Raw genomic sequence first — 72089 nt, 5'->3', positions numbered from 1 at the left:
TCCAGTGAGATAAAATACAAAACATCTGATGCTTCATTGTGTGACAAAATTAGCACACAAATCTAAACAATAACAAAAGCATTCTTCTATTAGGATCGATTAATGTATGGTTCTAATATTTTTGCTTTTAATTGGTACAGTTAGAATATACTGTATATACTAGGATATATGGTGGAAAACACAGACAAGGCTGAAAAAGCAGTTTCTCTGCTCTTGCACACCTTTTTAAAATAAACTGCTGTATTTTAAGCCAAAAGAACTATTGTGTTCAATAGAACAATATGTCTATATGCTGCCATAGCAGATTCATGGCGCATTAATCCCCCAAACTATTTCTAATTTGTACGTTTTACCCTGGAGACCCCCGTTTACAGACGTCGCGCGACCACTTTAGTTTCAACTCAGCCATAAAAAGAACATAAGTAATTATATTTATTATTCGAAATGTCAATCATTTTTAGCTTAGAATTATAATTGATGTCTAATATTTAGTTTAAAAAAAAAAGACTTTAAAATATGCGAGTAAATAATTTTATTTTTTAAATTTAATTTTAATTTAAATTTTTAAACAAATTACATCACAATGAAAAAAGTAGTGCATGTAAATACGACACGGATATCTACCTCATAACTATTGCTTAATTATAATTTTTTTGTTAGTGTCACATTTTCCCCGATATTTTAGATGATAAATAATTGATCCAAACAAAGAAAAATTGAAAAACAAACAAAAAAACAAACAAACAAAAAAAAAGTTAAAAAGGGTAAATATTTGAAAATGTCGACCACTCATTGATGTCTGGGATTTTCTGCATCACGACCCTTATTATCTTACCCTTAGTATTATAGTTTCATCCATAAAATCCCCCAAAAGTCTGTCTGAGGCCATTCACAGCTCTGGCTTGAATGCTTTGGCTTGACACTCGGTGAGTTTTTGGATCAAAACAAGGTAAGTACGCGGTAATATCTCGTTCAAATCATGGTGTACTTAATTATGCTCTTTCATGCTCTCACCACGATTTAGGGTGTAGGGGGTAATTTTTTAAAAATTTCCTCCTCTTCAAAAATCCCCCCCCCCCCCCCCCCCCCAAAAAAAAAAAAAAAAAAAAAAAAGAGATTTTAAGCTTTCCAGTGATGTATCACACAAACATAGAGGACAATTCTGAAATTTGGCTAAATTGGAGGTCTCGGAGTGTTTCATTTGGGTTCCAGACCAAAAGATGAATATGACACAAAATGAAAGCTTTCATTTCATGTTTGTAATGTCAAGATTTCTTAAACAACCTAAGAAAGATTTCATTCTCTTTAGACCCAGCCACTTTACAAGTGAGCAAAAGTATTGCAATACATGACTGATGCGAGTTTTTAGTTGCCCAGGTGTTGCATTTTAGATGACACATTAAAGTAGTACTTCTCAAATAGTGGGACACTTCCACAAAGGGGGGTGCAAAGCTATTTCAACTAAATTATAAAGTTGTTCTGTACCGTATTTTTCGGACTATATGTCGCACCTGAGCATAAGTCGCACCAGCCATAAAATGCTCAACGAAAAGGAAACAAACATATAAGTCGCACCGGAGTATAAATCACATTTTGGGGGGACATTTACTTGCTAAAATACAACACATAGAACAGATATGTCATCTTGAAAGGCAATTTAAAATAAAAATACAATAGAGAACAACATGCCGAATAAGTGTATAGTATGATCATGTTACATGATGCATGAACAACGAAATGCGAACGTGGCCGGTATGTTAATGTAACATAGCTATTAAGAGTTGTTCAGAGCACCATAGCAGAAAGAACATGCAAACAAATCTAGCAAATCGTCAGTGTCACTCCAAAACACCAAAATAACATGTAAAACGATATAATAATGTGTTAATAATTTCACACATAAGTCGCTCCAGGGCATAAATTGCACCCCCAGCCAAACTATGAGAAAAGTGCGATTTATAGTCCGAAAAATACGGTATTATGATTAAAGTTTCCGTACATCTAGTTTTTAATCAAGATCAGACAACCATTTGCCCATCACATTTTGATGATGAAATCACAATCTTTATGATTGTCATGACACAGGTATATGATAGTATTTAAAAAAAATAAAAATAAATAAATAAAATCATACCTTTCTTTATGTATAAATGTAACTGCACATCTATTGCAGATTGAGAGCACACATCTTTGAGAGGCATTTATTCCATCAATTGACGATTTGCCATCAAGACAGCTAGGACATGCAGTACATGTAAACAGTGACACATTTTCGCAGTCTTGTAACCAGTGTGAATCTCACTGAGATGTGGTTTATTTAACACATTACTTACACAGTGCAAATTCTGCGTCAGACCTACAACCCACCAGTCATGCAGTTAATCTGTAATTACCTTGCCACCTGCTTACTTGTTCACAGTATATAGATTTGTGTGTGTTGTGTATGTGTATATGCTGTAAAACTGCATATTTTTATGACTTGATTTCATACATGGTGCTGAGGTCAAGACAAAAACCTTAGACACACCCATCACACCCCGTGAAATGCATTTGCCAGAGTTTATGTTTAATAGTGGCACCTCCAGAAATTTTTCATAGGGGTGGCCAGATGGGGCCACTTAAAATCTTGGGTTGGCACACCAAAGCCAAAAGCCATAATTTCAGGTTTTCATGCAGTAAAAAGGTCAGGGAAAAACTATCAGAAAGACTTAAGGACAAAGCTACTGATATACTTTAGTGTATTGTGTAATATTTGATTTTACTAATGATGATAAGCGGGGTCGCCAGTGGGGTGGCCAACAAATTTATAGGGGGGGGGGGGGGGGGCTACCCCTGGCCACCCCATGGTGGCGCCACTGTTGATAGTTCTATTATTTTTCAAGTTTTTCCCGTGAATTACGGTGCTCTTGAGAGTTTTGCTGTGTGTGCTTGCATGTTGTGCTAAGTTAAGTGTGTGTCAAAAACATCAGTAGCCTCTCTCAGAGCGTGCAATCTTGATAAACGGGGTAGTTGCCATGGTTACTGAATTTCACAGGCTGGAAGGTTCAGCGGCCCTCTTTTGAGGGTGATACGGAGTCTTTAAGACTACACATGAAGAGTCGCCATATTCTTGGCAAAGAACGCTCAAATGACTTTGCTGCATTTTCAAAGCGCGCTTTCATTTGAAATTCTGTTTCTGCTGGAGGAAGACAGAAAGTTTGCTCTCTTTATTTTCCCATTTTATATACCAGTTTAGTGATTGAAAATATCATTACCAAACCATAAAAAAAACATTTACTACTCTTTTAATTCTTTAAAAAAATCATGTATAGCAAAAAAAAAAAAAAAAAAAAAAGTTTCCCAAAATATTTTCAGTACTAGGGGTTGGAATTAAGGTGTTATATAACATTGGGGGTAAAAGTGGTAACCTGACACATGCTGAGCACACTGTGTGAGGTTTTACAACATCATCAGTCAGCGTCATAGCACTCAGTTTGTTGTGGGGTATGTGAATTTCTGGGTCAAGTGTAAAAGAAGCATTCCAATGATCCGAGCAAGACGACATCCATTTTTCACAAGCAGTAAAAAATGAGGGAAAAAAATAACTAAGAGTGTAAAACAAAAGGCTACGTCACTACTAGGATAAACAGTGCCCTCTCATGGCCAAAATGTTACATGCATCCTTTGTGTGGTTCCAAATGAGAGAAGGTGGTATTGAGGAATACACATTTACCATAGATTGACTGATTTGTAAGATTCACACAAGAGGATTTATTGCACAAAAACATAATTAGATTAAATTTTTAGATTATGGTGTAGATATTATTATAAATATTATATTACCAGCTAACAATGGATATTTTAATTGAATTTATTTGCATTTTTTAATTAAAGTACCCTGTAATCTTTGTCAAGTGGGGTTCATAAGAAAAGAAAAAGGTCAATTATTATTATTATTTTTTTTAAATGCAGAGGAATGTACAGACTGGGCAGAACAGCACGTCGGTTAGAAGGATACATAGTATAATGAAGTATTATTGTTGTATAAAATGGAGGGATACAAAGTAAATTAAGACACAATTTGAAGGAGGAAAGTGCTCAATGTGAAATTGTGAAACTTCACCTATTTGAGGAGCACTCCACTAACTGAAGATATGTAGTATGCATAAATAATAATGAACATGACTATCACACATCTGAGTGGGTTCACGAATGACTGGGTGTAATTAAACTAGGTTCATACCGCAGGTCTTAATGCCAAATTCCGATTTTTTTGTCATATTTGTTTTTTAGGCGTGCCTGTTCAGACTGCCTTTGTTCATTGAGCCCGTCCAAGTATCACGCATGCGCACTAATTCGCAGTTCAAGACACGATGAGCAAACTGATCTGCATGCGCAAATGCATCAAATGACTACACATGACAGACAGTTTGCCCCGACTCCCGACTGTGTGAGCAATCTTGAAATATGATCATTTGGGGCATAGAGAAAAACCAAACATTCTCATGCTTTTGCTCACCCCATTTAATTTTTTATGACCGTTGTCAAGCCCGCTCCTTCCCCAAAAGCCGCGTTCAAACTAGGAGCTAACGCTAATGCACAGCTGCACTGCTACTGCAGCGCCCTGTCTCGCTTTTTGCTGATGTAATTGCTGCATAAATTCTGATTTGGTAGACTTGATAAATTTGAGACCGCTACCTCATTCTGGAAAAATGTGATTTAAACCACACACGAAAGTGACCCAGATCGGATTTGAAATGGTCCAATTCTATGCGACTTGTCACGTTCAGACCGTCAAGTTATGCCTCACTCGAGTTGGAAAAACAAGAAAAAATCGGATTCGTGCATTAATACCTGTGGTATGAACCTAGCCTTAGACACACTTAGGTAGAGAGATTTTCCGGGCCAGGATTAGCGGTCAGGTAGCATAGAATAGGATGTCAACACATCCACTCCTACATGTGATTCACTTATTACTGGGTTCCAGACCTCACTTTGCTGATTTGTGTATGCTCCTGGCAGCCTAATCACGTCCCCTTTGACTTGCTTCCCCTCGGTCATCAGGCACTCCACAGGGTGTCCACAGTTAAATATAGCACCACTATGTTCATAGGTAGCATAGGCATGTAAAAAATGTAAATGTAAAAAAAAAAAATCTTGTTTTTGTTTGTTCTTCCCCTCTCCTGTCTGCTTCCTTGTTTCCTGTCCCCCTGATAGCCCCTTCCTGTTTGCTGCTTTCTCCCAATGAATAAAACATAATGAAAAAACACAATGGGAGTAAATCAAACTCCCATGTGATACATTAAAACCATTCAGACCATACGGACACTCAGATTCCTTTTGTCAGTGTCTAAGCAGCTGAACAGGAGAGGTTAAAAATATTAATAAACAACAAGCACAAACAAACAATTGTTCTAAATACAATATGTCTGTAATTTACTTAAAGTTGTATTTTGTCATTGTATGGAATAATGAATGGATTTTGACTATGTTACCTTGAAAATCTACAGTGTTGTTTCAATTTCAAGGCGTGTGCAGTACTCAAATGTAAAGTTGTGCAGTGGAGCTACACTAACTATATTTCACCTTATTATCAATAATAAGTATAAGAAGCTCATTTTCACAGGTTTTAACGGTGTGATATCAGGTCAAATTAAACAGCTGCATGGATGATGTCCCATTCTGAGCTCCTGGGAGGTGTTGACAATCATGTCCACATTTTCCCTGAAAATCAGATGATACTTTTTGTCACAGCAACAGAAGCAATTATGTGAGCTCATGATGCTTTTCATGGCCTTACACTATATGGATCATTCAGTACTCCACACAACTGCCAAGTGTTGTTTTTCATTTTTTATGTTGTGTCGTTTCTTTCGCACCTTTTTTTCGACCTCTCAGTGAGCTACAGACTGAGGCATATTTTCATGTCTAGTAAATACTGTCCTCTAGTGCTCAACATAAATACACATTTGTGTTTAATGCTCAAACTGTTAGCTCTTTTAAATCAGGGCTAAACGCTTTTGTTTAGCACTGCATATCCATAACTGTCTATATATTTCAATCTACCTGCTTTCTATTCCACTTGTGCTTATCTCCATCGCTGATTTCAATTATTATTATTAGTAGTAGTTTTTGTTTGTTTTATTTTTGTTTTATTTTATTTATTTTTACTCTGTGATTAAATGCGATCTTTTGTCTTGGTCTTTACGTTGTGTTGATTTAAATGTGATTTTTATGATCTTCATGTGATGTAAAGCACTTTGAATTGCCTTGTGTTGAATTGTGCGATATAAATAAATTTGCCTTGCCTTGCCTTGCCAAAGAGCAATACTATTTGCTTTCAGGATTTAAATGACTTTTTTTCCTATTCCATTTTTACATGTTACATACAAGCAACAACATTAAAGTGATCTGTATTTTGATGACTTTGAGTAAATAATTGACCTTTATACCTATACCTGTACTTTTGAAATACCTGTGACCTTTTTTTACATGTTCAGATACAATTAACCTAATGTTGGGTGAAGTGACAGTCCTGAAATGTGGAAAAGTAGACCCTTTTCCCCTCCACTCCTTTATAACAATACTCAACAATAAATAATTAATAAACATGCATGTTCTGTACTGGTTTGTAAATTGTCTCACAGTTTTGGACTCAATGGTTCAATAACAGTCTCCACCCTTTTTGTGTGGAGTTTGCATGTTCACCCTGTGCCTGCGCGGGTTTTCTTCGGGTACTCATCTTTCCTTCCACATCCCAAAAACATACCGTATTTTTCGGACTATACGTCGCACCAGAGTGTAAGTCGCACCAGCCAAAAAATGCGCAATAAAAAGGAAAAAAAACGTATACAAGTCGCACCGGAGTATAAGTCGCATTTTTGGGGGGAAATTCATTTGATAGAATCCAGCACCAAGAACAGACATGTCATCTTGAAAGGCAATTTAAAATACAATAGAGAACAACAGGCTGAATAGGTGTACGGTATGCTAACATTACATAACGCTAGAAGTTAGATCGGGCCTAAAAAATCCAACCCGACCCGACCGGCCCGCGGTTATTAAAGCCCGACGCGGCCCAAGCCCGATCAATTAACTTGATTGGCTTGCCCGAGCACGCAAAACCCCTAAATTTGATGTTTTATTTGTAGGCACGAACCCGACAAAAAAAAAAAAAAAACTCTTGTTTTATTTGTGAGGACTCAGGAGAAGGAGGAAATGCGGGGATGCAATGCGTGGTTGCGTTTTCTGTGATCACATGTGTGACGATGCCGGTGCATATATGCATAATGATAACAAATTAAAGCCTGTCTTTTGTAACGAATTCTCGCAGGTAAACAAGACTGTAGCATGGATATTCAATAAACATTTATATCTTTTATATTTGCGTGTTGGTTCTAACAGGCGGATAATGGATTTGACATTTATATTAATCTCCTCGAGTTGGCAGAAAAAAAAAACAGAAGAATAGCAGAAAAGTTTTCTGTATTTTAAATAGTCTACATATTTTTATGATCATTATAAATGCATTTACACAACGAAATAACGCTGGAAAAGTTTGTTAAATATATTTCTCGTATGAGACCGAAGCGCCACATTCGTTTCCATTCAGCGAAGCCGACACAGGTTTCCGTATAGCACCTTCAACAATTAGTTTGAATCCTTTCCATATCCCACTCCTACCGCAGTTGTTTGCTTTTCACTTCCTTTGTCTTTAGTTTGTTTTTCACTCCTATAGCTGCTCCATATCGAAAAGGTAATACCAGGATGCTCGCGGACGGCGCCAGGGCGCGTGAGGGGAAGTGAGAGGGCTGCGTTCATGTGCGCAGCCATGCACAGCGCCTTCCCTGTTTTATCCAAACTATTTATTTTATTTAACATCCATATATCATTTTAGTATAAATATATGAATATACAGTATATATATCTCAAAAAAAGAGAAGTCTGCCCGACCTGACCGTAAATAATCACACATAAGTCGCTCCAGAGTATAAGACCCACCTTCTGCCGACCGTAAATAATCACACATAAGTCGCTCCAGAGTATAAGACCCACCTTCTGCGAAACTATGAAAAAAACTGCGACTTATAGTCCGAAAAATACGGTACATGCACTGACCTCTCCAAACTGAATGTAGGTGTGAATGTGTACACAATTTTTTCCTATTGCGCCTTTGATTGGCTTGCAGCCAGTTCAGAAGCTACCCAGTCTGCTGCCCATCGTCAGATGTGGTCGGCTCCTGCACCCCTGTGACCCTTGTGAAGGTAAGCGATTCAGATGTTGGGTGAATCATTGTCCCCCATGACAGCTAAGAGAATAGCTAAGTAATAAAGAGAGCGGGTTGTTTAAATTACAGGACAAACATTGCAACAAAAGTATTGAAATTTAGGTTTCAAATTTGGCTCGGTCCTTCTGTTATTGTGGCTCAGTGCTTCTGGTACTGTCAAGGCCAGCAGAAAGGCTTTGCTGACTTGATCAGTGAGTTCACATGAGTAGATATCAGATACATAATGGATCAATGATTTCAATCTGACAATATCCAATTCCATGTATTCTTATCTCTTCATGCTGCCATTACAAAAATCTAAGCGACACAAAAGGTAATTTGGAAGCAAATAGTATAAACGTATAGCATATTATGGTGTCATTTGAACCGTGCAGTGTAAATCTAGCCTTTAATTACTTTAGCCTTCTCATTGCAGACACACAACAGTACAATTGGAATACTACAGTCCAGTATATCTGCAAATTTTTTGTTGTCAGCTCTCTTCAGATGGCTGTATAGGCTGCCTAATGAGCCTCATCACCATCTCTCGACAACCAGTAAAGTAGGTGGGAAGTGCGATTGCTCCTCCTCTAAATTTCCTGATCAGTCATTCACGGTCATGTTTTCTTACCAGTTGAGCTCACTTAGCAAAAGGGTGAGTAGCACAAGGTCATCCTGTGTGGAGACAACAGAAGGGGGTGGAAACTGAATTTTGACACAACACATTTGAATTCAGACATTCAAGCGTCTCTTGACAGTCCTCCGCATATTAGAGATTTAAATGAAACATAATGATGCCATTAGAATTGTGCTCATCCAGCAATGTCTACTCTGTGCAGCTTAACACCATCTGGCTAAATCAGCGCAGGCAGGAGATATGGTGCCATACGTTTTGAGGGCAGCCAGTTTCAAACTAGACACTAATTATGCCAGCAACGACACATACAATTTGTTTTCATGGCAAGTTGAAATTTGGTCCTCTTGTGATAACAGAAAAAGGCTGTGAATACAGAAGACTTATATTCTACGCTACTGATACTTAAGTATTAATTGCATGGAATCTTACGCGTTAGTATGTGTAGAATATGCGTTAAATATGAATTATGCAAAGCATTCTTTGAGAAGTCCTTCAATATGTTGTGAGAAAAGTAGGATAGTGTGATACATTTTTATTTGTTGTTTTTCATTTTTCTGGTGCACCTTTGCTGTGCTGAACATCATTTTGTAGTCTTCAGAAATTCTATTACTAAGTATTGAGTTTTGTTATTCATCTAATACATACTTTCTACCATATTTTATAAATAAATACTTTTAAAATCCTATGTTATTGTCTGAATTTATTTATTTTTGTCCTAATATATGGGTGCCAAAGTTTGACCTAAAGTACTGCAGATGCCATAAACACAAAACTCTTATAAAAGAAACTCCACATTTTTTTTTTAACCGTCCTGTTCAGAATGGGGGAATCTACATCTTTACGGGCAGAAGAGTGTGTGTGTCGCATGGGAGTTTGGTGTACTTCCATGTACAGTATATTACGAAAAAAAAAAACAGCAGACAGAAAAGGGTTTTGAGGGCATAGAGAGAAAGGAAGAATGAACAGAAAATTTACATAATTAAGCAAAGGCAGGTGAAAAGATGTAATGATGCAGTAATGATGGCATATTATTCATGTTTTTTTTTTTTCATTTTCTACAAGCATAACCGGCCACCATAGGGCACTAATAACAAAACATGCTAAAATTTGTCTGACACTCCTACTATATAGGAAATGTAAGAGTATTAATATAGAGTATAGTTTCCGAGCTACTTCCGCATTTCTGCTTGCAACTTCTGTTTTAGAATTTCTCCATCCCAAAGAACAGTGGAGCTGGAACTCATCAAAATCCCTTAAAAAAGACAATTTGGTAATACCGCATTCATCTGCCGTCATCACGACTGGGGAGGACAACATGTTCATGAAGGCAGATGTGGAACCAAGCTCGTGCCACCACAAAGGCCGAGTGTTTTTGTAGCCATGTTGCCGCTGTGTTATGGAAGTTATGTTATTCCTATCCCTGCATTTTCATGTGTCCGGTGCTCCAAAAATACTAAAGGTAAAATCTTGCGCATGAAACGGTTTGTTGCCTTTAATATTGTTAATACGATGATGACTGTAATCATGATGATCTTTATTATTATTGGTAACATGTTACAATAAAGGTCCCTTAATTGACATTAGTTAATGCATTTTTAGACAATAACACATGTTTAAGTAACATTACAATAATTCATTTAATCCCTTATCTAGCATTTATTAATATATTGATTAACATGAGTTAATGCATTAATTAATGCATTTTAAGACAATAACTATTGTTTAAGGGACATTACAATAATTAATACAATTGCTTATCTAACATTTATTAATATATTAATTAACATGAGTTAATGCATAGATAATGCATAATCAGACAGTAACTAATGGTTTGGTAAAATTAAAAAAAAATATAGGCCTATTAGGGTTAGGGTTTAATGTTAGGGTTTGTTAACTTAAACATTAATAATTTCTTAGTTAAGGGACACATGTGCTACACATACCAATAATGGTCCAAAAAGCATTCAGTAATGGTTAATAAAGGTTAAGAGGGGGGAACTTAATAATTTATAATTTCTTGGTTAAGGGATAAGTGTGCGTGTGCTGCACTTTACAAAAAAACGTTCAGTAATGGTTAATTAAGGTTAAGTAATACATATGAGGTTCGTTCACGTGAAATAATACCATACTCAAGGTTAGGTTATAATATATAATACATATAATATGTTACTTAACATTAATTCACATATACATTAGTACATTAATAGATAGTTATTAATGTATACTGGTACTAGTAAGTGATTATGTTATTTAAAATGAGAAAATTGCTCTGTGAGTCCTTGGGTGCTGCTAGCCTAACTTTAAGTATGGAATTAATTCACGTGAACGTACCTCATAAGTATTACTTAACCTTAATTAGCCATTACTGAATGTTTTTTGGACCCTGTTGTAAAGTGTAGCACATGTGTCCCTTAACTAAGAAATTATACATGCTTGAGTTCCCCCCTTAACCTTTATTAACCATTACTGAATGCTTTTTGGACCCTTATTGTAAAGTGTAGCACATGCGTCCCTTAACTAAGAAATTATAAATGCTAAATTAACAAACTCTAACCCTAACCCCTAAACCCTAACCCCATTTAGGCCTATCTATATTTTTAATTTTACCAAACCATTAGTTGCTGTCTTGTTATTCATTAACTAATGCATTAACTAATGCATTAGCTAATGCATTAACTCATGTTAATTAATATATTAATAAATGTTAGATATGCAATTATATTAATTATTGTAATGTTACTGAAACATTAGTTTTTGTCTAAAAATGCATTAACTAATGTCAATTAAGGGACCCTTATTGTAAAGTGTTACTTTATTATTTACTGAAACTACTGTATCTGCTGCGAGCCTGTTGCTAATCAATTCGGGTAAGATGGCACAATTATGTCAACGCATAAATCCAAGTGTTACTAGTTTTTTGTTCATTTATTTACACATGGAAAACGCCATTAGACAAGGGAAGTCAAGTTGATATGCCTCACAAAAACACTTAACCTTGATGGACATACAGTATACTGAGACTACGTGCGTTCTACCCAGGGGCGGCCAAGAGGCTGGGGCTGGGAGACAGTCGATTGCCTTGCAGCGGACCGTCAGCTCTATTCCGAGATCCAACTACGAGCTTTTTAACTGCAGCAACTTTAAGATACACTATTGGAGCTACAATTACCGAGGATAGCGGGAGAAGGCTCGTGTGGCAGCAGGTGAGGGTCTCAGCTGCTCTGGAGCTCTGCGGTCTGATAACACATTCCTCATATGCTCAGCCTTCGTTAATATTTTTCAAATAATTTTATAAGCTGTGATTTATTGACCTGTTTTGCACATGGACCAATCATTTTAAATAAAACAAGAAAGGGAACAATGTTGTCCAAATGTTTTATTGCGATCAATATCTGCAATAAAAAAAAAAAGACATACGATTTGTGTTTATATGTACATGCCTTGTAGTATTTCCTTGTAACAACAAAATCCGTGTCAGCCCTTCTGCATTCGGCAAATGTAATAATATTTGTAATTGGACCTCATTTTGGTCACTCAAGTGGCCGGCGTATCAATCTATACACATCAACACAGGCTGACAGGTTGTTATAATTTTGTCCACGAATGATCAACGAAGTGATAAGAACAATCATACAATCTTTTAAGGATATCCTTGGTTTTAAATCACATCCTTCACTTCTTGTCTGCAGCTGGTTTCGATTTAAGGTGAATGGCGAGGTAGATCCACACTGGCGCTTTGAAGCTAGCTGATCAAAACATTCCACTTATATATGGTGCTTCCACGAGTTAATGCACAGCACAGAAAGCCTCGAAGTCTCATCTACCTAATGCTGAATCTATTTTTGGAGATTCTGTGGGTCCCTCTGGTTTGATTCTGCAGTTTTAGCTGTGTCTACACACTGCTTACTTCAACCGCAATTCATGTTGTTCTTTCTAAACCGGACATTCCGGGCAGAAATTTTCCATTGCCCATGCTGAGGAGACTTGTCTATTCTGTAATTTATCTCTTTTGAATAATTTATATAAGTGGTAGTACAGAGGGAAATTATCTAAAATTAAAAACTTTTATTTTTTATTTTTTAATCATTCTGTCATAAAATGTAATTCAACTCCTATTTATCTGTTTTTTAATTATGGTCGGGGACTGTTTTCATATGTGGGGACAAAGTTGTAAAATGTGTAAATAGTTACTTTCCCAAAGGGCACAGTGCCCTACTTTTTGAGCATGCTTTGTGACATTGTATTTTGGTATCTGAAAAAGTACTAGTGGGTCATCAAGCAAAACAGGTCACCCAGACCTTGTAGATATCTTTTAAGTAAAAAAAAAAAAATCAAAAAGGGAGTACAGAGGATCATCATATTTGCTTATTGCTGAAAGTTTAGAAAATAAAAAAGACCAATGACTATTTGCTGTCCATGACTCATATATTTGTTAGCTAAAAAGATAGAATATGACAACTACTGCATCTTTACCAAGCGACTGAACTATGGTATTTTCTTTATCATTTGAACTGCATATTGGACATGGTGGTTGCGGAATGTTTGAATTCTGCAATCTTTGGCTAGACTTGGTGAATTGATTCAGACTGAATTATGTATTTCATCATTTTACTGAGATGAGCATCAGAGGCTTTGGGACACAGAATAGGAACATTCCTCCAGAGATGGTTGTTCAAATATTAACATGCTCTTAAACCAACAAATGAGGACATTTTACAAGTTTTTTTCAAAACAAGTGACATTTTAGGTAGTACTAATACATAATTCATGTTGATCCCTTTTATCGCAGTGACTAACAGTTTGGCAGTTGCATCTTTACTCCCAAAGCAAGTAGAGGTCGCCTCCAATTTGAATTTTTCTTGTCTCGCTCTCTGCAAGGAAAAAAAAAAAAAAAAAAAACAACACTTTTAATTCTCAAAGCTCTCATAGTGAAACGTCAAATATATGAGTATCGTAGATTACTCTGTAACTCACTTGTTTGGTTTGTTTGTTTAACATATTCAAGGGCTCTACATCGTCGTGTTTCTGGTGTTTAATTGCAATTCCAGAAGACTGCCACGTGGCAGAGGAACTGGGATGGATTGGCGGTAGACTGTATACTAAAAAAAGGTTCAGAAAAATAATACATTCATATCAATAGTTCACAATGTAAGAATTGCTGTGCTTTGTTGAATTGGAAATATTTCCAAACACACCTGTGGCAATTGAATCCTAAGGTCAAGGCTGTCTGCAGAGGCGACAACAACTGAAGCAGCAACTTCCTGTGTTGGATTTATTTCGTGCTGCTGGTTGAAGCCAAGTAGAAACGCCATGCCTGGGATGTAGGCCTCAATACTGGAAGGGATAGAAAAGTATATTTAACTAACTGGTCAGTTTTAAAAATGAGATTTATGTGAAGCAAAATCTGGTGAGTCAAATGTCCCGTTCATACTTAATACTTGATTGTGTTCTCACCCTCTGAAAAACTCTGCCATGGTTTCAGGGATTCTGTTCCAGTGGACTTTGGCCCTCAGCGTTGGCTTGGAACCAGGCAGACGTGCTGTATTGGCTCTCAATGACATGTCAAAGGACTGACATTCAGCTCCCCATCTAAGGTGTGCCTGGAACAAACATAGGACATCAGCCAAGTCTGACTCATGACACTTGGCTGTGTCGCCACCATGTCATTTGCCAAATACCAACACAAAATACATTAGCGACTGTAACCCCAGTGCAACGGTAATTCCTAATTTGAATTATGCTGACTACAAATAGATTTTTACAACACCTGCATCTCTATGGAACAATGTACCCCATTTTCAACATTTAAACAGGAAAAAACTACAGCTAAAAGTTTTTCATATTGGCTTGATATATTTTCCAGCATCAAAATATCATGGCGGTTTTGTATTTGTATTGTTTTTTTTTTTTTTTTTTTTTTTTTTTTTTTTAAATAAAATAATCTTAGCTTCTGCTTCTATTGAATCTTTCTGTCTTGGTTTATGGTTTGGAAGTGTGTCTTTAAAATAACAAAAACAGTTTTAACCAAATTGTAAAATGGTCCAGCAAGCCAATTGGAAAGTCTCAGCCTCATCCCTGTATGTCAAACAGCTACAGTGGATATCCAACTCCATTATTGGAGATGCAAGGACGTAGGTTTGAACAGGGCCGGTAGGGACATACCAATAGCAACTTTTCAGGATGCTCATATTTTCCCCACCAACTTTCAAGCAACCTTATTTGCATTATATAAAGACTTCAGTTATAGAGGTAATTTAGATTGTTTTCCCATATACTGTGGGGATACAACTGACCCTACTATTATTACCGGTAAGTGAATTATTTGCATTATGTTCAGACTTGCATTTACCCCTTTCACTTGCTGAATGTGCCAGTCCATTTTTTCCCTCAAACACACGTTTGATTGGCTGATGATTAGAACCCCTCACACCCCACAAACACACACTCACAGCACCGACAGAAATACAACATGTCGACAACATGCCACCTCCTCTGCCTCCTTTGAAGTGGTGGGATATTAGAAGTTTTTATCGGCCAGCAGCAGCAGCCACTGTAAGTAATGTAAAAATGATGTGAATGTTGTGGAGGTGGGGAAAACACTACTAATTTTGCAACTGAAAATCCAACCTGCATAAGAGCATAACATTAAACTGTGTGAATTTGGTAACCTGCAAAACTCAAGTAGGAAGTTGCTTAGAGAGAAGTGTTCCCTTGTATGTGTTTCCTACTGTTAATGTTAATTAAACTGTGAGAAATGTAGTGAACCAAGGTTTGCCGCCTTCTCCCCAATTTTCATTTTTATTATGTGGTCTTAAAGCAGCCCAAAGGAGCTTTCATTTTTTCTGTGTTGAGTTTGGCCGCAATGGGCAAAGCAGTAGTGTTTAACCTGAAGGAAGGCTCCATTTTTTATTTATTTATTTTTATTACTCCATGACCAAAAAGTTTTTTCAGTTATATTTAATTTCTTTATTTCGACAAGGTGGTCTTAAGACAATGTTTATTTTTTGCATTCCTGGATAGTTAAGAGATTATTAATAAGTTTTTATTTATTGTGTATGTTTATATAATTTAAGTTATATTCAAATATTGCAATTTAAATTTGCTAATAAATCAAGACATTTATTCTGAAAGTTTTTAAAATGTGTCTTCAGTAGTTTTTAAAAACAAAGTTTTGAATCGAACCAAATCACCTGAACCAAAACATATGACTGTTAGTATCAGTCAAAACAGAAGTACTTTGCATTGATCAATTAGCCCATGAATTCATTAGGTTCATATTTGTGAGAAATGTAGCCCTGACCCCTGTTCACCCAATCTGTTTGGTCTTATTAATGTCCCGTCCCCAGCAAACGTGTACATGCAGGTTATGCTGTTATTTCTTCCCTACCAATGTTGAGACCAAGCCTACTCCCTTGTGGAGATGTCTCCCACCCTTCAGAGGTTCAAGGTATCTGCCGATAAATCGAGATGCTACAAAAGCAATTTTGTTCCAGCAGCCGTTAGGGCTTTCGACAAATGATAGAAATTGCAATACTATAACATATGTACTCAAATTTTCTTGCTCTGTCTCTAAACAGAATTTAGCTAAAGTTATAATAAATATTCTGAATCAAATATGCTAGATTTTATCATTAAATACGTTTACAATAGTATGTCAGTTTTGGAATTGTCTTTGCTGGCAATTGGAAATAATTTTCCATGAATTATATTTAGTCACACTGCCATTTTTTAAGACACAGACCTATGACTGAATGATAAGATTCAGTGGTGGTTTGAATGGTTGCAGTCTATATTTGTGCCCTATTGACCAGAAACCAGTCCATGTAATCCCAACACCCCCCCAAAAAAAATGTCAGGTGGGGTAGCATTCAGCCCCAAGCAGAATCAACAGCAAGAAGCATAGATAGATGGACGATCGTTGTCTTGGAAAATTATGTTTAGAGATCTACCTTTGCTTCTGCACGGCCATCCAGCTCCAAGTCCATACACATTTTCCAGTTGGTATTGTCTCCCACCTGGGACACAATGAGTTGGGAGTTCTTAAGGCTGGACTCGGGTGTGTAGAACACCGCTGTTTCATAACCTTCCGGCTTATGGTTCCCGCTCAAGGCAAGAACTCGGATATTGAAAACAGCTGCAGGCGTTGAGTTGGAGGCCTGTGGAACCAAACATATTTTTCGTTTTTTTCTAAGACATAAACATCATATGTAGAGTGTTGATAAAGAAATTCCTCTGAATAAGAATTTAAGGTGTCATGGAAAACTGGTAGAGACACATTTTTTAGTCATTCAAGTTCTTTATAATGTCAATCCATTTTGGGTAACTTTTTGTGAGTTCTGTACTTTTTGTTTGAATTACCATGCCAGCAGGGGTCCCATTAAGTTCTGCTTCACTTGATTCGGAATCCGAGGATAGTTGAGCCTTCAGTGTGGCTTCCTGCGAACAACCAAGTTGCATAATAGTTATATTGGCTGGAATCTAAAGTGAAACATAATACATTTGCTTTGGTAGTTCGAGACCTTTGAGAGCCTCATTAGAGTTTCAAGAAGTTCTCTGGTGCTGGTTGGGTATTGGCTCGGGCCAACATTGACCTCAAATCGGATCTTGTCAACAGGTTTGTTTGCCTGGACTTGAAAAAGGTTACTCCTCAATTGGATAATATTTTGGACCATATTTGTTATTGTAACAATGTGTGATGTTTTTGAGTTGTGAGCTTACCAGGGACTGCTTTAAGTGCCACATTTGTGTATCCCAGTAAGTAGTATAAGGGGTACTCCTCATGGTAATATGCTCTTCTCAACTCGGATTCAACACAGACAACTGCTCCGTAAATGTTTTTCTCAGTACACATTTTAGCCATTGGATGCCAGTTATTGGGCCTCTGTATCTGTTAGAAGACAATGTTTTAAGCCTTTCATGAATTTCATCTTTAACTGATTCTCTTGATGGAGTTGATTATACCTCTTCATCAATTTCAAGCTTCACAATTGTGGGACCCTTGCGAACAATTTCATTATTAGAGTCAATAGCTTTGGGCATCATTGGGGTCATTTTAGGTGAAGTTGGTGCTTCAATGTTCCTAGAGACTGCATATACATCAGAGCTATTGTTTGGAAAAAGAGACACATGTTAGTTCCATTTCAATTGGTGTTTTTCCTATGCCCTGGGTAAATCAGCTGGCCAAATAGTTTCAATACTATTTATCAAACGATGCAAAAAAAGCTCATAAAGGCAACCTTGTTGATGTGAATAATGGTTCTTAATTGTGAGCAAAATCACCTGGTTTCACTCGGTGAAAATGCTGTTGACTTAAATCTGGCCAATTCTGGCTTTTATACACACCATACTTACACTTTGATTTAAACTGACCTACTTAAACATTTGGGATCAAACAAGTTTGATTGAGCCAAATCATTTGCAACCAGCAGATGTGGCACTACATTAGTGCCAGAGCCTGAAAGCAACCCAATGTGTACACACACTTTGCTCTGCTGAATTGGTACCAAACAATCAATTAGTCAGGTATCACAAATTCCAGCATGCAAGTTATTTAGCCAATAAGCTTGTTGATACGACTTTTGTCTACCCCAAAAATGTTCACTGCTGACATCAAAATTATTTAGCCTATTCTTTCATGCCCTGTACCACTTAACCTCACAAAGGTGACGGTGGTGCTGGAGCCTATTCCAGATATAACTATGGGCAGGAGTTGGGGTACACCCTGAACTGGTTGCCAGCTAATCACAGACACTGACGACAGTTGTGGCAAAATGTTTTGCTTTGTGAGTCTTTGTGCTATAATTGTAAGGCCTCACAACCATAAGCGGAGTTTAAGGGGGGGCAGCCCTGGTGGCTGAAAAGTGTCATTGCATGCAATTGAATTTCCTATATATGATTTTAAAATTTAAAAAAAAATCTGGTAAAATATTGACTATAAAAGTTGTAAAATTATAAAACAAACAACAAAAATGAATGAAATGAACAAAAAAATTATATTTTTATAATGAGCCAAAATTATTTTTTGAACAAATTATGTGACTAGCACCTTAGACGGTTATTTGCTTTGCTTAGCCAAAACCACCTGAGGACCGAAGAGGCAAGATGGATATATGTAATTCTTTTCAAACCTAAGCTTTCAAAAGTGACAACTACTGAGCAAGAAACCAAGGATTGAAAATGTGGACCATGAAACGTTAGAGACCATCGTCAAAATGGTGAGCGGAGTTTCAATTTGCACCGCTAAAGACGCTAATTGTACAGCAAAGCCACCACCGGTGTCTTTCCAAAGTAGTTACCCCCGTCAAAAATTGTGTCCACTGGCCGCTTAAGCGCACAGACACACATTAGTTGTGAGTTCGACTTAAACAATTAATTGAAGCCAGAAAAGAACCACAGATATCAACATTTATTAAACTGGAGAAACTCCATACATGACTTGAATTAGATTATTAACAGTTAAAGGTCATCATAAGAGTAAAACAGTAAAACATTGCCTTTTTTACGTTCAGTACGTATGTTATGTTATACGACAGAAAAAAAAAAAAAAAATTGATCGATGGGCCATGTTTTAAAACCTTGTTGATATCTACATCAACAAAACACAGAAATCAAGCAAATCAGTGTAGTGCAGTGGCACCGCCCAGGGGATAGAATTTTGGACTAGGGTACCTACGTTGGCACGACACCAGTGGGTATACCATATTCAATGGATGACGATATTAGCGAAAAGTATAGCCTAAGCAGCCTGATTTAAGAATCCGCTCAAGAATGATGGGAAACAAAAAAACGCTCATTTTCAACTTATAAATATTCTTGTGAGTTAATTTTATCGCTGACACTGCGTTTCAGGGTCATCGACATGTTTTGCCCCCCTCTGCCCCAAAAGTCAAACTCCGCCTATGCTCACAACTGCTAGTGGGGCCCTACGTTGCACAATTTATGTGAAAAAGTACTGTACATTATGCACTTCCAAAAAGTGAAGTATCTGCAGAGAGCTGTTTGTACCCCACCTGTACCTTAAAAAAATTCCAAAGGTTTAAGCTTTGCCACAATAATCAGTCTACTGTGAGATGAATACAAAGATATTGAATGGTGGGATTAAAATCACTACAATTATTCACACTAAATATTTGCAGGTTTTTTTTTTTCTCCTTTATGATCTTTTACCCTACCTCCCAAAAACTTACCTTACAGTGAAGAGTTCAACTTCCTTTTTGCTCAAAGGGATGTCAAGTTGAAATTTCCTTTCTCTGACATTAACCTTGGCGGCTAACTTCCATGGGATGGAATATGGTATTTTGCTTTTAAACTCAACACCACTCTGGAAAAGCTCTGTGTTGATACCATATGACAACCAAATATCTTTTGTGCAACTGTTAAAGAAATGAGTTGATTTCAGTAAACGAAATAATTACAAACCTTGATGAACAGCATTGAATATTTACCCAACAAAGCCATCAGTTTCCAGGGAAATTTCTGAGGTCAAGACTTGAGCAAGGCGATCAGTTAGCGGTGGATTTATTGCAGCCTTTGCTAAAAGTAACACAAACAAAAAACATGAACAATATTTATACATTAAACGACATTCACTGAGATAGTTAAAAAAAAAAAAAACGATTTAAAAAATATTGTCACCATTCACTGTTATGCCACTAAGGGCGTAATAATATTTGCTGATCTCTAGTGGTAGGCCAAGAGTGGAAGCCTGAAAGTAGCGTGTCTCAAATATTAAGAATGGCTTTGTCCAATGCCATGAAATTCCTTTGTGTAAATTCTCAATGAATGTCCACACAGAGCTGTCTTTGCCTGTAGAAGGACCTACAAGCTGCAAGTACAACAATTAGTAAACATTAGAGTGGAATCATTCCAGTGGAATTATCTTTGCTATACACATAAGGCTTTATGCACTCACATTGATGATTTTGCGAATAAACTCTCTGTTGACATCTGCATAGAACCACTCTTGTCCAGAAGCGCGAGAATAGAAATTAAGAAGTGGTTTGTCACTGTTTTGAGATTCCAAGTTTCGGAGCTAAAAAAGTAAATCACACAATAATGCTCGTCAAGAGACACAACCTACTTTGACACATTCAAGTTAAAAAAACAAGTAAAGCCCCAACCTGTTGATAAATGGTCTGGAAGTCACTAACATCTCCTTTCAATTTGGAGATGATGGAGCCAAAAATATCCTTGATCCCATCAGCACGTATCCCCATCTTGAGAAGAGAAACAACTAATTAAACTCTATGATGGAGGGTGTTTGTCTTCAATGTCAAATGTACTAATGTATCCCGATATACTGTACCTCCATAAGTTGAAGAATCCTACCAATAAAATACAATTTTCCTTTCATCATAATTTCAGTGGGGATCATTTCTGTTGCATTCCTTAGCATGAAGAACTCTGCAGCCGTGCCGAGGAGTAAATCGTCTATATTGGTAAAATAGATGTGTTATACAGAATCTTAAACGTGACAATTATATTTTAGTGTTCAGTGGGAAAGTACCATTATACCAATCCACGCGCATAGCCTTGCTGTAGCGATAGGTGAGGCGACCAAATTTAGGGGCCAGGATTTTAACTGCTACGTTGCAGGCAGTGGATCTTTTGCACCACACAAAAAACATAGCTCAATGATAATCACAACCTCCTAATTTGACTTTTTAATCGGTATACCCACAGGTGTTGATTGTCAGGAGTTTTGGATTTGGCCATGCTTCTCAAGTAGGAGTACACAAAACTAACTACATGTAGGTCCTTTTCTTCCTGCAGGTGTGCAGTTACAGTTGACACCAGCGCCATCGGCGGCTTTGTCTCAAACAAGATCATGATGGCCAACATGCGCAACTCAGCAGGAAGGTCTTTTTGCAGGTAAAGACTCATTGTAATGTCTTGGACCTGAAAATTAGAATATTATCACAATAAAGACCTTTAGTCAGTAGTGTTCAGTTCATGGCTTCATTGACAAAAGTAACAGATTGTACACATTTCCATGCAAAAGCTTATTTGTCATTTGTTTGCTTTGAATGTCTACTCTAGAAATTATGATATATATCATTTAAGAGCTACAATCCCCTTAATCTTGTGTTCTTACACTGTGTGGATCTCGTGCAGCAATGAGTCTCAAGGATTGGACAGCAGCACTCAACACACGAGGAGGAAGATCCACCGGGTTGGCCGAAACTCCAGGGAGGAAGCGCATTATGGTTTTAATGCTGCCTGGATGACCCGCATTGCCCAGAGCTTTTAAAGACAAAACTATGTTCTCCTCGTTGTTGTTGTTGAGACTGTCCATAGCGAAGTCCAGAAGCGGCTGGGTAAAGAAATGAAATCGGATGGTCATGATCGTATTTTTTTAGCTTCATAAACTTTAACTTTTGTATGTGTACTGTACTGTAGTGCTTGAAAAAGTTCAATGTCAAACCAGCGTGCATGACATCGTGGCAAGCAGAACTAAGCTTATTGATGTAAAGTAGATAAAGCATAAGATAATTAAAAGAGGTGGGGCAGCTCCCCTATTGAGGTGCTACTGCAGAGAGAAATGTGATGCATTTTGGTGTTTAAAAATGACGTGCCATGTGTGTTAAAGTAGGAGGTTGAAAGTTTATAATAACCATAATGTAGCATTTACAAGTTAGCATTGACATAACTGAATTGTTATTACTCTATATGTTTGTGGTTGAACATTTCGGTATTTAAATATGAAATGTTTAACTGAATTTGATTTATTTGTTGGCGTTACAGTAAACTTCAACTGGTGTGACTAATAAAACGCTTGAAGGAAGCATCCCTTTCCTCTTATTTGGAGAACTATGCGAGTGAGAGTCTGATTTAAAAAAGTCTCCCGTTTCGTGGCAGCAAAAGTGTGAGAGCGGACTTGAAATGTGCTTGAGGGGAAGGTTAAAATTATGTTAAAATGTGTATGTTTGCTTTGAATCTGCTGAAGGAATGTTATCGCCTTGATAATAGAGGATTTATTATACAATTTAAAGGCAAAACTGAATAGGAAAAAAATGGGTAGCTGTACAAAATGATGACTGCATGTATTTTCAACCCATATTATGTAGAAAAAAATCATCATGTACAGTGGTACCTCGACATACGATCACTTCGACACACGATCTTTTCGACATCTGGTGTAAAATTTTGACTCGCCATTTGTTTCTACATCCGACGACATGCTCAAAATACGACGATTTATGACAGCGCCGCAGTTTTCATGTGAGAAATTAACATGGGTTTCAAGAATGTTAGAGCAGATGGTTAAAAAAGGAACAAGGTGAGGCTTAACATTGTAATGAAGATGGAAATGACAGAAAAATATCAGCATGGTGCATGCGTCCGTGAACTGGCTCCACAATACGGTGTTATGTCAAATTTTGCACACCATCCGAAATTGCAACTTTGCAATTCTGCACATGCGTCTAATGTTAAAAATGGCCGCAAATGCAGCGGTTCCAAAGTAAACACTACAAACTTTCTTTAAAGAAAGGAATATTTATTTACATTTGTTCATGGATGGACATGTAGAAAGGTTCTCAGACACATCCTGCCATGTTAGCTGCACACAACAATTGCACGTCTCTCTCTCACTGTTAATGTTTTGGCTGTGTCGTTAGCATTAATTTACGGCATTTTCGTGTTGCAAATGTATTTTTATGATGTCACTTGTTTATTTAGCACCTTTGGATACCATTGAGAGTTCAAGCAAATGTAAAAGAGGGCTTATGCACCATCACAAATATTATAAGGGTGAAAAATTTGACAGAACAATAGCCGTAGAATGTCTACAATATCGACAGTCCTCCTCCGACCTCTGGTTGCCAGTCTTTATAAGTTAAGGAGACAATTAATACTGTGGTAACATCGGCAAAAAATCGCCAGTTTCGTCAGGTTTTTAATGATTTATTTCAGAACTTGTGCAACACAAAATGCCTCCTGTCCGCCGCAGCTGAACAAAGGGAAAGTAAAAAGTCCCTCTTTTACTCTGTCAAGTCAGCCACGCGTTGCATTCAGGGACACCACGTAAAACACTTCACATTAGAACCCGATTCATTACATTATTACGTGTATTATTATTATTACTGTTATTATATTATTATTATGACTTTTATTCATAATTTATTTGTTTTGCTCTGTGTAATTGCTATTTGCAATAGTATCAGGAGCATTTTTTAAGGGTTTAGTGTAGGTTTTCCTGCTATGGAATTAATTAATGGAATTTTAATGTATTCTAATGGGGAATTCCTACTCGATATACGACCATTTCTACTTACAAACAAGGGCCTGGAACAAATTAACTTTTTATGTAGAGGTACCACTCTTTTAGAATGTAATGCAATTGGATTTACAGTTTTGTAATTTTATATATAAAGATACTATAATTGTCCTGATAGTGTTAATTATTATGATTATTTAGTTGATTTACAGGGGAATGTATGCTATAAAAACGGAACGGTCTGAAACAGAAGAGGGGAAGAACATTCGATGACAAGAATTACATTGAATGCCTACATTACCCATGAATATATAGTGGTGCTAACAATTGTATTGTAATTGTAGTTCCCGTGGACACCATGTGGGGGGCTAAGGAGAAAAACGGGGGGGGAGGGGGGGTGGTGTCTATAAGTGAGGTGTAGAACTCAGTCTTATGTGAATCACTTGTACGTGTGGATATGTTGACATCCTATTCTATGCTGCGAGATTGCTAATCCTGGCACCAACATTGTCTTTACTTGAATGAGTCTAATTGCACCCAGTCATGCGTGAATCCCATCAGATGTGTGATAGTCCTGCAGACAAGTGGAAGTGCTACACTATATACGTATGTATAATTATTTTTGCTATAGTAATAAAACATAGGTTTAAGAAAAAATATGTTCAGTATATTTGGTCTGGAAGTAGACTGAGTTGGTGATGTGATACAAATAAGGCAACAATTAAAAATGCTTCAAAGTTCATCCAAAACTCGAATGCATTGCGTAACGCATAAAGTGGATTGTTACAATACCTGAACAGCTGACACTGGACAAGGTGTGTAGTAGGCACAGTGCTTGTTCACCAGAGAGCCATAAGAAAGTGCTACAGTATGCCACACAAATATGTTTGATCTACTGTAGGGCAGGTTAAGGAACATCTGAGAAGAAAAGGCAGAGGCATTGTTATGTCTCGCCTGGGTTCAAACATTTTTTTGCCCTTTTCCCCCTCTCATCCTCACTTTAGCCATTTCAATCAGTTCCGGAATCGCATCTAGATGGTTAAAGGCCAGCAACAGCGTTTGGAAGGCCTCAGATGCACTTAGGTCTCCAATCTGGAATCTCATTTGCAGGAATTTAAGGATTCTGGCATCGTTGACTTCCACAATCGTGTCCAAAAACCAACGTCTAATGAGGGCAAAGTCAGAGGATATTGATTAAGTTTTTTTTATTTTTTTTTAATTCTTTTACATCAAAGATTATCCTCACTCCTAATTCAATTAAATTTTGCTGGTGAGATAAAGGTTACGGGTTGCCTTTAATAAAATATAAAGTGTCAACGGCTTCCTTGGCTTTAATGGAAAGCTGTTTCTTACATTAACCTTTCTACAATCAAACCCAGCATGATAATGGATCTTTAATCAGGCAAATGTCAGACAGAGGACATTCTCAACTGAATGAAAATGTACTATTCATTAATTACTCAATCTGTTGATGTGGATCTGATTTAACAAAATGTGCATTAACCGCATGCACTTGAAGTGCTGTCAGAGCAAACTGATTAATCACAACACCTTGTCATTTTGACATGGAAAACTATGTAATAATGTCATTTACAGTGGGATTTACAAGGAAATTAAGTTTCTCTGTCACTGTGATGTGTCAGTGTAGATACTCCACCTGTACTCGTCATTGGCAGCAAGCTGTTTCCACATAACTTCAATGCCTTCGTACGGCACCAGTCTCAGGAGTTGGTACAACTTCATCGCTTCCTCAGTTGTTGCACTGTCAATTTGGTACTTATTGGTTTCAGCCAAATGTTTGATCAACTCAACAGCCTGTATGGAGAAGAAACATTTTAGTGTTGTGTTCATTTGCACCCTTTATCTCAACCTCAATGTTGCTATTACTCAATGGCTGCCATTGCTACCGCTAGACGTCCAATTCATTTTGACTGGGAGAGGCTGGCAGTCAATAATTGTGAATAAATGATTTCATCCCTCCCAGTCAAAATGGATTGGACATCTAGCACCTTCAGTGGCGTTGAAAGATGAGCATTCACAGCCGGTCCTCCCCGCGTAAATGAAGTGGACGTCTCTTGTTGTCAAATGACAGGGAATGAGTTATGAGTTTTACTACTGTATATACTGTAAATTACAGTTTTTCTCAATTGCTTTGATACTTTTGTCAGATCAGACTTGCAATTCTCAAAACTACTTGTTCAATCCTCACAACATCGCATCACTTATACACACTGAACAAGTAGGTTCTCAATCCTTTGAGCAAGTTGCAGATATGTTTGTGCATCCATGCAAAGGTTACCTTATCAGTTGCATCTGCCATGATGGTCAAAATGGATGATCATGGGTGTCTATTGAAAAGTCTCACCACCCACAACATCTAGTCATTACTTCATTGCATAAGCCTTTACATGCAAAATGATGAACATGTTGTCAGAATATATCAACATGTGTATGCATATTTCTAAGCATTTTCACTACTTATTTTAGGTAACTTATTTTAACCTGCCAAGATTTGTAATAGTTTGGGACAGTGTCAGTTTCCACCACGCCAATTTAATCAGGGAATGGTTTGCAACCCACAACAGAATGGTAATAAAGTTCCTACCACTATACTCCCTATTCCTCACTCCCATAGCAGAATTTTTCCTCCACATTTAGATGGCAAGTGTATGATCGTCAGCCTAACAATCAGATGACTCTCCTGGATGCTATGAATGCAGCATGCAGGGACATCACAGCAGATGCTTGCAGAGGTTGCGTAAGGAATTCAAGAAGATTGTCTCCATGGTGTATAGCAAGAGAGGACATCCGTTATGACGTGGAGGAAAATTTGTGGCCAAACAGAGAGGAACGTCAAGATGTGTAGAAAGAATGGGTGAATAATCCTGACAGCATTTGAAGTTTAGTTGTGTCGATTGTTTTATGTTCACATTTCTAATGTTGCTTTTATGTTATATTTCTTTTGTTTTATGTCAGGCAATGAGATGGTCTGTCAAGACATTGTAAAAAAACAGTAAAAGTGTAAACTGAATCTTGTCCAGTCTCTTGCAATCAATCTCCCACACACAAAGGTGTAACTTGCAATTTTCATCAACATTTACGTACACCATCTTCACCATCAGAGCCTTCCATCAGATTAACTGTTCAATTGAGAGCATGACTAAGCAATTTGACTGTCTTGTCTGTGCACAATGAAACAAAGACTTGTCATTCTGATAGCGCTGACATGTTCATTGGCACAGAAATATAATTTTGAGCAATAGATGAAGCATTTTGCACAGAAAACTGGATTTTGCAGGTAATCTATGTTGTTTTGCTACTTGTGCTAAATGTTGTGAGGATTGAACAAGTAGTTTTGAGAATTTCAATTCTGATCTGAGAAACGTACTAAAGCAATTGAGAAGAACTGTAAGTAAATAAATAAATAAATTGGGAAAAAAAAAAAAAAAAAAACAAAAAACCTTTAGCGGGTTATTGGAGGCCACAAGCAGAGTGTATTTCAGTTTTATTTTCATTTGATTAATTTGTTGTTATTACATTTTATTAATTAATATGTGTATGTATTCATTAAAATATGATAATAATAAAAAAATAAGATTGTAATTGTAATTGTAATAATAATTGACACCTGGTGCACCCATATGTGGAGCTGTAGACCAAGCTTGTATACCAAAAGGAAATAACGTAGCCAAAAGGACCCACACTTGTATGCCCAATGTTACTATTGTGGTGTAAATGACCCAAAATGTGACATGTGAAAACGTCTAAATATTTGGATGTCAGGTGTTTATGGGGGTAAGATTTTTTAAACGACCAAAAACAGTCACTTGCCCTATTAAGGGTTAAATAGTATCAAAAATGTGTTTCTTGTGGGAAGTAAAGTACAATGAAGTGTTTAACTTATATATTATGTATTACTACAGTGATTCTTTGTTTTTCAACTGTACTGTATTCGCGTATGATTTGATTGCAATACACTATAATTATTACCTTTGATACTGCATCATCCTGGTTCTGCATGACAATAGGAATATGTGCTCCTGCTTCGACAAACTTGTAAATAATGTTGCCTCTGTTTTTCATGGGCCCGTAAGTGACAGCAGATGGTGTATCTCTCACATCCAGCAACACTATTTCCTTCCTTTAGGATGAATGATTTCAAATAGTTGATATTGCGAGCAAGGTTTACAATGAGCACAAGTGAGATTTATCTTACGTAGCTTTCATTTTGAAGCTTCCACCCTTCACATTGAAGGGACTGAAGTGTTGTTGCTCTAAGCCGTGAGCCTTCGAAATGAGTCCTCCCTCAACTGTTGGTTTGATCGTGTAAACATATCTCATGGTTGAAACAATAGAATCTCCTCTCTGTAATGGGAGACACAGCACATTATAAGATGTTTAATACAATTAATGCACCCATAAAATTAATTCCAGTAATCCAATCCCAAAAATGTATCTATCGATAGAAAAGATGTTACATTCGAAAGCTAATGTTTTTTCAACATTTCATCTAACAATTGGTATAATAATATACAATATACAGGTATATACTGTTTATTAGTATTACTATAATTTATAGTTGGCTATGAGTGCATCTACTGCTTTATTGTTAGTAACGTGATTAATATTTTACTTCCACCCTAGCGAGCAATTATGATTCTTGTCCATACAATTTCCTATCAAATATTTGCTCAATCATGTCACCACTTATACCTTCTTGGAAAGGTTATCAAGCACAGTGGTGGCCATTCCTCTGTAGCGTTCTGCCTTCTCCCTGCAATTTGTGACATCTACAACCTGAGTGATGGTCATGTCCCTTGTTTCCTTGTTTTCGTCAATGGCATAGTTACTCTGACACATGCCATGAATTCCAGCCTGAAAATACATACATAATATTTTGAAGTTACTCTTAATGAGACTGATGGACATTGACCATAAGAGCGATTGTGTGTTCTCACCTCCTCGAGCTCATAGAATCTCTGTGTGGTCTTGACAGTGATATGGAAGAAGCTGAGAATACCCCTAATGATGTTCACAACAGTGTCCGATACCTCAGCTGAGGCGTGGATGTTGCCGACATGGCCGGCGGCAAAGTCAAACATGAAGGGTTTGACAAGCTGGGCCGCGATTCGCTGGGTGAGTTTTGGCACAGCAATGAAGCTGTTTTTCCCTGGGAAGCCATTAAACTCTTCGAAGGCCAAATCTGAAATCTTTAAACCAGATAAAAAGGAACTTTAAGAGTACTTACAGCTTTACATGATCATGAAAATTCATATTTGTTCAAACAAAAAAAAAGAGTTGACACAATTGAGTGGTGTTTTCCTTTTTTAACCTTGGCGGACACAAAAATGGATTGCTGTTCACATGATGTCAGGGCAAGGGCGTAGATTTGCATAGGGACGGAAGGGACATGACACTAGCAACTTTTCAGGATGCTCAAATTGTCCCAACCAACTTTAAGCAACCTTATTGGCATTATATCATGAGGTCAGTTATATAAGTAACTGAGATAATCTTTCCATATGTTGTATGGATAGAATTGACCCTACTATTATTAAGTGAATTACTTTCATTATGTTCAGGCTGACATTTACCCCTTTTCACTTGCTGAATGTGCCAGTCCATTTTTTTCCCTCAAAGACGCGTTTGATTGGCTGATGACATGACCCCCCCCCCCACCACACACACACGCGCGCTCACAGCCCAGATGAAAATACAACATGTCGACAACATGCCGCCTACTCCGCCCCTTTCGAAGGCGATGGATATTAGAATTTTATTTCAGCCAGCAGCAGCAGCAACCACTGTACGTAATGTAAAAGAGACGTCAATGTTGTGGAGGTGGGGAACACACCACAAATTTTGCTACTGAAAGTTCGACCTATATCACAGTTGGCATAAAATTAAACTGTATGAATTTGCTAACCTGAAAAACTCGAGTAGGAAGCTGCTTAGAGAGAAGTGTCCTTCAGTTTGTTTTCTACTGTTAACGTTAATCGTGAGAAATGTAGTGAACCGAGGTTTATACCCTTCTTTCTAGTTTTGATTTTTATTGTATTTATGTGGTCTTAAAGCAGCCCAAAGGAGCTTTCATTTTTTTGTTGAGTTTGGTTGTGTTTGTGGTCGAAAGCAGTAATGTTTTACTTGAAGGAAGTTTCTTTTTTTATTTATTCTTTGGTATTGGTATTATTTAGACAGACAATGTTGAGTGGTCTTAAGACAATTGTTTATTTTTGCATTCCTGGACAGTTAAGAGATTATTGTGTATGTTAATATCAGTTACAATCTGTTCAAACATTGCAGTTTAAATTTATTAAACAACAAAAAAATCCAGACATTTATTCTGGAAGTTTTCAAAAACGTTTCTTTTGTAGTTTTTGAAAACAAAGGTTTGAATCAAACGATGTATCACTTGAACTAATACATATGAACGTTAGTATAAGTCAATACAGATTTATTTTGCATTGATCATTTAGCATATCAATTAATTAGGTTCATATTCATGAGAAATGTATCCCTGACCCCAATCTGTTTGGTCTTATTGATGTCCCGTCCCCAGCAAAAGGTGTACATGTAAGTAATGCTGTTATATCGTCCCTACCAATGTTGAGACCAAACCTACGTCCTTGTGTCAAGGTAAAAATTTATTCATACGGATAAATATCTGTGGCTTGCAGTCAATAGACACAGTTACTCCACAAGTTAATCCACAAAAGTGGGGCACTGACACAACAAAGTGATTGCTGTGGTTTTGTAACAGCAATGCACTGAAACATAACAGCATTCAACATAAAGAGAGATAATTTTTTAAAAAATGCATAATTGTCCATAAAAGTACTCAATTTAAAACTCTTAAACTGGATGACAGCAGAAGCAGAGCATAATTAAAAATACATTCAACTTAATTGCTCTTTGTTATTTTCACTTTTTTTGTGTTACCTGAAGGAGGAACGTCTGCGCAGACACACCGACGATCTTAACCTTGCATGTTAGTTTGGCCCCAGATTCAGCGAGGTTTGGCATGCCCAGTCCAAAGTTGGCCAGTCCTTCATATTTGTACTCGTAGGTTTTCTTGGGGTTTAGGCTCAAGTCTTGAATGAGATTTCAAAAGTATACAATGAATAAAATATTCAACTAAGACTTAAACAGCTCTATACAATATGTTATACTCACCATAACGGAGACTTTGACATGCTACAAACAGTACAATATTAAAACAGTTAGCATGTGGACTTGGAAGCATCATATATATATTTAACAAGTATTTGCAAGTAAAATTATTATTATTTTTACAATTAAAGACAACTTACAGGCCAGAGCCACAAGGCAGCAGAGGACAAGCCCTCTCATGGTGAACGTGGTTGCAATCAAACATTTCACATCACACCCTTAAATAGTTGAGTTTGTTTGATTAGAAAAACCTAGTTGTTATGACCCATGTGAACAGGTCATAAGCGCTTTTTAGCCAGTCAACATCAATGTAAAGTCAACACTGACTTGGCTGCAACACAGTCACACTGACATTGTCAGAATGACATGATGATAGAGACAGATTATCATCAACAATCGCAGGAGTATGATAAATAGCTGCTCTTATAGATAAATACAACATGCAATCTTTTACAAAGTTATGAAACATAAAAATATTTTTTATCAGACTAGCTGTTTAGAATGGCGTAAAATTATTTTGCACATTACTAATTACTGGAGCTGGATACAGTGGTATGAAAAAGTGTCTGAATCTTTTGGAATTTCTTACATTTCTGCATAAGATCACATCTAATGTGATCTGATCTTTACATTTTAAATCAGGTGTGTGCCTAATCACTGATGAGAGGTTTAAAGCTGCCCTGCCCACTATAAAAAAACACACCTGGTAAGAAATGTCTTGATGCATGAAGCATTGTCTGATGTGCATCATGGCTCGGTCAAAAGAGCTGTCTGAAGACCTGTGATCAAGGATTGTTGATTTGTATAAATCTTGGAAAGGATACAAAACCATCTCTAAAAGTCTGGATGTACAACAATCGACAGTCAGAGAAGTTGTCTACAAATGGGAAGCATTTAGCATTGTTGCTTCTCTCCTAAGGAGTGGCCGTCCACCAAAGATGATACCAAGAGTTCAGCGCAGATAACTCATAGAGGTAAAAAATAACCCTAGAGTGTCTGCTAAAGACTTACAGAAATAACTGATACAGTCCAATATCTCTGTGCACACATCAACTATAAGTAAAACTAAAGCCAATAATGGTGCTCATGGGAGAACTACATGGCCATGGCGAAAGCCACTACTGTCAAAAAAAAAAAGCATTGTTGCTCGTTTGATGTTCGCGAAAAGGCACTTGGAAACTCCACAGATGTTTTGGCAAAATATTTTGTGAACTGATGAAACCAAAGTTGAATTGTTTGGGAGTCAAACATAACGCCTAGTGCGGAGGAAAAATGGAACCGCTCACCAAAATCAACACCTCATCCCCACCGTGAAGCATGGTGGAGGGAGCATCATGATTTGGGGCTGTTTTGCTATCTCAGGGCATGGACAACTCGCAATCAATAATGGAAGTATGAATTCAAAAGTTTATCAGGATGTTTTGCAGGAAAACCTGAGGCCGTCTGTCAGACAGTTGAAGCTAAAAAGAAGATGCTGCAACAAAACAATGATCCAAAACACAGAAGTAAATCAACTTCAGAATGGTTTCAGAAGAACAAAATACACGTTCTGGGGTGGCCCGGTGAGATGCTGCGGCATGACCTAAAGACAGCGATTCATGCCAGACATCCCAGGAATCTGACTGAACTACAGCAGTTTTGTCGAGAAGAACGGACTAGGATTAGTCCTGATCGATGTGTCAGACTGATCTTCAGCTACAGGAAGCATCTGGTTGAAGTTATTGCTGCCAAAGGGGGGGGGGGGGGGGGGGCACAAAATATTAAATGTGATGGTTCATATACTTATTTTCCCCCTTCTGTCATTGTTTGCATACTGTCCTCAATACAATTTGAAAACCTATAAATGTTTGGATGGTTTTAGTTAAAGCAGACACTGTTTTTTCATTTGTGTGATTTTAAAAAAAGATCAGATCACATTTGATGGTGATTTTATGCAGAAATGTGAGAAATTCCAAAAGGTTCAGATACTATTTCATACCACTGTAGTAACGCATTACATGTATTCCGTTACAATTACTTGAGTATCTTTTTAAAAAAAACAAACTTCTAAGACTAGTTTTATCACACCATTCGTTGTACTTTTACTTGAGTAAATGTGTGAGGAAAAGCTACCGTTACTCCACTACTATAGGCTACACTATTCGTATCTTCCTCTTTATTCTACATATACTATATATTTGTGATTTTATTTTACCGATGAGACGTAGCAACATTAATCACATGATTCAATTCCACTCATCAGAGGTAAAAATAGTCACATGAACGCAGACAAACTTTCAGTCACAAGTCCTATTATCACACCCACATATTAAATCACAGGGTATCTTTAAAGGGGCGTAAAAACTAAATCATTTCACATCGGGTGTGTCATTAAAATTTATTATAAGCACGTATTTCAAAATCCCTCCCAGAGTTTATTTGGCACTGATAGATCACAGAAATCAGAAATCAGAAATTTTTGTTCTAATTTCATCATAGAAAAATGACTTATGCGTGAATGAGTGTACACTAGAGGGCGTTCATGCTCTTGGGATGCTTTGAAATTTTATTACTTTGGTGCATTTTTCGGCCTACTGTGGTGAATTGATAGGCTATAGTGTAATAAACAGTTCATAGAGCTGAAGTTGTGGTGAGGAAAAAATATATAAGCAATATACCCAGAACATGTTACACATTTTACATAGAAATTAACTTTAAAAAAATGTAATTAAGCACATTTTTTTGATGACTACTTGTACTTGGTTAATATTATTTTGAAGTAACACTTACAGTAACTCTTACTTGAGTACAATTTTTGGCTACTCTATCCACCTATGCTGATTACCATTTATAGGGCCTGTTTTTTATTCACATTCCAGTATATCTTATCAGTGTTGTTAATAACGGTGTTATATTTTTCAGTAGTGAATAATCTAATTAATTATTTCCCCCTTTTTTGCAACGCCGTTACCTTTATTGAGGATGTGTAGGGGCGTGTACTACATTTTGGACGAATGAAGAGCGAGTTGTCTAATTTTGTCACAACTGCCCATGAGAGCGCAAAGCGGGAGGGGGAAGTAGGGAAGGGGGAGGTGACGCCATTGCAAACGAGATGAGTGAGGTAGCTCGGATCGTTATCATAGCATTCGCTTTCTCGTTAGCATTAGCATTTAGCATAGCGAGCATCATCTTAAACCCTCGGCAACATTTTTTTTCCTTACAGTTCATGGCGTCCAGGTGGGTACAATTAATTGGAAACTAATGTATTGTTCTGCTGCTGAGTATGCATTGTTATCACCAAGGTGGTGTTGTCTTTGAAGACGCTACACGATAAAACGTATATAATTTTTTTTTAATTAGAAAAAATAGAACTTGCTCTTAACTCTCCTTTAATTATGTATCCATAAAGATGGATACATCTATCAATGTCAATGGCACTGAAAAAGTTAATAGTGCGGCCTTTATGGGGTCTAGTTTTTTTTTCTTTTTTTAATTATCAAAAATAGTCACGCTAAAGTTTTCTTGAATGATGGACAGTATCCATGAACCTTGTGAGATGTTTTTTAATCAAAACAAAATGTAAAAAGTCTGACCTGTTTTTTTACTTTTAAATTTTAATTTTTAAAAAAATCAGTTCATTTCAATCAGTAAAATAAACATCTTTGATATGAAAGATGTTACAGAATGTATAATGTAATAATGTGTAGAACATAAAAAGTAACGTCAGTTACTTTGCTGAGTAACTAATTACTCTTACAGTGCGGTAACTGAGTTAATAACGCAATTAATTTTGGGAGAAGTAATTTGTAACTTCAACTAATTACTTTTCAAAAGTAAGATTAACAACACTGTATCTTATACAGAATATAGAAAGTTAATTATGGCTGAACTACATTTGACCTTGAAACAAGAATGCACATGCTGAACTGTTTAAGTGCCAGTACTTTTGGCTTAACTCTAACAAGGCAGGGAAAGCTATCCGTTCCCAAATTAATCTTGGTAGATACAAAAGGTCTGCACACACTTGTTCAAGTGCCAATTATTGTGATGTAAAAAGAAACCCCAAAATATATTTTCTACCCTAAATATGACCCATAACTTTCGAAACTCAACCAGAAAATACCAGAAAAATACCCGCAATAGATATGTTTAAGCAATATGCACCCTCAAACCAATGATTTGATTTTATTACAGAACAGTCACAGAAGTCTAAGGTAGAAGTCCATTTTTCGATGTGGCAATATTTACTCACAAAACAAAACAAAAAAATGTTCAGTAGAAAAAAATGCTTTTTAGAACAGTGATGCAGCTTATAAAGACATCATTCTTTATTAATAAGCTGTTTATAAGATGGGTTGCGTAAATTGTACTTTTCCTTATTACATTTTTGTCATATATGGCTTATTCATTTCATTTATAATTCATGACGAAAGGATTAAACACGCACAAGACTCTACAGTAGAAATGGTCTTTATGATCAAATGACTATGCCTTATCTGTGCAAGATAACACATTCATCCCATATATTGCTTTGTTTGTCACTGAAATGCCAATATAATTGACTTTAAAAGGAATATCAATATGAATCTGGCAGTCAGTACACATGGTGAGGGACTCTTGTCATTCCGCAAGTGCAGTTACTCAGGATAGTACTGCCATCTAGTGACGTAATGTAGACAATATTGAAGCATAGTGTGAATCATTGTCACATTTCCACGGGTAAATTGTCAAATCATATCGCCTCTTGCCCCTGGTAATAAAGTATTATGATAATATTATTCAATAATTACTCCAGTGTAATTTATTGAGATAACATATTGAGTCCCTGTGTGATAAAACATGAGTATATGGCCCTGTATGCATGTGTCTTAAAACACAGGAATAAAAGAAAATAAGGAACACAGTAAAATTACTCAACACTAGCCGATGCATTTTGACACTTTACAGTATGAAGTAGCATTATGAAGTTTGAATGACAACAGCCATAAAAGTACAAAAATGCGAGGGAAAAAAAACGGATTCACCACACTTACACAATTAAGTTGCACCCAAATTATTATTTTGTTAATCATCAAAATATTAGAAAACTGCTCCTATCGCGCAAATATGTAAACAAAAGTAAACGACAGAAATTTGACTGAGGTGCACTTTTAGTAGTATTGACTTTTCTGTCCACTAGAGAGCGCCATTAGTCATTATTTCCCAATGAAGCGCATTTAACAGTAACAAGAGTTTCACAGCCCACAATAAATTTGGACAAACGAGTCAGAGTCTGTTTGCTAATTTCATTTTTATAATTAATTTAACATTTAGAAACAAGTGTCGGCTAAGTGCAGGCCAGTTCTGCTATTTAAGGTACAACAGACATGAAATTAAAACAAAACAAAACAAAACAAAACAAAACAAAACAAAACAAAACAAAACAAAACAAAACAAAACAAAACAAAACAAAACAAAACAAAACAAAACAAAACAAAACAAAACAAAACAAAACAAAACAAAACAAAACAAAACAAAACAAAACAAAACAAAAGGTAAATGTAAGTTGATTGCAGGGATACTCAAGAAAAAATGGTTGGCATTGTTCATCTCATGCAACAAAACAGATATATTAACAGATACATTGTATGGAATGAGATATTTTAGCACTACTGTTCACATTCACTTAAAATCTGTATTGTGGTCTTGAATATTATTTTTCACTTTGATCAAGTGCATGACTTCATCTGAAGAATTCAAAACAACATGGCACATTTTTAAAAAGCCTGTAGTATTCCTCTTGAACCTGGAGAGAACAAAACAAATTCCCCCCAAAGAATTATAATTCAGTTACAGTAGAGGGAAAAATATTGAATACTTTCTAGAACAATGCTCACTCCAGTTTCCAAAAATTAACATATTGCACAACAATATTGTTAGTGATATATTCTAAGGAACACTCATAGAAATTCACTCTGGTAAATTTTGAGGTCCGTGTCTCTTTGCTAATTGGATATAACGTTTTGAAATGGGTTTGAAAAACAGAAAAATGGCTGGTTATTTGTTTTTCGTTTTAAAACGGAAAAATAAAAATTGAAATACAGCTTGATTTTCTTGTTTCTTATCTGGAACAAGTAAGTAAAAGTCCCAAAATAGTTTGATTTTTAATTTTTTAATTCTTTAACCAAAATAGAATTTAACACGAGACAAAAATCGAAAAATGGTCCGTATATTTGTTTATAGTTACCGGAAGTTGTCACCGGCAATAATATGTTTTCGTACTGACCGGGAGCTGGCGACAGCTTGACACCTACACATATGCCTGACATCCGAAAACACGGTAGAGACGAAGATTGTGCAATTAATAGGCATAGGTGCGCCTCTCTGACAAGGAGAGGCTCTGCGCGGCTCCTGTTCGCAATTCCCAACCAGCGCCTTCTCTGTTTCATCCAAATTATTTACTTTTTTTTAACAAGTATTCCTTAGTTTAACATCCATACATTGTTTTAGTTTACATACTGTATATGAATATATATTTACTACAAAAAACTTAGCGAGAAAGAAGCCCGGCCCGACCCGAACGTAATAATTGACATTTTAGGCCCAACCCGGCCTGATATTCAGGTCGGGTCAGGTTCGGGCTTAAGATCTTACCTCTAACGCGCACTCAACTTGGAGTGGAGTCCCAACTTGGAGTGGAGTCATAGACTTCATAATTATATTGACGGCTCACCACTGTCACACACTGCGCCACGCCTTCAAGTAGGGGGCCTGCCCACATCCAGCATCAAGAGGAGTTATTCTTAAACACACGCACACAGCGATCTAAACGTCGGATTTAGGTTGGAAAAGTACGAAAGCTGTACCGCACACAAACAGGAATGATTGTCTCAGGAGTGATTTGTTCAAGGATTCAAAGTAATTATTATATTTCTCATACCATGCGTGCATTTTGAAACATTGTGGGAAAAAAAAATCAATGGGAGAAATTAGCTGCAACGGCATTGGCGTTATAATTTGCAATATTTACGTAAAATAAAGGATAACTGCCTGTTTTTTTTTTGTTTTTTTTTTTTTTTGCTTTTAACCAAGAATCGAGACTGTTTTACGTCCATATCTATCTATCATTTTTAACATAAAAAGCTTTTTGTGGTGACAAGGAGGCGCCACAGTGACTTAAAGACAAGCATCAGATTCGACATACCGTATTGGCCCGAATATAGGACGGTTTTTTTTGCATTGAAATAAGACTGAAATAGTGGGAGTCGTCTTATATTCGGGGTTCAGACATTATACCCATTCACGACGCTAGATGGCATCAGATATCAATGAAGTGAAGGAGTAATGTTCTGTCATGACAGATCTCAGCTACTCTCAAGTTTAACCAGTTTGCATTATTTTATTGCAATGATTTTCCTTATTCTGATTTGTTTCAAGACTACAGTTACAGTTAGACCTCACTTTGATGGTTAATGCAGTTATTGCAATTTTGTTGTTTTATCACAATAGATTGGTTTATTTACATTTCAAAAACCAGAAGCCATTCATTTATGAATGTGATTGCACTTTAGTTTACATGTCTAAATGTTCAGATATTAAGATTTGAATGAGGCAAAATAACATGCTTTTTCTCTCAAATATATTGTTATAATCATTTGTTTCAGATGTACTGTAATTATTTTCTGTATGAAAATATACCTATAAAGAATTCAGGGATTTAAGCATTCATTCACAAGAATTTCAACGAAAAAGGCTCTTTGTTGTGACAAGGCGGCGCCACAGTGACTTAAAGACTCGCAACGCATTCGACATATTTATGTAAAATAAATGCTAAATGCCCGTTTTTTGTTGTTGTTGTTTTTTTTTGCTTTTAACCACGCATCGAGACTTTTACGTCCATATCTATAAAGAATTCAGGGATTTAAGCATATATTCACAAGAATTTCAACGTAAAAAGCTCTGTGGTGACAAGGGGACATCACAGCGACTTAAAGGCTAGCAGCACATTTGACATATTTACGTAAAATAAATGGTAATTGCACTTTTTTTTTCCTGTTAACCTATAATCGAGACTGGTTTACATCCATATCTATAAGGAATTCAGGGATTTAAGCATTTATTCATAAAAGTTTTCAACAGAAAAAGTTCTTTGTCTGTGATTCCACTCGGTCAGCTTTGATGGCCACGCCAACAATGCACGCCCCCTATTAATCGGCCCCGTGCCCCGTGTCCCGTCAATATCATTATGAAGTCTATGGTGGAGTATTTTGGGTATACATTCTGTTTGTGTGTCTGAATAGGCTCTCTAAGACTCTTTGTTTCACACAAATGCAAGATAAACAAATTAATGTGACCATATACCTTTCTGGAGAGCACACAAAGAAAGATGAAAATGAACATGCCCTGGAAGGCATTGGTGATGGTGAACAGATACGCGGTCAGCGTGCTTTCGTAGAGTATGTGCAGCACCCCGAAGGTCCAAGTGGCGCCTAGCACAAAGAGCAACGCTATGGCTCCACGGGCACATGACCTTACCAAAGACAAACGACAAAATCCCACTGATTGCTATTTGACAAACTTTTATAACACAAGCCCAGCAAAGAACTGTAGAGCCCACCTGATGTTCTCATAGTGGCTTATTTCAGGCTTCTTCACCACCGTGTGCCGGTACACTCTGTAGATGATCACTCCAAAGGCTAGCAGATTCACCTGAGTGGAGATCAAAACAATAACATGCCAATTTCTGTCCATTTTAGTTAGAATACGTCCTTGCTGCTTACTTAAATAGCTTACCAGAATGATCAAACAGGCGGGTCCAATAAAGCTCCATATGAAGTGATTCTCTGTGCTCAACCAACACCTAAAATACAAAACATCTTGTCCCACTTAGCAACCTTGATTAATTGAATTTTGCCTCCCTTTTATCATTGGACGTCAGCTTGTATCTCTCCTGATCTGAATCAATAGAGCTTTGTTTGGGTCAGAACTCAACACCACCACCCCCACACAAATACACACGCAAATGCAAATATACATGCTCTTCTTCGTAAATAAATTTGTCCTCTGTCACTTACAAGTCAGTTTAGAAATTGCAAGCAACAACCATGCATTTATTTTTCAGGACTGCACTGGAAAAATATTCTATTTCCTTTATGGCCCGAGCAGCCACTTATTTCCCCAGGAAAATGTGTCATTTGAGTTGTAGTGAAGGTCTTTGCGCAAACCTTTATCTTTGCACTTTCTTCTACAGTGCGTCATCAAATAAAATAAGAAAATATACATGCTCACATTTTATCAGTGCCATAATACTTGGAGCCTAGCGTTGCTGAAATGGCCACGACCACTGCCGGGCTTCCATAACCAAAGATGTAAAAGTTACGGTGCAGGAAGCCTTTGTTGTAGATGACGCCAACCACTATTAAGTACAGATGGATGCCCTCGATGCACATCCAGGCAAAAGCTGCTAGGAAGAAATAGTGAAGCAGCCCCGCAATAACCGAGCAAAAGATCTGCCAGGAAACAAAAAGAGAGAGAGAATATTTCAAATGAAAGGCCATTTGAGCGACCTGAAAAACATATAAAAGTGTTTCTAAATGTTGATATTCATGTTAGTACCACACATTCCGGGCACCACAACCAAGTAACCATAAAACTTAAATTACATTGCTTCATAACGAGACAATAAAAGTGATAGATACAAATGTTCAAAACCAATGAGGTGACTTTCATATGCGCAAAAAACTGTGTGCCCACAGAGTTGAATATGAGGCTCCATTTTGAATGGCATGTTAAATCATCACTAAAAGGAAAATAAACTCATTGTTCTCAGACCAAACAAGCTACAAGAGAGATATTAGCATGTTTATTATGTCTTCCTTCCTTTTCCTTATTTTGAAAGTGTTGAAACAGAATAAACAATAAAACCTCTTAGGCCAAACTCTATTTTGTTCAGAACTGAAAGTAAAATATTCTGAAAGTTTTTTTGTGTTATCGGTCACAGATATAAACAGATTGGATTGGTGTAAGCATGTGACAGAACACTTGAAGTGATCCTCTAACTTAAATACATGTAGGCTCTAATAAACCACAATTGTTCTCTTGTACTAAAATATGATGTTAGAAACACATAAAATGTTAAATCAATGGCAATATTTTATAGTATTTAGTACATATTTTGACCGTTAGTTGGCGCTATGGTTTGCAGGCTCGCAGTGATGACATAATTGGGATCTTTCCAAATGTGTAGCGTGTTCAACAATTGCTTATTGCTGCCTAAACTCCTGAAGGAAAATGCCACGATGTGCTGCTTTTGGATACAATTTCCAGTCAAATGGAAACAAGGGGAGTGAAGTCAGTGGTCAAGGTGGAATTATTATTTTTAGTGAATAAATGTGCATAAGTGGAAGCTTCTACCCATTTTTGCTCCCTGTATGCATGTATCCTACCCACCACGCGTTACAACTGGCGCCCGAACATTTTTCCTGGATCCTCAGTCAAATAAGGGATACGTCTATTTTCTGGATCCGACGGTCCCACCGCGTCTGCAATATTGGTTTCGGATCTGTCTATTTTTTTGATTCGTCGGTCCCACAGCGGCTTTTCGGATCAGTCTATTTTGTGGAATCGATGGCCTGATCGCGGCTGCAACGTTGCCATGGGATCGGTGTAATTCCTGGATCTTCGAGTGAGTAAAAAACGTGGATTTGGATTATTATTGGTATCTTTTTTGTTGACTGTTCTTCGTGGGAGTTTTCCCCAAATAATACTAAATAATTAAAGCATTATGGCACGCTACAGTGACGACAGTGACTCTGATGGGGACCTTACAACAATGTTGGAGTTCGTCAGGGAATGCGTGTTAGCGTACTGCTGAGCTCTCGAGTGAAGAGTGGTCAAGGTGGAAATATTATTTTTTGTGAATAAAAGTGCATAAGTGGAAGCTCCTTGGCCTGTACTGTACAGTGCCTTGCAAAAGTATTCGGCCCCCTTGAATCTTGCAACCTTTCGCCACATTTCAGGCTTCAAAAATAAAGATATGAAATTTAATTTTTTTGTCAAGAATCAACAACAAGTGGGACACAGTCGTGAAGTGGAACAACATTTATTGGATAATTGAAACTTTTTTAACAAATAAAAAACTGAAAAGGGGGGCGTGCAATATTATTCGGCCCCTTTACTTTCAGTGCAGCAAACTCACTCCAGAAGTTCAGTGAGGATCTCTGAATGATCCAATGTTGTCCTAAATGACCGATGATGATAAATAGAATCCAAATGTGTGTAATCAAGTCTCCGTATAAATGCACCTGCTCTGTGATAGTCTCAGGGTTCTGTTTAAAGTGCAGAGAGCATTATGAAAACCAAGGAACACACCAGGCAGGTCCGAGATACTGTTGTGGAGAGGTTTAAAGCCGGATTTGGATACAAAAAGATTTCCCAAGCTTTAAACATCTCAAGGAGCACTGTGCAAGCCATCATATTGAAATGGAAGGAGCATCAGACCACTGCAGATCTACCAAGACCCGGCCGTCCTTCCAAACTTTCTTCTCAAACAAGGAGAAAACTGATCAGAGATGCAGCCAAGAGGCCCATGATCACTCTGGATGAACTGCAGAGATCTACAGCTGAGGTGGGAGAGTCTGTCCATAGGACAACAATCAGTCGTACACTGCACAAATCTGGCCTTTATGGAAGAGTGGCAAGAAGAAAGCCATTTCTCAAAGATATCCATAAAAAGTCTCGTTTAAAGTTTGCCACAAGCCACCTGGGAGACACACCAAACATGTGGAAGAAGGTGCTCTGGTCAGATGAAACCAAAATTGAACTTTTTGGCCACAATGCAAAACGATATGTTTGGCTCTGTAAAAGCAACACAGCTCATCACCCTGAACACACCATCCCCACTGTCAAACATGGTGGTGGCAGCATCATGGTTTGGGCCTGCTTTTCTTCAGCAGGGACAGGGAAGATGGTTAAAACTGACGGGAAGATGAATGCAGCCAAATACAGGAACATTCTGGAAGAAAACCTGTTGGTACCTGCACAAGACCTGAGACTGGGACGGAGATTTATCTTCCAACAGGACAATGATCCAAAACATAAAGCCAAATCTACAATGGAATGGTTCAAAAATAAATATATCCAGGTGTTAGAATGGCCAAGTCAAAGTCCAGACCTGAATCCAATCGAGAATCTGTGGAAAGAGCTGAAGACTGCTGTTCATAAACACTCTCCATCCAACCTCACTGAGCTCGAGATGTTTTGCAAGGAAGAATGGGCAAGAATGTCAGTCTCTAGATGTGCAAAACTGATAGAAACATACCCCAAGCGACTTGCAGCTGTAATTGGAGCAAAAGGTGGCACTACAAAGTATTAACGCAAGGGGGCCGAATAATATTGCACGCCCCACTTTTCAGTTTTTTATTTGTTAAAAAAGTTTAAATTATCCAATAAATGTTGTTCCACTTCACGATTGTGTCCCACTTGTTGTTGATTCTTGACAAAAAATTAAAATTTTATATCTTTATGTTTGAAGCCTGAAATGTGGCGAAAGGTTGCAAGATTCAAGGGGGCCGAATACTTTTGCAAGGCACTGTATGTAAAGCACACGACAGCTCTGGATGCTAACAATCTACATAATTATATTAGGATAAGTTTGAAAACGCAATATGCTTACCTTGAATATCTGCTAATAAAACCGGAGTTCCCAACAGCACTCTCTTGCTCTGTTGCCATTGAGACTCACTTGCAGCGAGTGCATCACCAGTTTTGCCCAACTTTTGTCTTATCAGGTATTTGCTGCACACATTTTTCCCTGAAACTCATCTTGTGAACGACCGACAGTGCTCTTCTGCTCTTCACTTTTAAGATCTGGTTCAAATAGGAAGGGTAGAACTGACAACATGTTGGGAAAGCTAACGAGTGACACACTGGAATTTCGGCAACGGGCCCGGTGACGTCACGCACTGCGAGGTAACAAGAATGGCGACCTATCACTTAAAATAATTTTACAAACTTCAGTAAAACAAAAACATTAAGAGGAGTTTATGAAATTATTATAACTCATACTAACATTTATCTTTTAAGAATTACTTGTCTTAAAAATAGAGGATCCCTTTAACAAATAATACCTATAGTATGCACCGTGATTGATAATATACAGGTGTATATGTATAAGCTGCTACTTTTTTCCCTCATTTTGAATCCTGTGACTTATTTGATTTATTTGGGTTAATAAGTAACACTTCATTTGACAGCGGCGTCATAAGACTGCCATAAGACCATCATAATTATGACATGACATTATCATGGGCATTAATGAATGTTTATGTTTATGAATTATGTCACTAACCCCATTTATGTCCAGCTAGGATCTTTTACATCCATTCAAAAGGGATATCATTTGCCGGATGACACAAAATTACATATGTCATAAGCATTCATTAATGCTCATGGCAGTGTCATGTCATAATAATGATGGTCTTGTGACAGTCTTATGGTGCCACTGTAAAATAAAGTGTTACCAAATTCCATAACTGGCAATTAATGAAACAACTAGAACAGTAACTGAAGAAATAATTAGCATTGAACATTAATTTTGATTTGTTAATTACATCTGTAGCACTGCAATGCATGCTTGCAGGTATGTTGGACGACAACAGTGTTGACAGCAGGTGGCAGCAGAGGTTGACTGTCTCGCCTAAGAGAACATTGATGGCCAAATGAAGCTTCTTGAAGCAATGAAGTTTTGCAGCCAATTGGTTCAAAGCTTCATGATGGTGCATTTGGTGTTATGACAGTCTTATGAAGTCGCTGTCAAATAAAGTGTTACCGGTCTATATCTGTTGGTGCAAATATCCCATAATTTAGTGACGATATCTGTGACTTATAGTCCAGTGCGTCTTATCTATGGACAAAGGCCGTTTTGGTGTCAAATTTTGTGGATGCCGGCTTGCAGTCAGGTGCGCCTTATAGTGCGAAAATTACGGTATATAAATACAAGTTGCAGATGGGATGCATTTCAGTGGAATTGAATAAAATCATTTCCTCTTCTTAATACTCAGGTAAAATTGTAAGCATGTTTTATTAAAACTAGTTTTGCGCACACAATTAATCCAACAAACCTAAATGAGTAACAGTGTAATTATACCTCGTTCATCCTTACCACTGTCCACAGATCATATATATGGCGGAAAACAGTTGGGTGACCTGAAGTTCAGCTCTGAGACCCCCAATTTATCCAAATTCGAAATTGTCCAATATGCACGTGTTATACATCATTAAAAAGCTTAAAATCTCAAGTTTCTGGGGGAATAAAAATTTGAACAGGAGGGCATTTAAAATCTTAAAACATTTAAACAGCAAAACCCTATCTGGAGGTGAGAGCATGCTAGAGCAGAATTACAGACGCCATGACTTTAACGAGATATTATTGCGTACTTACCTTGTTTCGATCCAAAAACTCCATGTGGCATGTATCGCTGAGTGTCAAGACACAGCTGTGAAGGGCCACAGCTGGATTTTTTGGGGATCTTATGGGTGAAACATGGTAATATGACAAGGGTAGCGATGCAGAAATCGCTGACATCAATGAGTGGTCGAGATTTTCTTTTTCATATGTTTACCCTTTTAAACTTTTTTTTTCTGTTTTTCTTTGTTTGGCTCGATTATTTATCATCTAACATATAGGAGAAAATGCGAGAGTAACAAAAAAAATTCAATTAAGCAATAGTTATGAGGTAGATATCCGTGACTTTTTTACAGACGCCATTTTTTTCATTGTGACATAGTTAGTTTAAAAGTTTAAAATATGTGAGTGAATAATTTTTTTTAAGTATTTTTTTTTAATGGAATATGAGACATCAATTAATGATTCTAAGTTAAAAACGACAGACATTTTGAATAATAAATATAATTAATTACTGAATTTTTCGGACTATAAGTTGCAGTTTTTTTCGTAGTTTGGCTGGGGGTGCGACTTATACTCTGGAGCGACTTATGTGTGAAATTATTAACACATTATTATATAATTTCTAATGTTATTTTGGTGTTTTGGAGTGACACTGATGGTTTGGTAAACTTGTTAGCATGTTCTTTATGCTATAGTTATCTGAATAACTCGATAGCTATGTTACGTTAACATACCGGCCACGTTTGCAGTTCGTTGTTCACGCATCATGTATCATTATCATACTGCACACTTATTCAGCATGTTGTTCTCTACTGTATTTTTATCTTACATTGCCTTTCAAGATAATATATCTGTTCTATGTGTTGGATTTTAGCAAGTAACTTTCCCCCAAAAAGGCGACTTATACTCCGGTGCGACTTATATATGTTTTTTTCCTCTTCGTTGGGCATTATATGGCTGGTGCGACTTATACTCAGGTGCGACTTATGGTCCGAAAAATACGGTACCTTCATTTTATGGCTGGGTTTAAACAAAAGCGGTTGCGCGACGTCTGTAAACGGGGGTTTTCATTGTAAAACGGACAAATTAAAAATAGTTTGGGGGCTTAATGTGCCATGAATCTGCTATGGCAGTATATAGACATATTGCTCTATCAAACACAACAGTTCTTTTGGCTTAAAATACAGCAGTTTGTTTTAAATAGGGGTGCAAAAGCAGAAACTGCTTTTTCAGTCTGTTTGTTTTCCGCCATATATATTTATCCTCTCATCTGAGTTTTACCCCCAAAACTCACAAAAGACAGGGGGATAAATGAAGCAAAGATTTAAGAAATTCTTTCAGATTGATTCTGAAGTGGCATCACATTTTTACATGAATTTTGAATCATATTCAGAACTGTTCAATGTTCAATTATTGGACTTCTGAGGTTCCAATGTTCGTACTGTATTTTCGAGCAGATATTCCCGACTGAGTCAATGATAGCAGAGTAATTCATTCGCCTGACAGGACAGCGTGTGCTCAATTTTGACTCAGGCTTTGTGAATGTGAGAATTGCTGTCCATCTCTTTATCTTCCCTTATACTCATCTTCACTAGAGTGTATCTTGCCTTGCACACACAAAGTCAGATGGAGTATGCTTCAGCTCCGTGAGATCCTGAACAGGATAAATGGTAAAAAAAAATGGAACTTCCATACTATTTTTTCCTTTCGTTTTCCCTCTCGCATGTGCATAAGTAGCTATGATCTGATTAACTTGTATTTATTTTGAATTGTTGTAAGAGGTTGCCATTTACGTCAGTTTACTAGAGAATGCTTGATTTAAAAGTTTTCCGTCATCACCTTGTGTTTGTTCATGTTGATCCCCACCAGGAAGATGAACTCGGCCATGAATAGACTGCAGCACAGATTCTTGTGGATGGTGGTCCTGGTGCTCTGGATCTCGCTGAAGAACCAGAAGGTGAAAATGCACATGGACAGACAGATGAGAGAGATGATCATCCCCAGCTGGGTGATGCGGGTCAGGACTGTTTGGTGGGTGATGAACTGACAAGGAAAGATAAATTGAAGGTCTTTATTCACAGTTTAATATGTATTTTTTTGCTTTTAAAACAAAATGTGTTTCTGGGGAGATTCAGAAGTGAACACACCTTTTATCAAAGATGAAACAACCAAGAATGAACTGTGGATAAATTCTGTGGTGCAACCCTTAACTAATAATTGGGGGGCTGTGAACATGAAATGCAATAATAAACAAATGTACCCTTACATTGGCTCTCCCCGAGGACATGAGGATAGCAAAATGTGTAAGGTGGTTGCAAGTGCATGTGGTCGCATTGCTGTCGATGTGGACGGTCTTGCAACCGTGCGTGGCCCAGTGACCCTGCAGGGTGTTGGTTGTGTACTCCCAGAAGGCGCACTTGGTAACATCAACTTTGGTGTCGACTGGCTTTGAACGAGATGAAAACAAAATTTCAAATAAGATGGATAGTTGAATTAAATTTGGAGGACAATTTGTATTGCCTTCTAGCGGAGGGAAAAAAAAGAATGACAAGAATGGGTCATGCCACAAAAGTATAGCAGTAAATCACGTCGAGTGAAAATGTGTGCGTTCATATAGGAGGTTAATCACCCAGAAAATATTGTGTTTGCCATATAATGGCACACCTTTATTCATCAAATGAGTTAATAGACCTTTGGCATGCTAGCCGTTAAATTATTGAGGTAACCTGTAGAAATTTCACTCAGAAGCATCTCCCATGAATTAGGGGCTGTTTACATGGTGACGCTGTGACACCAAGATGCAACGATTGCGTTGCGGAATGGCCTCGCCTTTACACGGTGATGGCAAAAACGGAAGGCACAGACGCAAATTTTTTTATTTCCGCCTCCAAAGCGGAACAATTCGATTGCGGGGATTGCTCCTCAACTATATGAATGGAATGCTCTCAGTCCAATGATGTCAGCACTCGCACACATCACTTTGGACATGCGCAGTCGCTGCTACTAAACATTCAAAACAGCAATCATGGTGTAGTGTCGGCTTTAATTTACTGTTTTCATAACATTTTTAATTAAAGTATATTTTATGTTCGCGTTTTTGTGCCTCTTGAAGCAAAAGACAAAAAAATGCGCAGAAGCTACTGCTTCGAGTGGGCAGGTATGTTGTCTTCCGGGCTGAGGAGGTTGTTGTCAAGGAAGTGCATCATTGGCTGTCACCTTATGAAACTGCACTGCCCCCTAGGGCCTGACATGAATACTACATTGTTTTTACGCGGAATTGTGACATTGCTCGAATGGAGACTCAACCAAGACGGAACTATGTAAATGCAAACATGGAATGTGTTGTATTCTCAGTATGCGTTGTATTATCGGAGCGTCACCATGTAAACGGTCCTTAAGATTGGCTTCATTGGCACTTCTTGCTAACTATACAGTCAAGCTGAGCCCACAAGAGTTCGAAGGGGTCGAGATCATGTGATTACTAATAATAATAAAACTGAAAAAGAAATTATTATTTCTAACCTTGTCAATGTAGTGACTGACATTTGTAACTCATTTGATAAATAGGAGTGTGATTTTTTTCATGTAAAACACATAATTGTCTGTTAGCCCGATCGTAACAGTAGTATACAACCCCTAACAAAAAGTATGGAATCACCACTCTCGGACGAGCACTCACTCAGACATTTTATCATGTAGAACAAACTCAGATAAAAAGCTTGAAAAAATAATGAATTAGTTCAAAAGCACAACTCTTTAGCATTCAGAAACACTAAAAGAAATTAATAAAAAACATTTTGGTGGTCAGTAAATCTTAATATTATAGAACAAGTGCAGGGAAATATATATGGAATCACTCCTTTCTGAGGAAAAAAAATATGGAATCATGAGAAATAACAATCGAAACATATCTCTAGTAGGGCTGTCCCAAACGATTAATTTCCTCCCCATTAGTCAGCCGACTATTTTTACGATTAGTCGACTAACATTTTGGAACACCTAAATTCTTTATTAACGTATAAATAAATAACATAAATATCAATAATAAATCACAAGCAATGACATCAAATGCTGCTGGCATCAACTAGTGCATAAAAAAATGTAAACGGAAACACTGAGACTTCACCTCTTTAACAGGAGTCCAAACAATTCTTACTCTTTTTGTGGGATGTCATTGTCTATATTGTTCTAAATGTTAAAATGAATTGCAATGTCCCGGACAACCATTTTCAGAATACTTTGTGTGTGAGTTCAGATGCTTTTTCTGGTGTGCATTCCGCATTTTGGGGGGAGGGGAAAAACTGTTCAACTTTTGTTTTAACCTGAAAATAGATAAGTAGAGGGCACACTGAAATATTACCACAATTATTTTGAATGAGAGGCACACATACTCACAGTAACAAAAATGAAATATATAGTATTAATTTTATAGCATACTGCTATGTGTATATACACAATGATACTTTATAATATAAAGTAACTAACATTAGTGCAGTCATGGATTACAGTAAACCGGCCAGTGCTGTTTCCATATATATTTTTATTATATTATGTATATACAGGATATATGTATATATTTTCCCCAAGTGGGAGCTTCCATGATCCTAATAAATGTAATAATAATTTAGAAATATATATATATTAATTATTGTATTAAATAAAAATGCACGTTGATACGACGCACATAAAGGTAACTTCCATTTTTAAAAAACATCGTTAGAAAGTTGTATGGACTTACAATCCGCTAGCTTGTGGTTTCTTGTTGTCTTCGAAAATTATACTTGGGTGACGGCGCTTCAAGTGTTCGTTCATAGCCGACGTGCTACCGTGGTGTGTGAGCTCAGCTAAGCAAAGAGTCACACAGTGGCACCCTCCATATTTTCCTTGAAATAATTCCAGGCTCTGGAATTACCAATTGGAATTACTGTGTCACCAATTCTGCCCTTTTTGATAATTGGCAGTGTTTTCAACTCCTCGCCGTACTGAGGAGTGAACCGGCGATCCATTTGGCTCGTTGTCATCGGTTCATCCGATTTCCTCCTCAGGAAGGCGGCGGCGTGCATAAAAACACCGAGAGGCGTCGCATGGCTCTTTATGGATACTTTTTTTGACCAAAACAAAAACGTGACGGATGCAGCAACTGAACTCCGCGCTACCCGCGCACTTTCCCAACTCGACGATCTCGGTCCCTCTCTCTCGCTCGCCCACTTTCTTCCTCTTTGCTCAATCTGACAATGCCGGTCACATTGAAATAACTGCGGCCCCCTTGGGGGTGCCAGTAACAACCGCTTGCATCGCGAGCGCCCGCCATTCTAAACTTTGTCCGCATGTATTTTTTTTTTTTAACCAGTCTTTACCCGTCAATGGTATGTTTCGCCCGTCGACGCATTTATGTCATCAATGACGTCAACAACGTCGACTAGTCGGGACAGTTCTAATCTCTGGTATTTAGTAGCACCACCTCTGGCTTTTATGACAGCTTGCAGTTGCTGAGGCATGGACCTGATGAGTATTCATCATCCATTTGGTGCCAACTCTCTTTGATTGCAGTTGCCAGATCATCCTTGGAGGTCGGAGCCTTGCTGTGGACCATTTTTTTCAATTTCCACCACAAGTTATCAATAGGGTTGAGATCTGGGCTATTTGCAGGCCATAACCTTGACTGGATGAGTCTTTCTCCAAGGAATGCTTTAACAGTTTTAGCTCTGTGGCATGATGCATTGTCATCTTGGAAAATGACAAACACATTTTCAATTGAAGGGACAAAATTTCAATGAAAGCTTGTGCATTTATTGAAGATTTAACCACAGCCATCTCCCCAGTGCCTTTACCTGGCATGCAGCCTCATATCATCAAGGACTGAGGGAATTTTGATGTCTTCCTCAGGTAGTCATCTTTGTAAATCTCACTGGAACAGCACCAAACAAAAGTTCCAGCATCATCACCCTGTCCAATGCAGATTGTTGACGCTTGACACCTTGTCCAATGCAGATTTTTGACTCTTGACTTTTTTTCGAGCTTTTTATCTGAGTTTGTTCTACATGATAAAATGTCTGAGTGAATGCTCGTCCGAGACTGGTGAATCCATACTTTTTGCTAGGGGTTGTAGACTTTAAGTATGGCTTGGTGTGGCTCAGCAACCCACTGACAGAGAATCAGAAAATATGAACATTGTTTATGGTCAGTTCTTACAAAATATGACTAAATAATGATAAATTCTTTTTCCGATATCCTTAGGGATTTCTCTAAAAATATGTTGCAACCATTCATACATTTCTCTGAATTTGGCTGACTTCGAGTTTGATACGTCATGAGTGCAGCTTTGTCTCCTGCTCTCCAGAGATAAGTGGGCGTATGCTGTGAGTAAAGCCACATTGATGACAAACTCATCCAGTTCATGCTCATATCAACTTATGCATGGAACAGTCTAAAAAAAATCCTGTGCAAGGTCACATATAAAAATTGAATGCTGACGTTCACACTCTACAATTTTACAAGTGTAACTTATATTACTTAATATTTAATACTAATCTTCAGCCAATCTGTCTATACAAAACCACACTTTAGTAACTGCAACATTAGATGACAATCTCATAAGTGGGATACTTTTTGGTGTTTTGGATCTAATTTGTCAAACAGAATAAAACTCAACTGTAAAGCAATGTTTTAGCAAGGTATTGCACAAAGTGCTTACTGCAGCAGAATGACGAGATATAAAGGGGAACTCCCCAAAAGGTCCTGCACTACAAATTTGCAGCAGCAGCATATTGAGTGAAAGACAGCATGTCCATTCATCTTTACCTCAACGTGTCTCAGAGTGAAGATGACATGGTCAAGCTGGTAGACGTCAGCAGGTTTGACGGCAGCTGCCACCACTTGGGAGTTGACAGTGATTTCCGCCGTTTCTGCATAGCGCAAGTTGTCGGTGACACCCGGGTCGATGCTTGACTTCAGGATGTCTGCCATGCTGTCATATCGCACAAATACCACTGACACGCTTTCTGATGGACAACACAAGTTCAGGGAACGAATGACAAATGTCATATCTTTGCTGACCGACATTGAGTGTCAAATTTTGAAATTATTGGAACGAGACTGTTTTGTTCAACCACTGGTACATGAACTTATACAGAATAGAATGAACTAAAGCAAAGCCTGTGAAGCAAGGCCCACTAAACTGACTACAGTTTCAACATTTATTGCATTTGCAGACATACAGCATTACATCAAAATGCTTAACTAGCACTTTCTGTCACTTAACTGAGGTTGCACTCACCATTACTATCCTTCTCTGGTCTAATCATTGGCGTTAAAGTCATGCGGTCCCCTCCCATGGTGCAAGACAGTGTGTCTTTTTTGTGACTGGCATCAAAAGTGAACAATCTCATTTCTGTAAAAGAGGTTTGACGGATAAAAATGAAGACAAAAGGTGAACTACTCAAAGCAGGGGTGGGTAAACCATTCCACAAAGGGCCACAGTAGGTGCGGGTTTTTGTTTCAACACATCAAGAGAACACCTTTTCACCAATCTGGTGTCTTACAAGTGCAATCAATCATTGTTTAATCTCTCTGTCAGTGTTGCTTTTCGTCAGCATTGACGATAACGAAAACATTTTGTTGACGAACAATTTTTTCATGACCATGACGAGCTAAAAACTTTGCTTCATGACATAACGAGACGGATGCCAGTTTTCGTCTGACAAGACGACGACGGGACAACTGTGACATAACTTCTGTTTTATGCTCACAATGTGTATGTTTCAAACTAGGCTGCGCTCCATCTTGCTTGTTTGGAAACACGGTAAAATGTGTTTTCTTATCTTGGCAAGCGAGAACATGCAATATTGCTTTAGCCTTTAAAGGTATTTGCTGAGTGATCATCAGACGCTAAATGTAATCCTAGCGTTAGCGTAGTATTCGCGTTGGCATTAGCATTAGCTTCAGAATGGCGAGCGTCCTCTTAAAACACTGGCCAGTCTAAAGCGGTGGTACTTGGCTTTTCTGGTCAGTAAGTCTAGAGTAGTGTTTTTCAACCGGTGTGTTTTGGCACACTAGTGTGCCGTAAGAAATTATCCAATATCACATTTTTGTTTTTTTTACGTTGTCGGGCGGAGTTGCAGTAGGAAGGAAGGAGTAGGTAGATGGTTACGGGTGAGTGCAGATGAGCGAGGTATTGCTCGTGTCGCGTTCGGGGGCTGCTTGGATTTCTGGCCATCAGCTGTCCAAGACAATGTGGATTGACCCCAGCACGTCTACTGTACATAATTTGATTAGACTTCTCAAGTGTTGATATACATGAAAGTGTCCTCTCCATGTTACCCATATGTGAGGACCATCAATTCTCCCCCTGTGTTTTATTCCAACACATTGTGGACAATGTGGCCGGTGGCTTAAGATCTGATTGGTTCTTGAACGCGATACGTATGCGACACTACCAAACAGCGCTATGGTGTGAAGCAAGCTTAAATGTCCTCTCCAAACGAAACACTTGTCGCCTCAAAACAAGCCAATGGACTATTTTGTTAGCCTTTGTGAAAACACAGAGTAACAAGCAACTTTTTTGAGAAAAACTAGAAAGGTCAATGAGAAAGCCCTAAAAATCAGTTACTTTATTGCTGAACTTGTTGCTAAATCCAAAAAGTCCCACACGATGGCAAAGACATTAATACTACTCGCCTGCAAAGCTATTGTCAGCGAGATGTTCGGCCCTGATGCAGTTAAAGACATTGTTCAAGTCCTCATGTCTGATAATTCTGAGCTTTCAAACCTAACTGTTACAAAAAATAAAAACAGAGAGCAACTGAGAACTGTTGAAAAAGATTCTTGCCAGGATATCCTCTAAACAGGCAAGTTTCACACTTAGTAAGTATAAATATTGAGGAATTATTTTATATTTAGATATACTGTACAGAAAGTTATTTTTGAACATTTTTCATTTGTGGTGTGACGCAAGATTTTTTCCAATGTAAAAATGTGCCGTGACTCAGAAAAGGTTGGACAACACTGGTCTAGAGGATGTTAAACGCTCGGACTTTTAAATAGAGTTTGTGGCTTCTATGTAGGTTTAATTGAAAATAATATACTGCTTTTCTTGCTGAGTGTGTATTAGAATAACAAATTTGGCGTTGTCCTTTTAGACCAGACATGTCCAAAGTCCGGCCCGGGGGCCAAATGCAGCCCGTAGTCAAATTTCATCCGGCCCCCAGCCTCTGTCATAAGATAAATAACATCTGGCCCGCACACAGACTTAATAAATTGGTCAGCAGTACTGCTACCAGCATATGAAGTAGCTTACACACTAAATACTGCTCCTCATTTACCCACTACAAGGCAGCAGCACTCTAAGCAACATTACCCCGTGTGACCCTTTACTCACAAATTTTCTAAATGGCGACAATCAACAACAACAAAAAAAAGAAACTTGACTGCGACGGCCAACCCTTCAAGGATAGGTGGAAATTGGACTATTTTTTCACTAACATATGCAACAACTGTGTTTGCCTCATTTGCAAAGAGACAGTCGCTGTTTTTAAAGAGTTGAATGTGAGGTGATATCACCAAACAAGACACGCTGACATGTAGGGCCTACAACAATATTGCAGGGAAGATACGTAGCGAGAAATTGAAGCAACTTGAAGCTAGTTTAATTCCACAGCAGCAGTATTTCACAAGAGCCCAAGAGTCGAAAGAGACCATCACAAAGGCTAAAATTCGCTTAAATATATTGTTCTACTTAAAGGACGTTAGCCAAGGTCGACCTCCCACATTTTTACCACACCAAATCTGGCCCCCTTTGCAAAACGTTTGGACACCCCTGTTTTAGACGCTACAATATGTGCTCGTCTGTCGATGTTCATTCGACATTTTTGTAAACCTTTATTTTTGGACTAACACCTTGAATTTTATAGATGAAAATGTTTTGAGCAAGTGTCGACTAAAACTAGACGAAATTCCTATGCTATTTCATCGACTAAAACTAGACAAAGACGAAAACATTTTGAAATGACTGAAATATGATTAAGACTAAAAAGTATTTTTATCCAAAAGACTAAAACAAACATTAAAAGGGCTGATAAAAACAACACTGCTCTCTGAGCTGGATCAGTTGCCGGAACAAAAAAAAAAAAAAAAAAAAAACAGGACTCACAGGGGCTCTTGAGGACCGGTTTTTCCATCCCTGACTCAAATTATACATAGTCACCTTACCCATTTGTGTGTCTTTAATTTGAAGATCATTCGGAGTTCGGAGGCTTTTGGCCAAAGTGAGAGCACTCTCTTCAACAGCATGCAGCAGCTTGGTAATCGTTTTTCCCCGGCGCTCTTCTTTAATCCTGTCCCACGCCACCAGTTCATCCTTTTCCACCAAGTTGTTTACCGCTTTAACTAATTTCTGTTGACAAGAGCAAGCATTTTATTGTGTTAGTCCTTCGTTAAAATATTCGCATGCTCTCCATTGAAGTAACATGGTCACAACAGTGAGTGAGAGGAATGAAACAAGTAAGTTAGGATTACTTTGAGAGTTGAGTGGACAACAGTCGGTTTGACAGCCTGATCCTTTCCTCCTGTGGCCAGCAATGACGTGGACCGGCTCAAAGCCTCAACGTATGCAATCACTTCCACTGAGGTCAGATCCCCAGACGACTGCTGAGCAATTTCATTCAGTAAGCTTAGGGGCTCAGTCAGGTTGCTCATCTAAAAGGGCAACAAAAAAGCAGCTAACATTCCATTCAGCGAAAAAAATCATTTTGATCAGAGAAAATAGAAACAGCAGGGCTAAGAAACAAAACGTGTGGATTGGTTTTATCAAATTGCTTTCCACCTCCTCACCTTTGGCCACACCTGCACAATCTGATGATGACTTATATACAGGGGTGAAGTGGGCCGGAATAGTACCGTATGCCGTTCTGGTAAAAGATTAGGGGCCGGAACAAGGCGGAACAGTGCCTTGATCCCGAAAATATGGCGGCAACTGTCAAAAACCCATGTTAAAAAAAAAAACTCCTGGCTGCCACATATGAATCTCTAAGAACAAAACAATCTACTAACGTCAGATATACATACACAGGTGTTAACAATAAGCTTAATGAAGTGCTTGTGTAGCGTAATCCGTTTCAACCAGTATTTATTATTTATCTATCCCACGGAGTTCTACCGAGTGGCTCAGTCTCAGTGTATGAGTGTATGAGTCACGTCAATGTGCGCATGCACACAGCAAACCACCCAGGACTCAGCTGTCCGTTCAATTGGCTAACAAACTGATATGTGATCATCATGGACACATAGCTCTGATTGGTCTGGATTTAACAACAAAAAAGGAAAAAAGGAAAAACCAGAGAGATTTTAGTGACAGGCAAAGAACAACTTGTTGAATTAATGCGATAAAAAAGGGCAATGCAATGGAAAATAGATGAGATCTTTAAGAAAATATGCATTGAAGAAGCATTATAAAATTTAATTTAATTTTATTCCATTTTATTTGCTCTGATGGGGAGGTTCATAAAATTTTCCATGATAATATGTGCACATTTGGACTTGTTTATTTATGTTAAGCTAATTATTTATTTTCTTACAATTTAAAAAAGACTATGTTTGCATAATCTTTAAAAATTATTGCATAATTTAAGAGTAATTTGTACTTAGTTTGTTAATTTATGTTACTTGGACATTTATTATTTAAAAAAAATAGGTCAATGTTTACATTATCTTCAGTTTTAATGTACATCCTATGTTCTTAAGTTGCAGTATGTTCTACAATAGTTCAAATCTTGGTTTTTCATTTATATATGAGGAAATGAGAGAAAATAAAAATTAAGATATGGAGTTTGGGGTTACTGATGTTCTTGTTAACTGTTAGTTTGCACATCATTAAAAAAAAAAAAAAAACAATCTTGAATTAAAAATCAATTTCTTGTGTATTCCTTGTGACATGCAGTTGCCGAATAACGTGTTATTGCGTGTTATAGGTATAACTACCAAAAGCAGTTTTCTTAGCATTTTGCTGGTTTTACAAGGTTTGACACCCCCCCCCCCCATCCAAAAATAAGTCTCTCTGGCATTTATGTCTGGAAATTCTACCCACCTTCACCCCTGCTTGTATCTGACATGTTTGAAATAAATAAATAAATAAATAAATAAACAAACTGTGGATAATAAAGCTGAATTTTGAGTGGGACTTGAAGTAAAAACCATTTTGTAGCTGTGATCTGCTGTAGTGCGACCTCACACTAAGATTGGTTCCTAATATTTCCCCATTTTGTGCAGCTAAATTAGGAAATCAAATGCAAACAACATTAAAATGTAGTTTGCTTCGCAAACTTGCACTGTTTAAGATTTAGATTGTGTCCGAAAATAGGGCCCTAAGTGTTAGGTATTCAAGAGTCTTTATCAGTGTTGAGTTCAAGGTGTTACAATGTAATACGTCACTATAATAAAATTACTGCTTCCAGCAAGGAGTAAAAAGTAATAATATTACATTTTTACAAGCTCAGTAGTTATATTACATTGCTAGCAGAGGACTTAAGTACCTTTTTCGCCACGATGGAATCCAATTATTGGGAAAAGTGCCTCCTGTCTCACTGGCTGCTTTTCCTGTCTGTTATTTTTGAGAGAATATTGTATAATGTGTAATCTATTACTTCTTTTGAGTAACTAACCGCAATGTAAACCCTAGGTGGTCAAAGCACACACCCCAAAATCAGTAGCATGATGTTCATTGACAAAACAATATTTATTTACGTTAAAACAATTTGTTTTCAGTAATTAGAATGTTATAGCATGTTATTTTTTATCATTATATACATTTTAATTTGTCAGCCATTTTCCGAGGGCCTGAAATTGTTTAATGGCTTATCGATTAATTTCAGTAGGGAATGCTGATTTGCTTCTTTCAAACCTTTTAGAGTTCAACACGTCATGGGACCTCCTTTTGGTTCATGTCTCTTTATTTTCATGTCTGTAAAATCATTTTTTTTTTTTTAATTCCAGCAGATGGGGCACTTACATATTCAAGTGTTTTGTTGACAGTCTGTGTGATACATCCAATGCTGTCATGGCAATGTTTTTGGGGATGATCTGAAAAACAACAATTAGAATCATTAACGGGACTAACCACTGAGAGCCTTTTTACAGTGAATTTAAACAGTTTGAATTTTTAGCAACATCATCTCTTTCTGAAGGTTTGTAAAGTGGGTTGCAAGCAACATTCTTAAGTGTGAAAGTGACTGCACAGAAATAGCAATATGAGCAGATGCATGTGTATTCTTCCTTCCCATACTGACCTTTACATCTTCCACCTCGCTCTGGATGAAAGTGCTTAGTGCCAGAAGTTGGGATGTAATCACGCTGACAGGTGCAATAGAAAGATCCATTGATATTATGGCAGTGTGAGTTCGGACCGCAGGCCTGTCCTGCCTCACATTCATCAATGTCTGAGGAATGCACACAAAGAGCTTACGTTCAGTTTAAAGCAAACACAATGTGATTAAAGGAGATTTTGCACATAGGAGAGATCCAATCATATAAGATTTGTAATGACAAATAATACAATCTACGTATTTTAATTGATAGCATTATTTAAACTTTAACAACTTTAATACTAACTTGGCATTATCATTCTTTTGTATGGACTACTTGTCCCCGTGGTATGTGTACATGTGTGTCTATGTGGGCTGAGAACTACAGAGTGAATGTTGTACATTTGCAATGTTGTTCATCCTGTATATTGAGCCAAAGTTCTCCAGTGAAATCTCAGAGCAGCAGATGGGGAGGAAGCGAAGAGCCCGGGGAAGAAGCACCTCCAATGTGTTTATCCTCCATAGTTCAGTGAAAGACAAAACAGTTTGCACATTCACACACAATTCCAGCAGCTAACACCTAACAGCTGTTCAGTCCACATGCTTTCACACCCAATGAGAAGGTAAATCAGTAATTTGCAAAAACACTACCATAACGACACAAAGAAAATCAGTCATCATAACAACATCAGTTATTGCTGTGGATAATTTTCTGAAATAATTGTTCACTCTGGGTTGCTTCAAAAATTTTAATGCCATTTTTGAAGGCAATGACTAAAAGTGCCGTACTCTATCTTAAGGAAAATGATCATTTTCTAACACTGACTAACATTCTAACACACGGGTCACCAAATCTGGACCTCGAGGCCACCTATCCAGTCGTGTTTTGCATGTCTCCCTCCTTCACCACATCTGAAGAAATAATCAGGATCGTTATCATGCTTCTGGAGTGCTTGCTAATGAGTTGATTATTTGATTGAGGTGTGTTAAAGGCAGTGGCACAACTACATGTCGAGGAGCGAATGTGCCACATATGGGCGCAAGCCGACAGGGGGCGCCGTCAGGTGGAATCCACCTGACCACTCCCAGCTATGGGAAGACCCGTTTGGGTCCTTGTTTGTGTGTAATGTGAGTCTGCGCGGAACAGTGATTGGAGCAAGAGAGAGAGAGAGTTCACTGCTACATTCAGGCTGGGTTGCTGAATCAATAACATTACGAAGTGAGTTAGATCGTCTTGTGCGTTGTTAGATCCAGTGTGCCTCCGTCAGAGGTGAGTAAATGAAGCCAAATACATTGTTTGTATTCTTTGTTGATAAGACGGTACTACTTAGGACAGAGTGCTAATCTAGTTAGCGATTATGCTACTCAGTATCTTAAGTGTCCGTTTGTATTGTGTTTTGGAGAAGCATTAGCACTGAATTAGGTGGTAAAGTTGTCTCATTTCTTAAAGAAACCACACACATAAATCCATTTATATAACAGCTTTAAGTCTCCTTTCAACACAAACTCTCATTCAAACTATGAATTGTCATACAAGAATGTGCATTGAAATTGTATTTGGATTGTATTTATGAACAACTGTTTGGTAATAAAAACTGATTCATTACAGTCTGCCTCCTCCTTATCAGTGTTGTTAATAACGGCATTAGAGTATAACGACTTAATTTTTTTCAGTAGTGAGTAATCTAATTAATTACTTTTCTCATCTTGGCAATGCCGTTACTGTTACTAAGGGTGTAAAATTGTGTGTTACTATGCATTACTACGTTGGTTGAATGACGCGAGAAAAGTCTGACAGACAAACTCACGGAGACGAGAGAGCAGGGCGGGAGTGGTGAGGAGGGAAGAGAGTTATGACACCGTTGCAAACGCTTTGCTAGGTGACTCCAATAATACCTGGTTGTAGCCAATAGCCTACAAACTACCCCCCCAAATGATGCTAAGGTAGATATCCTATGTAGGTCTATATATAACTAGATGGGAAATGACAAACACGGCAGCGTTAGCACATGTATTGAGAGCTAGATGCGAAATAATCGACTTACCGGCGTTATTAAACAGCCGGCTTCTTAAAGCAGTAGACTTCTCAGGAAGGCTCTGTTGTAGAGAACCTTCCTAGCGAACCTAAGTAACTTTCTTTCTAAAATACTCCTAAATCGGCAAAAATCGACTTGAATCCATCTTTAAATGATGAAACAGTTTCTAAAACTTACACATGTCAAAAGTAGACAGAAGGGAACTAATGCAATAATGGGAGCAATTTTAATAACTTTAACGGTTGATTCACAACAATAAATGACTTCCAAACATAGCAAAGGTTACAATTTTATTTTTTGGGGGGCTTGGGGGGGCATGAAAGGTAACACCAGTTACTTTGCCAAGTAACTAATTACTCTTACATTCAAGTAAATGAGTTACTAACTCAATTACTTTTGGGGAGAAGTAATTTGTAACTGTAATTAATTACTTTTTAAAAGTAAGATTAACAACACTGCTCCTTATTCAATGTTGTTTCTTGGTTTGTATATAGAAATTAAATGAGTCGCTGACATAATTTCTATCAGTGCTTTGTCCACAAGAAAAAAAATAAATAATCAACGACACTTTTTTTAATTTGAATGAATAGGACTTGTGTCTGATTTGTGTACTGACAAATTCTTTTGATGTTTTATACTCAGAACCTTTATTAAAAACTTTGTTTTATTGTAGAATACATTTAAGTCAGGAAGTTGTAATAAAATATTTTTGAAGGAACTTGCCATTCATTTTGTCTTACAACATGTCTAGAACAATTTCAAGTGAATCATTTAATTAATTGTCCATTTAATTGATTATAAAAATATTTGTTAGCTGCAGCTCAAACAATAACACACACAAAAAAGCAGCAAATATGCCACCACCCCAAAAAAGTGTGTGTCTACTGGATTAGGGCTGGTTGGGACGTGAGGGGGGGCATTTTTCATTTCGCATGCACTAACAAGAATGCGCGTCACAGCGTGTTGCTGTGATGCTGCACGTAATGCAGCATAGCATTATTTTTACATGTTAATCTGTATACAGTTTTGATTTATTACTGTCTTTTATTTTGCAATGATAATTGTGTATCTGTTTGTGTCAATTTTTTTGTCAACGGACTCTTTTGTGAAGCAGAGGTTTGTATGCATGTAGGTTCGAAGAAAAAAAAAAAAGTAATATAACATAGCATAGCCATTCGCTTCCTCTTGACTCAATGCCAAGCGGCGTATATAAAAAATGCATAGGGGAAAATTAAACCACGAAAGGGAGAGTCACACAGGAGCGGAATTGCTCTTACTTTCATGACTTTTTGTACTATCAAATTGTCGCCACTTCCAGGAGAGCGAGACTCACGAAACGACTGCCCCGAGAGGCTCCGCCTGTCTGGGCCAGAGACTCTCACACGATACAGTCAGCGAACACATGCAAAACACAATCGCCACATTAGAACCCAATTCTGTGTATCAAATGCAACTGCTTACCGCAGCACAACAACATTAATCGTCTATCATCTTGCCGTACTTCCGCTTCCAAAGATGCCCTGCGTATACTGTCACAGCCTAGAGCATCACAGCTCCATGCTGTGACGCTGCACATAAAGTAGTAAAAGCACACCCTGCTCTGGTAACATTCACAAGCAAAGCAGGGTGCACTTAAAGTGGAGAGACCCACAATTTTTGAGCGGATCAGAGTTTGGTTGTTTGGTCCGAACTAGAGTACGGATGCGTGTTCACATTTACAAAACGAAGCGGACTATCTGAGAAAAAAAAAACTCTGCTCCATTTAAAACGAAGCAAACACCGCTAGTGTGAAAGCGCCCTCAGTTGCTTTTTGTCTGCTCTTTGTCCATGTTATGCAAGTATTTTTATTTATTTATTTTTCTTTTTATAACATTTACTGTTGGTATGCTTTGCTCTTTGAAAAAAGGAAGTTGTTAAACTGTGCTTGAGGGGACGCACTCCCAGAGGTGACAAAAAAAAGTATTGTTAAAAATTTTTATGAAGGAACAAAGTTAAGTATAGGTAAAAGCTAATACACTATAGAACACCAAAACCCCAATGAATTTGAAAATGACAAAAGTTAAAATACGGAAGTATACACTTGAGATCTGATCTCCAAGATCCTTTATTTTAATTTCTGAAATGCTTGTATTTAATTGAAATTAGAGATTTATACTTTGACAGCAGCCTACCTCTGCACTCAGTGCCATCATTCGTCTGAAACTTAGCCTGTCCAGTTGATGTGTATCCAGGCAAACACGTACAGTAGAAACTGCCATTTGTATTTGTGCAGTTGCCTGCATAGCCACAGATATTTGTCACATTCTGGCATTCATTGTCATCTGTGAAAAGAAAAGAACACTGCGGTTACCTGTGAAAACATTGCTGCATGATTTGACAGTTAATTTAAGTAGCCTAGTAACAGGCAGAAGACAGCAGAAAACATCCCATTTGATATTTCTAGAAAAGCTATATCTTTATTTATGTACACTGCCTACATTCACATGCAAACAGTATTCTGGTTTGTAAATCAATTAACCTATTCCTTCCACACACTACAAAATCATCACGTTCTCTGCACATGATAAACTGCGACATTTTCGGGTTCTGCCAAACTCCGCCAACACCAACACCAACAAGCAAATATTCATTTGAGTTGATTTTGACTGTCTCTCTTCACAGAGTTTACTCGAACTGAGCTGGTATGAATTTTCCCTGTTGTTTTCCCGTTTCCATGTATGACAAATATTTTGCCTTTCCTCTCATCTGTACTTCGTGTGCAAAGGTTTTCCAAGAGGGGATATCCTGCCTTCTCATGAGAGGTGACTAGGATTCAGAAGGGAAATAGCTTGCACCATGCACAGGATGCTTAAGCAGTCGGTCTTACACATGAGTCACGCCTGCATTCACACTTTCATGTTTTATCAAAGTAACACCCCCCCACCTGACCTCAAAAAAAAAAAAAAAAAAAAAAAGTTTTCTCTGTGTTACGTTGAAAAAAATAAAGCAATCAGGGCTGGTTTATAGAAATACATTTTAGAGATTTTATTCAACCCCGTTCATCCCAAAATAATCTGTGAATGTTTATGAGGTGAAAATTTGATTTCACAGTACTGTACACTTAACCCTCTATTTTTTTTTTTTTTTTAAAGCAACACAATAATGTTCTATAACCGGTATATCTCATGAAATTAGAATATTCTGGAGAATTTTATTTATTTATTTCTAAAAAATATTTTCGTTAAACATTTCAGAAAGGGAAACTGTTATATTATATAAATTTATTATGCATGCAATACAGTGTAATATTTTTAGCTGTTATTTCTTGTAATTTGATGATTATTACTTTTAGATGATAAAAACCTAAAATAGAACAAGAATATCCCATATTAGACCGATCCAAAAAGGACATTTTAAGCACAAATGGGAGGCTTCTGAAAAGACACAATCAACAGCGCTTATTATTTATTAATATTTTTTTTAAGGCACTGAGGTCAGGGCCAGACTTCATGGCATATAATATATAGTGATGCTGGGCAATATGGCCCATAATAAAATCTTTTTTTAATTTTTCACCCCCCCATCATTTCAATTTTTAAGGTACGGATAACAAAAGATAAAGAAAATTCAAAGCAAGTTTTTTTCATAGTTTAAATAGATAAGGTTTAGATAGATTGGAAAATTATCATACTATTATTGTGTTTGATAGACAAAAATATATCACATATCATTTGATAGACAAAAATATATCATATATCATATATATGTTTCAATGTATTCAAACCATGATCTTTCATCATGTTAAAATGTTTATAAAGTTCATTGGAAGCATTCACATACTTATGAGATAGCATGATGACCAAATAGCATTGTGCTCTGAAAAAAAGCAATAAAATGGACAGAATAACCTCATCTATTCGTTATTTGTACAGCTTATCCTCATGTGGGTTACTTAGGTGCTGGAGCCTATTCATGCTGTCTACTACAGGGAGAAGATGGGTACACCCTGAAATGTTTGCCAGCCAGTACACAACATATACAAATGGTAAAATTGAATAGACATGACAAAAAATTATTTTACAGAGAAAATGATACAAGTAGTGAGTTAAACATGATTAAGTCAGTAAACCAAATCCAGTAACCCATCCAAACAGTGTGTCTACTTTTTAAAATTAGTATTAAAAGTTAAACACATTCATTTACATTAAATTTGATGCATTTAACAATCAAACTGGAATGTGTCATCTGATGTCATCTACACCTTAAAACTACTACCCTTCCTTGATGCATGCCTTCTGTGCTACTTTTGGATCATGGCTACTTCCTGCCTGGAGCTACTGTCAATACTAAAATGCCTGCATAGCTTGTCAACATGACAAAAATGTTTTAGAGTCAAAAGATGTTCATCAAGTCAACTACTATCCTGAAGGGAAACAGTGAGGAAAATAAGTATTTGATCACCCTGTGATATTGCAAGTTCTCCCACTTGGAAATCATGGGCGTGTTTGAAATTATCATGGCATGTGCTTGTCCACTGTGAGAGGCATTCATTCATTCATTCATTTTCCATGCCGCTTTTCCTCATGAGGGGCGCGGAGGTGCTGGAGCCTATCCCAGCTAACTTGGCAGGGGACACCCTGAACTGGTTGCCAGCCAATTGCAGGGCACAAGGAGACATACAACCATTCACGCACAATCAAAAAAAAAAAAAAAAAACTGGAAAACAAAGTGTATGGTTTTTGTTTAACCATTTATTTGTATTATGCTGCTGGAAATAAGTATTTGAACACTTGAGGAAATCAATGTCAATATTTGGTACAGTAGTCTTTGTTTACAATTTCAGAGGTCAAACGTTTTCTGTAACTTTTCACCAGGTTGGAACACACTGCAGCAGGGATTTTGCATCACTCCTCCACACAGATCTTCTCTTGATCAATCTAGTTTCTGGACTGTCCTTGAGACACAGATACCTTGATATGTTTTTTACCAAGCCGCTCCTTGGTTAGTCTGGCTCTCTGCTGTCTTTCCCAAATCGTACAATACATGGCCCTGGTCATCATCTCCTTAATACTGTACAGTAGTGCAGCCTCATGTGCAGAAAAACACCCCCAAAGCATGATGCTACCACACCCCATGCTTCACAGTAGGAATGGTGTTCTTGGGGTGGTCATCATTCTTCTTCCTCCATTATGAGTGGAAAAAAGACCAAAAAGTTCCACCACATGACCTTCTCCCATGACTCCTCTGGATCATACAAATGCTCATTGGCAAACTTAAAACAGGCCTAGACACGTGCTGGCTGAAGCAGGGGAACCTTCGGTGCCATGCATGATTTTACACCATGACGTCTTAGTGTATTATCAAGAGTAATCTTGGAAATGTTGGTCCCAGGTCCTTCAGCACAACAACACCGCTGTTTTCAAACATTTGCAAACCTCTTCTCTGTCGCCAATGCTTCAACACTTGTATTAACAACATTTGTTGTTCAATATTGATTAGCTGCTGCTGCAAATACACACGTTCTACCTCTGTTCCTATAACTGTCAATGACCGGAGGAAAACTAAAGGAATTCAACAAGAGTCCCACAAAACTGTACAAAGACAAAACCACACCCCTCTAGTGGCATGGCGGTGAATTACAGGGCAACGCGTTTCCTTGATGCTTTGAATATGCAATGACGGCATAGGGTCTACGCCGTAGCTCCGCCATCACCGGAAAGCAGAAGCATAAATCAGTCTTTACGATCATTGAGACCCTGCGAGGTAGATCTTGCATAATCCCTAATCCAAGGGAGATTGACGGTCATGTTTAGCTTCTTCCATTTTCTAATAATTGCTCCAACAGTGGAATTTATATTACCAAGCTGCTTGGTAATGGCCCTGTAACTCTTTCCAGCCTCGTAGAGGTCTGCAATTCTGGTGTCTTTGGACAGCTCTTTGGGGTGTATGGTGTGGACAGGTGTTTATATGCAGCTAACTGCCTCAAACAGGTAAAAAAAAGTCAGACTCAAAAAGTCCACCTCCACTCCACTTATTTAGGAGAATAAGTGGAGTGGCCTCTAAGACACAGTAGCTAACCATGTGCTATTGTTTAGCCACAACTGGATTCATTACCTTATTACTATTCATCCTTCATACAGCCGCTCAAAACACAAATGTCGCTTAATCCATCTGCAGGTGACCGGTAGATTCATTTTTGATTGATTGATGATTTTACGACACCGTGCAAGTGTGTGCTGGTCCTCATGGGAAACGCAGTCTTCCTTAAAGGGAACCACTGATAGAAAGACATGTAGTTATAGAAAAAAATGTTAGTACGAGTTCTAATAAATTGATATTAAAACCCTTCTTAATGTTTTCGTTTAATACAATTTGTAAAATTAGTTTAACTAGTAGATCGCCATTGTTGTTGATGTCGCAGGGTGGTGACTTCACATGGCCACGCTTCCGTTCTTCCACAGTGTCCCTCTTTAACTACATAAACATGTTGCCGGTTCTGCCCTTCCAATTTGAACCCGAGTGGAACATTAATGAGTTGGACAGCCCTGTCGATATTTACCAAAAAAAAAAAAAAAACGAGTAGCAAAAGCAAATGAACAGGAAAGACAGGTGGAGACGAGAGTAGCGTTCATGTGTCAATTTAGCTAGTGACAGCACTCTCCTGCTCTAGTTAAGGAGCAGGAGAGCTGTCAAAAAATGTTTGCAGATCTTCACGGTTAACTATTGTGTGATCCAACTTATTCCAATATTATTGTGGCGATAGTTAGCATCCAGAGCTACCATGTGCATTACATATGATTAGGGAATACAGTGAAATACAGCAGTTTGATCATTTTTTGCGGATAACACTTTCATCACAGCACAGGAAAGCCTTGATGCAGTTTGCCTCTACCGAGACATCTCAGTAATGAGACAATACTGTCTTACCTAATTTTTGTCACATAATACCGCTGTCCAGATTGTTGATCATCCCGCCGGTGTTCTCAGATTTTACCAGACACAGATGCTTGCTTCCCGGTGAATAAGCGACACGGAAAACGAATAAATGAATGTATTAAACTTAGTTTGATTGCTGGCTATTCGTATCATTTTCTACCCAACAGATTATAATGGTGCCTTATTTTGCACATTGTGCTCTAAGAGGACTGTCATGTACTTTATTTGTACTTAAAGCACGCTAGACACATTGTGAGCAAACAAGATGTTACGGCAAGGTAGGCAAAGTCAATGTGGATCAATATGTGAGCCGGAAACAGATGAAGTGTGAAGTGATATTTATTGTACAAGGGCAAGGTGTTGAACGGCTGGTGGGTTGAATGGTTAATGAAGTTACTGTGAAGATCTGCAAATATTTTTTGACATCCCTCTCCCGCTCCATCAATAGAGCAGGAGAGGGCTGTCACTAGCAAACTTGACACATAAACGCTACTCTCGTCTCATCAAGTCTTTCCTGTTCATTTTGCTTTTGCTGCTCGTTTTGTTGAATATTGACAGGGCTGTCATTCTCATTAATTTTCCACTCGGGCTTAAATTGGAAGGGCAGAGCCGATGACATATTTATGTAGTTAAAGAGTGACAATGTGGAATTCCGTCAGCGTGGCCATGTGATGACACCACCCTGCCAGGTCAACAACAATGGCGACCCACTAGTTAATTTTACAAGTTTTATTAAAACGAAAACACTAAAAGAGTTTTAATATCAAAGTGTTAAACGTACTAACATTTATCTTTTAAAAACTTCATGTCTTTCTGTCTGTGGTTCCCTTTAGGACAAAACACTACTGCTTTTGTCCACTGGCAGCGCTAAAATCGAACAAAACTGAAAAGTTACCTAGTGTTGCTTTAAATGCAGCTCCTAAAGGATTTAGAATCTATTACCCTTTTATTTTTGCTCAGAAACTTCTGTTCCATACTTAAGCTATGTTACTACTGATAATAACCATTTAAATAATGAAGTTAGTGGAAATCTGACTGAAAAAAAAAAAAGAAAAAAATGCTAGTCTGGAGGCCTGCTTAAACGTAGCTTTTTAAAGTGGAGGTAACCCTAACGTAACAATTTGAATACCAGTGCCCATGTAGCAATAGGGCATTACGATTAGCAAAATTACACCAAAGCATTACTGATTGATTTGTGGGGCACTGAAAAGTCATAAACTCAGAAAAGTTGGTAAATGTTTTAAAACTACAACATGCTGATTAGGATTTTTGTCCAAATTGCATTCTTGTTGCCTTGCTACACCAAACTGGTTTTGGGTATATACTCGTACAGTTTGTAGAGTATAATTTAGCATTAACTGTTTTCACAGATAGATCCCCAAATGAGCAAATGGAATGAAACTAGTGTTGTTGTTGTTTTTTAATCACAAAGAAATGTAAAAGGTATGTGCGTGTAAAAGAAAATCAATGACAAACGGGCTTTACAATCCTTTCAAACTTGACAATATAATAAATTCCCAATTCCATGACTGTTGAGTTACTTTCAGTTTCTTACTCTCCATAAAAATGAAACTTCTGGTCTGGGAATATTTCAGAGGTTGAGTGCTTGTGTGAAGCCAGCATATTAATTCCAATAAGATGTTTTCTTTTTATAATACACAATAGTTTATTTTATAAGCATACACCGTGACTCAACACTAAAACAATTCAGTAGCTATTTTGACCATTTCAATATGTTTGTGAAGAGATATTTACCATCACAAAATGTTGTACCGTCTCCGGTATATCCGTGGTCACAATAGCAAGCCTCCTTCGATTCATTCAAAGCCTTGCATCTTGCAAGCTTGTGGCAGGATTTACAAATGTCAGAGAATTGGCAGGGGTCCATCATATTGCAGAGCCATACTACACAGGCACAAACATAAAATTATACATTTGAAAATATTCTACAACACAACTGTATTCGATGAAAACCTACTAAAGTTGATGTTTTGTCCCTGCAGTGGTGTGACATACATTTCCAGCATATAAATGGGTTAAGTACAGTCTCATAGTAATACTACATTTGTTAATTTCAGCATCATTAAACCATTCAAAGTTTTCTTAATTCACATACCTGTCAAAAGTGCTAGTTTCATTGGTAACCAGAGTGATGTCTCCATAATGGCACTGGTTTTGATTTTGGCTTTTAGCAGACTGTCTGGAGTGGGTTGGCTTATGACGTCGTCCACTTCCTTGCATCACTTTTCCTGTTTCCCTAAACCTGGCCCTTCCTGTCTTGATCTTTAATCTACGTCTTTCAAATAAAACCCAAAACAAACACGCACAAAAATAAACTAGTAGAGTCCCATGGCAACCTAATACGTACAACAAGTTATATTTCATTGCTTTTAGTAGGTACAGAAGTTCAAGTCATCTTGTGGTTCATCTTGCCCTTTGGAAAGCCTCTGTTGCCATTGTTCTCATTGTCCAATGAGGTTTTGCTAAGACTAGCTACAGTGAAGGATGACCTCCTCCCTTCCGCAACGAACTTACATAACATAACTGTCCCATCTTCAACCTTACAGGTCTGAGTAACAGTAGTGTCTTGTCATCTTGCTGTTTTAATCATCCACAAGTTTACCCCTACAAATTAAATTACAATTTTAATTGAATTATCAGTGACAAATGTGCTGATTATTTTAATGTTTTTCATATTCATTGTTTTTGCCCCAACTTCCTGCACAAATAGAAGAAAAACAGAGGACCATATTTTTGCAATTGCAAAATAATTTTCAGACACATTAAGTGGCATAGGATCACCAATTAACTAACACCATTCAGATTTACTATGAGCACACTAGGAACTACTGGTTTGAAGAAAAATATACAGTATAAGCTACGTTGCTGTGTTTATAGCTACAAAAGTGCATCTATCACCGCTTATCACAGATCTTTTGGCCTGTTCAAGCTGTGTTTTTACTAGAGAGCCTTAGCCTCGAGGAAACAATGCACTTTTTTCCCCCTCTCAAACCATCGTCTAAATGTACATACAGTACTGATTTTACTGTGGCAAACAATGATCGTGTTTCTATCTTAAGTCCTTTCAAAGAAACACTGGTCAAATTTGACATTTCTGAATTCAGGCATACATATGCCCGGATTTCAACACAACTAATGTTAGTGCTAGATCAACTCAGACACATGCTTGATGGTGATTTCATCAAGTGTGTTATTAAAATAATAATGGGGGTGGGCAGGAGGGCACTAAACCTTGGCAACGCCACTGCCTGTTGCTATAATTAAATGTCACTTCTTCAAAGATGGCAACAGAAATGTGTTGTAGTGTTTAGGTAGCAATACAATTTAATGCTAATATGGTTCCTTACCATTTGCTTCTTTATCCTTGTTCATTTGAGTCCCAAGTACTTTGTAAGAGCTCAACTGTTAAAGGGAACTCCGACTGAAATGACATGTTGTTTGTATATATTTTATTTTAATGTGAGTAACTCATCTATTATGTACAAACTTTAAAATAATTCACAACTTAATATAATATTATAAAACTCATTTTGATATAAGGTGCCAATGTTGTAAATAGCATTGTGGTGATGTGAAATGGTGCCATTTTTATGTTAAGCAATAAAAAGAGACTACAGTATATTCCTTTCAGGCCGTGAGGACATTTATTCGTTGCTTGCTGAATTGACACATTGCAACTGCTGTTTCACCGTCCACCAGAGGACAGTGTCGAACTATTAAATTAAAAAAAAAATAATAATAATAAAATAAAAAAATAAAAAAACCTTACTGGGACGAAATTATATTGTACTGAGACGTTAATGCTGCTTTCTTATTCTGATCAAAGCCCTGTTCATGTCTTTCAGTCAGTCATGTCAAAAGGTTATCTTTATTAGTCATGAGCTGTGCTAATAGTGTTACTTTGATGTCACTATTCATAAATTCTAAATCAGGGGTCGGGAACCTATGGCTCGCAAGCCAGATATGGCTCTTTTAATGGCTGCATCTAGCTCGCAGACAAATCTTCAATTATTAAAAAAAAAAAGAAGTTTTGTTATGTAATTGGAAGAGCGCTAGGACCTCGGGGAAAATCTGGCGGGCTTAAGGGCCACAGAGAAGCATGTGAAAGATGATGCGTGTTGCAGTCGGTTGAAATAGTAGCTATATATCCGCAGACAGACAGACATTAAATGCTTCAGTCTGTTTCTACAC

The 72089-nt window shown here is 37.5% G+C and overlaps 2 protein-coding genes across 4 annotated transcripts; both read right to left on the bottom strand.

The window, feature by feature from the left end:
- Positions 1-12921: 12921 nt before the first annotated feature.
- On the bottom strand, positions 12922-31449 carry vtg3 (vitellogenin 3, phosvitinless). The gene is made up of 28 exons (XM_057841320.1): positions 31410-31449; positions 31273-31293; positions 31039-31190; positions 29058-29309; positions 28813-28974; positions 28316-28464; positions 28090-28240; positions 25757-25914; positions 25099-25264; positions 24892-25017; positions 21976-22194; positions 21562-21779; positions 21388-21485; positions 21187-21311; positions 21002-21097; positions 20794-20913; positions 20517-20706; positions 20327-20414; positions 20069-20254; positions 17868-17985; positions 17601-17763; positions 17402-17511; positions 17241-17318; positions 16832-17038; positions 14337-14482; positions 14078-14216; positions 13857-13981; positions 12922-13753 (listed from the first exon to the last, which is right to left on the bottom strand). Exons 1-27 carry the CDS (start codon positions 31447-31449, stop codon positions 13892-13894), a joined length of 3768 nt encoding a protein of 1255 aa, XP_057697303.1. The 3' UTR covers positions 12922-13753; positions 13857-13891.
- A 5074-nt stretch (positions 31450-36523) lies between these two features.
- Positions 36524-70117, bottom strand: adgrl4 (adhesion G protein-coupled receptor L4). Of its 3 annotated transcripts, none has more exons than XM_057842316.1 (16): positions 69994-70117; positions 69633-69782; positions 63134-63283; positions 58912-59061; positions 58635-58705; positions 56147-56326; positions 55841-56024; positions 52911-53024; positions 52436-52635; positions 47895-48080; positions 47474-47677; positions 40516-40736; positions 40021-40087; positions 39845-39936; positions 39589-39757; positions 36524-37033 (listed from the first exon to the last, which is right to left on the bottom strand). In XM_057842316.1, the coding sequence occupies exons 1-16, from the start codon at positions 70037-70039 to the stop codon at positions 36971-36973; spliced, it is 2247 nt and encodes a 748-aa protein (XP_057698299.1). In that variant the 5' UTR covers positions 70040-70117; the 3' UTR covers positions 36524-36970. The 3 variants fall into 3 exon arrangements, with proteins under 3 accessions (XP_057698299.1, XP_057698298.1, XP_057698300.1); XM_057842315.1 differs by having other exon boundaries at positions 69856-70003; XM_057842317.1 differs by having other exon boundaries at positions 47901-48080; positions 69856-70003.
- Positions 70118-72089: the final 1972 nt, after the last annotated feature.

Source organism: Corythoichthys intestinalis, chromosome 7 (assembly GCF_030265065.1).
Source record: "Corythoichthys intestinalis isolate RoL2023-P3 chromosome 7, ASM3026506v1, whole genome shotgun sequence".
Taxonomy (NCBI): Eukaryota; Metazoa; Chordata; class Actinopteri; order Syngnathiformes; family Syngnathidae; genus Corythoichthys; species Corythoichthys intestinalis.
This window is presented reverse-complemented; position numbering and strand designations above follow the sequence as displayed.

Coding starts and splice junctions, on each gene's coding strand:
- vtg3 (XM_057841320.1), bottom strand. CDS start 31,449: ATGAGAGGGCTTGTCCTCTGCTGCCTTGTGGCTCTGGCCT. Junction 25,265..25,756: donor GCTGCCAATGACGAGTACAG/GTGGAGTATCTA, acceptor TGCCCTCATTAG/ACGTTGGTTTTTGGACACGA. Junction 14,217..14,336: donor ATGGCAGAGTTTTTCAGAGG/GTGAGAACACAA, acceptor TATCCCTTCCAG/TATTGAGGCCTACATCCCAG.
- adgrl4 (XM_057842315.1), bottom strand. CDS start 69,904: ATGCTGGAAATGTATGTCACACCACTGCAGGGACAAAACATCAACTTT. Junction 59,062..63,133: donor TGATGGCACTGAGTGCAGAG/GTAGGCTGCTGT, acceptor TGCATTCCTCAG/ACATTGATGAATGTGAGGCA. Junction 58,706..58,911: donor GCGAGGTGGAAGATGTAAAG/GTCAGTATGGGA, acceptor GTTGTTTTTCAG/ATCATCCCCAAAAACATTGC.